We start from the raw sequence: 60,948 nt of genomic DNA, 5'->3' as shown, positions 1-60,948 counted from the left end.
ATCCTCCAGCATGACCGGTTTGGCGGTGGGTCAGTCATGGTGTGGGGTGACATTTCTTTGGGGGGCCGCACAGCCCTCCATGTGCTCGACAGAGGTAGCCTGACTGCCATTAGGTACCGAGATGAGATCCTCAGACCCCTTGTGAGACCATATGCTGGTGCGGTTGGCCCTGGGTTCCTCCTAATGCAAGACAATGCTAGACCTCATGTGGCTGGAGTGTCAGCAGTTCCTGCAAGAGGAAGGCATTGATGCTATGGACTGGCCCGCCCGTTCCCCAGACCTGAATCCAATTGAGCACATCTGGGACATCATGTCTCTCGCTCCATCCACCAACGCCACGTAGCACCACAGACTGCCCAGGAGTTGGCGGATGCTTTAGTCCAGGTCTGGGAGGAGATCCCTCAGGAGACCATCCGCCACCTCATCAGGAGCATGCCCAGGCGTTGTAGGGAGGTCATACAGGCACGTGGAGGCCACACACACACTACTGAGCCTCATTTTGACTTGTTTTAAGGACATTACATCAAAGTTGGATCAGCCTGTAGTGTGGTTTTCCACTTTAATTTCGAGTGTGACTCCAAATCCAGACCTCCATGGGTTGATAAATTTGATTTCCGTTGATAATGTGTGATTTTGTTGTCAGCACATTCAACTATGTAAAGAAAAAAGTATTTAATAAGAATATTTCATTCATTCAGATCTAGGATGTGTTATTTTAGTGTTCCCTTTATTTTTTTGAGCAGTGTATTATAGCTAGGAAAATGTATATTTCATTGTAAAAACAATATTGCATAAACCAATGGCGTATAAATTAACGTGGGAAAAATATCCACATAGTAATAAAGTTGTATTTTTTTAAAAAGTTGTTTAGTCTCGTAGCTAGCGGTATGTAGCTCCGCTCATGAGTTATTTCACTCTAGCGAGAACAGATCCGGGACCGTCGTAGCAGCAATTATCTTATGAAGGAATTAGCAGTTAGCTAAATGCTAAGGAGCAACATGGCAAGCATTGGTGAACCAGAACTAGAAGACTCCCCTGTATCATTCAGGTCTGCCGTCTGGGAACATGTCCGTTTCCCTGTAAACTAAAATGGAGATTGCCAACAAGTGGTAGATAAAACCTATACAAAATGTAGGCTCTGTTTGTCGATACGAGTTACTCATTTGCACCAACATCACCCCAAAGTGTCAATCGGTGGGACTAGGTGAAAAAATGAAATGGCAACCACTTCTTCCCACAGCCAACAATATTGAGAGTTGCCAGATGGAAGCCAGTCCTCAGTAAAAGGCACATAAGATAGCTTACCAAGAGGCGCAGCGGTCTAAGGCACTGCTTCTCAGTGCCTGCGGCATCACTACAGAGTCTGGTTCGATTCCAGGCTGTACCACAACCGTCTGTGATTGGGAGTCCCAAAGGGCGGCGCACAATTGGCTCTGCGTCGTCCGGGTTTGGCAGTCATTGTAAGAATGTGTTCTTAACGGACTTGAAACAGACGCCTCAAGTCCTCAACTGGCAGCTTCATTAAATAGTACCCGCAAAACACCAGGCTCATCGTCAACAGTGAAGAGGCGACTCCGGGATGCTGGCCTTCTAGGCAGAGTTGCAAAGAAAAGGCTATATTTCAGACTGGCCAATAAAAATAAAAGATGGCCAAAAGAACAGACACTGGTCTTATTTAGACTAGTTGAGTATCTGGAGCATCAAGATTCGTGGGTTCAATCACAGGCTCAAAATGGCCAGAAACAAAGTACTTTCTTCTGAAACTCATCAGTCTATTCTTGTTCTGAGAAATTAAGGCTATTCCATTTGAGAAATTGTTAAGAAACTGAAGATCTCGTACAACGCAAACTGGATCTAACAGAATAGACAGAGTGGGAGGCCCCGGTGCACAACTAAGCAAGAGGATGAGTACATTAGAGTGTCTAGTTTGAGAAACAGACACCTCACAAGTCCTTAACTGGCAGATTAAATAGTAAAAATAGTACCCGCAAAACACCAGTCTCAACATCAACAGTGAAGAGGCAACTCCGGGATGCTGGCATTCTAGGCAGAGGTGCCAAGAAAAAGCCACATCTCAGACTGGCCAATAAAAATAAAAGATTAAGATGGACAAAAGAACACAAGACACTGGACAGAGTGACTCTGCCTAGAAGGCCAGCATCCCGGAGTCGCCTCTTCAGTGTTGATGTTGAGACTGGTGTTTTGCGGGTACTATTTAATGAAGCTGCCAGTTGAGGACTTGTGAGGCGTCTGGTAGCAGAGTTTTCAGCTGTGCTAACATAATTGCAAAAGGGTTTCCTAATGATCAATTAGCCTTTAAAACGATCAACTTGGATTAGCTAACGCAACAATTGGAACACAGGAGTGATGGTTGCTGATAATGGGCCTCTGCACGCCTATGTAGATATTCAATTATTATTTATTTTTTTATCTGCCGTTTCCAGCTACAATAGTCATTTACAACATTAACAATGTCTACACTGTATTTCTGATCAGTTTGATGTTACTTTCAAAAACAAGGACATTTCTAAGTGACCCCAAACTTTTGAACAGTAGTGTATATATCACACACACACACACACACCACCAGTTAAACCGTTGTTGTTACGTGAGTAGCCTACTTTATTCCATCAAATGTTTTGAAGGAGCATTTCATGAAATGCATTAAAGCCCTCCTTTTCCCCAATTTTGGATCATCACCATTGTTGAACTCCTTGTTAATTCCTGACTCGGAGGAATGAAAGAAGAATATCTGAAGCAGAAAATAAGAAATATCTATGATTGTTGAAAATAAAATAGAAAATACAGTTACATGTGGTACATAATTGGTATCAAAAGGTACAATGAGCATTGACACAGTAATTCCAGGATGTGATTTACACTTCTGATAATGGGCCTACTCATTTCCCTGTGTGGTGTGTTGGCTCCCTCGTGTGGCTAGAAGGGCGAAGCACTGCAGTTCTGCTTGCTCCACTAAGTCTTGATGGCAGCAACATTGACTGGATCTAGTTTCAGCATCTTGAAGTAGGACATAAGTTGATTTGGCACTTCAGCCAAGACGCTCTGGGCGAGGGCTTCCTTAGGATCCTGCAGAGGACGGAATAACAGTGTGATGGGATGAGTGCCAACAGCGGGGCAACAAAACAAAAAAATCAAGATAGAAAAGTATGTCAAATCTGTCAATATTTTACCAAAGTGGTATGGAATGGTGTTTCACTACCCACGGATACTATTACAGACTAGACTGATGTAAAGTGATGTTCCATCGTGAATCTTCTCAGTGGTATTGACAACACACTGCACAATAACAACCACAGACTAAAATAAACATACATTGGCAAACTGTCTGAAGGGCACAAACTGTACAATGTCCCTGGCCACGGGACATTCGCCACTCAGGGACTTGAGAATGCCTTCGTCTCCATCTAGCAGCTCCATTGCCTTGAAGTTGGCTTCGCCCACCCCGATGATGATGATGGACATGGGCAGGCGTGAGGCCTTGACGATAGCGTCCCGGGTCTGGTCCGGGGTCTGTGATCTCCCCATCGGTGATGATGAGTAGGACAAAGTATTGCTGAGGGAAATTAAAAGCAGAGGACAGAACAGTTTGTTAAATTTCATTCAGTTTGCAATGAACACAATGAGGTAGACAAGGCAAATTCTTCCTCTATCCAGTGTTCATTCTGAGAGACTATTTTCAAAATGGTTGAGTAGCCCGTCTACTGCAAATGTCTGATTTGTATAATGTTCGTACATTAGGGCTGTCCCCAACAACAACAAAAATCTTAGGTCAACTACATATGCACTGAGCTTGTCTGATGCTTGAAGCACACTGTTTGTTTAAATAATTGTCTTGCTCTCCTCCCTACTGCAGCAAAAAAGGCACCACTGCAAGTGTTTATTGCGCTGTCCATGCTGAAGCTGCAAAAAATTCCAAATGGCAGTAATTCCTATTCCCGCAATCCTCGGCTCTTTACGTGAAACATGTAAGCGTCGCATGCATGTGACCAACAGGTCCTGACCTATATATAGCCTATCATAATCACATCAATAAATTGGTTATCACAAACTTCAAACACATTAACAAATGACAGCAAAATGGATGTGGAGGACGTGACCCAGAGGAGTGGGATGCCCCGCTGCACAACTGAGCAAGAGGATAAGTACATTAACGTCTAGTTTGAGTAACAGACGCAAGTCTCAAGTCCTCAACTGGCAGCTTCATTAAATAGTACCCGAAAAACACCAGTCTCAACATCAACAGTGAAGAGGAGACTCCGGGAAACTCACTATAGATAATACAGTGATCGCAATACATGGTTATAACAGCTACAGAAAAGCCAATCCGTTGCAGTCTATATTCAGAGCCACATTCCTGTTAAACTTAGAGGATCTCATTAAATACCGTTGAAGTAATATGGCTACAGGTCCACCTGCCTCACCTAAAGCCCATTGTTGCTATACACCAAGTGCTAACAGTCAGTATCTGGATAATGTGTGTGAAATGCTTGATAAATGTATGCGATATCAACAGAGATGTATATGTTCTGGGTGACCTAAATATTAACAGACTTTTATCAAGCTGCCCACTCAAGAAAAAGCTTCAAACTGTAACAAGTGCCTGCAACCAGGGTATTTATGAAATCATCCACATGTATTGATCTTTACTAATGCTGCAGAAATCTGTATTAAAGCAGTATCCAAATCCATCGATGGTAGAGGGCCTAATATAAAGAGGTCACACAATACATTTTGTAATGATTACTATGTTGATGCAAATAATATTTGCTGGTCTGTGGTGTATGAGGGGCAACCAGAAACCCCACTTGACACATATGAAATTGTTTATTCCAGTTACTAATAAGCATGCAGCCATTAAGAAAATGAGTAAACACTGATATCCCTGTGGATTGATGAGGAATTGAAAAGGTGTATGGTTTAGAGGGATGAGGCAAAAGGAATGGCAAATAAGTCTGGCTGCACAACCGATTGGCAAACATACTGCAAATTCAGGAATCATGCAAATAAACTGAAACAAACAAAAAAAATCAACTATACAACAAAACAAAGATAAATGACGTAAAAACTGTAAAAAGCTTTGGAGCACCATAAATTACATTTTGGGCTAAAAAGCAAATTCAGCTCCATCCTTCATTGAATCAGATGGATCATTCATCAAAACCTACTGGATATTGCCAACTACTTTAATGATTTTTTCTTTGGCAACATTAGCAAGCTTAGACATGACATGCCAGCTACAAACACCGACACTACACATCCAAGTATAATTGACCAAATTATCAGAGACAAGCGTTGAAATTTTGAATTCCGTAAAGTGAGTGTGGAAGAGGATCATTTTTTGTTGTTGTCTATCAACAATAACAAGCCACCTGGGTCTGACAAGTTGCATAGAAAATGACTGAGGATGATAGCTGACTATATTGCCACTCCTATTCGCCATCTCTTCAATCTAAGCCTACTAGAAAGTGTGTGTCCTCAGGCCTGGAGGGAAGCAAAAGTCATTCCCCTACCCAAGAAAAGCAAAGCCACCTTTACTGGCTCAAATTGCTGACCAATCAGCCTCTTACCAACCCTCTGAAAACCTATGGAAAAATTGTGTTTGACCAAATACAATGCTATTTTACAGTAAACAAATTGACAGAATTTAAGCATGCTTATAGGAAAGTCCACTCAACAAGCACAGCACTTACAGAAATGAACTAATGATTGATTGAGAGAAATTGATTAAAAAGATTGAGGGAGGTTTCTTTTGTTAGACTTCAGTGCGGCTTTTGACATTATTGATCATAGTCTGCTGCTGGGAAAAACATGTGTTGGCTTTACACCCCCTGCTATATTGTTGATAATGAACTACCCGTCTAACAGAACACAAAGGGTGTTCTATAATGGAACTTTGAGTAAAGCCAGTGTGCCTGTGTATGTCCAGAGGACTCAACAGTTAACACTTAAAGAGCTGCAGTCAGTTTCAGAATGGGTGGCAAAAAAACAGTTAGTGCTACATCTAAAAGCATTGTATATGGGACAAATCATTCACTAAACCCTAAACCTTGAAATAAATAACGTGGAAATTGAGTAATTTGGTGTCTAAACTGCTTGGAGTAACCCTGGACTGTAAACTTTCATGGTCAAAACATGTTAATGCAATCGTAGCCAAGATGGTTTGTTGTCTCAACCTTCTTTCCCTTTGTGCTGTTGTATGTGCCCAATAATGATTGTACCATGTTTTGTGCTACTACCATGCTGTGCTACTACCATGTGTTTTCATGTGTTGCTGCCATGCTATGTTGTTGTCTTAGATCTCTCTATGCAGTGTTATGACATGTTGAATGCACTGTGCTCTCCGTTTAACTACAAGACATGCCACCAGAGGTCTCTTCACAATCCCCAAGCCCAGAACAGACTATGGGAGGCTACTATGGGAGTATAAACCTCAGCAAAGAAAATAAAAATCCTCTCACTGTCAACTGTATTTATTTTCAGCAAACTTAACGTGTAAATATTTGTATTTGAACCTGCAGGAAGGGTACCACATGAGGGAGGAGGATGTCTTCCCTGTAACGCACAGCGTTGAGATTGTCTGCGATGACAACAAGCTCAGTTCGATGATGCTGTGACACACCGCCCCAGACCATGACAGACCCTCCACCTCCAAATCGATCCCGCTCCAGAGTACAGGCGCCGGTGTAACGCTCATTTCCTTCGACGATAAACGCGAATCCGACCATCACCCCTGGTGAGACAAAACCGTGACTCGTCAGTGAAGAGCACTTTTTGTCAGGCCTGTCCAGCGACGGTGGGTTTGTGCCCATAGGCGACGTTGTTGCCGGTGATGTCTGGTGAGGACCTGTCTTACAACAGGCCTACAAGCCCTCAGTCCAGCATCTCTCAGCGTATTGCAGACAGTCTGAGCACTGATGGGGGGATTGTGCGTTCCTGGTGTAACTCGAGCAGTTGTTGTTGTCATCCTTTACCTGTCCCGCAGGTGTGATGTTCGGATGTACCGATCCTGTGCAGGGGTGGTTACACGTGGTCTGCCACTGCGAGGACGATCAGCTGTCCGTCCTGTCTCCCTGTAGCGCCGTCTTAGGTGCCTCACAGTACGGACATTTCCCTGGCCACATCTGCAGTCCTCATGCCTCCTTGCAGCATGCCTAAGGCACATTCACGCAGATGAGCAGGGACCCTGGTCATCTTTTTGTGTTTTTCAGTAGAAAGGCCTCTTTAGTTTTCATAACTGTGACCTCAATTGCCTATCGTCTGTAAGCTGTTAGTGTCTTAACGACCGTTCCACATGTGCATGTTCATTCATTGTTTATGATTCATTGAACAAGCATGGGAACGTGTTTAAACCCTTTACAATGAAGATCTGTGAAGGTATTTGGATTTTTACGAATTATCTTTGAAAGACAGGGTCGTGAAAAAGGGACATTTCTTTTTTTGCTGAGTTTACATAGAGCAATGTCAGGTATTCCACATTAGTTAACTAATGCAAGCAATAGAATCAGATTTGTAAAATAATAATAAAATAAAAAACACCAATGAGGACTGAAGAGACACCGATTTTGTATTCTAGATATGTGGTAGAGTATTGGCCTGAGGGCGCACAATGTGTTGTGAAAAGTGTTATGAAATGTAATATTTTTTATTGTATACAAGTGCCTTAATGTTGCTGCCTTGGCAGCAGCTAATGGGGATTCTTAATAAAAAAACAAATTAAGGCTAAACTCTAGAGAAAAACCTGGGAGACAAATTCACCTTCAGTAGGACAATAACCTAAAACAAGTCCAAATATACACTAGAATTGCTTGTAAAGATGACCTTGAATGAGTGGCCTAGTTAAAGTTGACTTAAAAATCGTCTTGGAAATCTGTGGCAAGACTTGAATGATCAACAATCAATTTGACAGAGTTTGAAGAATAATGTGCAAATAGTGTATAATCCAGGTGTGCAAAGCTTTTAGAGAATTACCCATAAAGACTCACAGCTGTAATCGCTGTCAAAGGTAATTCTAATATTTATTGTCTCAGGGGTGTGAAAAGTTATGTAAATATTTTTCTGTATTTCATTTTCAATAAATTTGCAATGTCTAAAAATACAGTGCCTTGCGAAAGTATTCGGCCCCCTTGAACTTTGCGACCTTTTGCCACATTTCAGGCTTCAAACATAAAGATATAAAACTGTATTTTTTTGTGAAGAATCAACAACAAGTGGGACACAATCATGAAGTGGAACGACATTTATTGGATATTTCAAACTTTTTTAACAAATCAAAAACTGAAAAATTGGGCGTGCAAAATTATTCAGCCCCCTTAAGTTAATACTTTGTAGCGCCACCTTTTGCTGCGATTACAGCTGTAAGTCGCTTGGGGTATGTCTCTATCAGTTTTGCACATCGAGAGACTGAAATTTTTCCATTCCTCCTTGCAAAACAGCTCAAGCTCAGTGAGGTTGGATGGAGAGCATTTGTGAACAGCAGTTTTCAGTTCTTTCCACAGATTCTCGATTGGATTCAGGTCTGGACTTTGACTTGGCCATTTTAACACCTGGATATGTTTATTTTTGAACCATTCCATTGTAGCTTTTGCTTTATGTTTTGGATAATTGTCTTGTTGGAAGACAAATCTCCGTCCCAGTCTCAGGTCTTTTGCAGACTCCATCAGGTTTTCTTCCAGAATGGTCCTGTATTTGGCTCCATCCATCTTCCCATCAATTTTAACCATCTTCACTGTCCCTGCTGAAGAAAAGCAGGCCCAAACCATGATGCTGCCACCACCATGTTTGACAGTGGGGATGGTGTGTTCAGCTGTGTTGCTTTTACGCCAAACATAACGTTTTGCATTGCTGCCAAAAAGTTCAATTTTGGTTTCATCTGACCAGAGCACCTTCTTCCACATGTTTGGTGTGTCTCCCAGGTGGCTTGTGGCAAACTTTAAACGACACTTTTTATGGATATCTTTAAGAAATGGCTTTCTTCTTGCCACTCTTCCATAAAGGCCAGATTTGTGCAATATACGACTGATTGTTGTCCTATGGACAGAGTCTCCCACCTCAGCTGTAGATCTCTGCAGTTCATCCAGAGTGATCATGGGCCTCTTGGCTGCATCTCTGATCAGTCTTCTCCTTGTATGAGCTGAAAGTTTAGAGGGACGGCCAGGTCTTGGTAGATTTTCAGTGGTCTGATACTCCTTCCATTTCAATATTATCGCTTGCACAGTGCTCCTTGGGATGTTTAAAGCTTGGGAAATCTTTTTGTATCCAAATCCGGCTTTAAACTTCTTCACAACAGTATCTCGGACCTGCCTGGTGTGTTCCTTGTTCTTCATGATGCTCTCTGCGCTTTTAACGGACCTCTGAGACTATCACAGTGCAGGTGCATTTATACGGAGACTTGATTACACACAGGTGGATTGTATTTATCATCATTAGTCATTTAGGTCAACATTGGATCATTCAGAGATCCTCACTGAACTTCTGGAGAGAGTTTGCTGCACTGAAAGTAAAGGGGCTGAATAATTTTGCACGCCCAATTTTTCAGTTTTTGATTTGTTAAAAAGGTTTGAAATATCCAATAAATGTCATTCCACTTCATGATTGTGTCCCACTTGTTGTTGATTCTTCACAAAAAAATACAGTTTTATATCTTTATGTTTGAAGCCTGAAATGTGGCAAAAGGTCGCAAAGTTCAAGGGGGCCGAATACTTTCGCAAGGCACTGTATGTTTTCACTTTCTCATTTTGGGGTACTGTGTGTAGCTGGGTGAGAAAAATACTGTATTAATTTTGAATTCAGGCTTTAACAAAATGTTGAATAAGTCAGGGGTATGAATACTTTCTGAAGGCACTGTAGGTCCATACAAATAACCTCGATACAAATAACTTGGTAATGATCCTTAGGGCTAAACATTTCCACGACCGATATCTACCCAACCAGGAAGGCAAGCCAAGTGCTCTGTTGCTGTATTCTGATTCTCTTCGCATCCCCCCAAAGTGTGCACTTTCCCTCTTCCTCTCATAAATTTAACAGCATTTGATTGGTGTTAGCATTGGCTCGAGAGTGTATCCACCAGATTTCTTAAACAAGATAACACATTTAAAATAAATTAGGTGGCGGGTGGAATCCATATATTCATTTACTCATGGCCTCTTTCCTCTTGGGTGTTCTACAGAGCAGAAAGAGAGTTATTCTTACATGTCATAGTCCTGGACCACCAGGCCCACTGACCAGGTGGCCGCCAGGTAGGGATTCAGAACGTCAGGACTCAGGTAATGCAGGGACTGTGGGGATCGAGGGTCGCCGTTCGACCCAGTGAAGTCAATGCCCACCTTAAGAGAAATATAGGAACCCTGAGTGATGAAGTCCAATTGCCACAAAAAAGCTCAAATAAAGACTAATTTAAAATAAGCAATGTTTAAAAGATGTAGCCATTGATTTTTTAAGGGCAATTCCACCACATTTCATACTCATTTATCTCCAGCACCAAACCAGTGTCTACATTTGTGAAAACAACACGGTTCTATGATCTGTGGTTAGAAGTCAAGTGGCTGCCCTCCACAAGATAATCAGCAGACTTCCTCACTGGGTTAATGCGGAAAGACACATTTCAGTTGAATGCATTCAGTTGTACAACTGGCTAGTTATCCCCCTTTCCCTCCATTCCTTCCTTCGACCAGCTCACAGGGTAGGATTAAAAGTAAGACAGTCGTCCCACTTACAGTGACTTTCAAAACCTGCAACGGGTTTCTAGCCAGAGCTAGGGTATTTTCTTGCTCCCCATGTTACAGTGCTTCTAAAACGTTTTAACTTTTGATGGTGTCTTTGGGTAGAACTTCATTTTTTCGGCACAATGTAGAAATGCACCATTTTCACATAAGTAAACACTCGTATTGTATTGTGAAAAATGTTGAAATTGCTCTTTAAAGAATATAACGTGTAAATACCTCACGATCTTAGTCCATTTGTCAAACCCCATCAGAACCCAAAATATAAGCCTGTATTACTCCATTGTTTATAATCAATGAAATTGTCAACAAAAACTGTCCTCAGTCTATGAATTTGAGAGTGGTTACATTTCTACATGTCTCAGCTGCTTACCAAGACAAATGGTGGGGTGTTTTTTTGTATCTCGGATTGCCCCTTTAACTTATCTTCATTAGTGAATTTTCAATCCATCAAAGATAATGCTTGAGTTTTGAACATTAACTAATAAACACAACTTCAACCTATTATTTCTGATTGTGTCCGAAGAGCTTGCACTTACTGTAAAATTTATTTGGCAACCTCCCATGACATAGTCCAGGAATGTGTACTTTGCCTGTATCTAGGGGGAAATTACAATTAGCTTCAGAAGTAACAAAATTTAGAAGAAATCTAAGGGCTAACGATAAGCTACTGTACAATTAAATATAACCTACCTGGCAGCACTTGACACGGATTACTCCAGAGTTTTTGTAACTCTTCTTCTTCTTCTCTGGATGGACAGTCAAACTCCACCTGATTAAATGTCAATAAAAATGTTTAATATAAACATTAATTCAAATAATAAACTACCTTCACCATGATTAGAAAAATGAGGTGGAAACCCTTTACATTAAGTTGCTCAGATCTTATGCATGTAGTTAATACAGTGCATTCGGAAAGTATTCAGACCCCTTCCCCTTTCCACATTTTGTTACATTACAGCCTTTTCTTATGTTCCTCATCAATCTACACACAATACCCCATAATGACAAAGTGAAAACAGGTTATTCCTTTTCGCAAATTAATATATGTATGAATACATTAACATGTACAGTGGGTCAAACAAGTATTTAGTCAGCCACCAATTGTGCAAGTTTTCCCACTTAAAAAGATGAGGCCTGTAATTTTCACTTCAACTATGACAGACAAAATGAGAAGAAAAAAAAATCCAGAAAATCACATTGTAGGATTTTTAATTAATTTATTTGCAAATTATGGTGGAAAATAAGTATTTGGTCATCTACAAACAAGCAAGATTTCTGGCTCTCACAGACCTGTAACAACTTCTTTAAGAGGCTCCTCTGTCCTCCACTCGTTACCTGTATTAATGGCACCTGTTTGAACTTGTTATCAGTATAAAAGACACCTGTCCACAACCTCAAACAGTCACACTCCAAACTCCACTATGGCCAAGACCAAAGAGCTGTCAAAGGACACCAGAAACAAAATTGTAGACCTGCACCAGGCTGGGAAGACTGAATCTGCAATAGGTAAGCAGCTTGGTTTAAAGAAATCAACTGTGGGAGCAATTATTAGGAAATGGAAGACATACAAGACCACTGATAATCTCCCTCGATCTGGGGCTCCACGCAAGATCTCACCCCGTGGGGTCAAAATGATCACAAGAACGATGAGCAAAAATCCCAGAACCACACGGGGGGGACCTAGTGAATGACCTGCAGAGCTGGGACCAAAGTAACAAAGCCTATCATCAGCAAGGGCATTGAAGATGAAACGTGGCTGGGTCTTTTAGCATGACAATGATCCCAAACACACCGCCCGGGCAACGAAGGAGTGGCTTCGTAAGAAGCATTTCAAGGTCCTGGAGTGGCCTAGCCAGACTCCAGATCTCAACCCCATAGAAAATCTTTGGAGGGAGTTGAAAGTCCGTGTTGCCCAGCAACAGCCCCAGAACATCACTGCCCTAGAGGAGATCTGCATGGAGGAATGGGTCAAAATACCAGAAACAGTGTGTGAAAACCTTGTCAAACGTTTTCTGTAAGTCTTCACCTCTGTCATTGCCAACAAAGGGTATATAACAAATTATTGAGGAACTTTTGTTATTGACCAAATACTTATTATCCACCATAATTTGCAAAAAAAATCATTAAAAATCCTACAATGTGATTTTCTGGATTTTTTTTCTCATTTTGTCTGTCATAGTTGAAGTGTACCTGTGATGAAAATTACAGGCCTCTCATCTTTTTAAGTGGGAGAACTTGCACAATTGGTGGCTGACTAAATACTTTTTTGCCCCACTGTATTTACATACGTATTCTGACCCTTTGCTATGAGACTCGAAATTGAGCCTTGAGGATGAAGGAATTATCCGTAGAGCTCCGAGACAGGATCGTGTCGAGGCAAAGATCTGGGGAAGGACAACAAAACAATTCTGCAGCATTGAAGATCCCCAAGAACACAGTGGCCTCCATCATTCATAAATGGAAGAAGAGCTAGCTGCCCAGACAAACTGAGCAATCGGAGAAGGGCCTTGGTCAGGGGGGTGACCAAGAACCCAATGGTCACTCTGACAGAGCTCTAGAGTTCCTCTGTGGAGATGGGAGAACCTTCCAGAAGGACAACCATCTCTGCAGTACCACCAAATCAGGCCTTATGGTAGAGTGGCCAGACGGAAGCCACTCCTCAATAAAAGGCTCATGACAACACGCTTGGAGTTTGCCAAAAGGCACGTTAAGGACAAGATTCTATGGTCTGATGAAAAAAAAGATTGAACTATTTGGCTTGAATGCCAAGCATCACGTCTGGAGGAAACCTTGCACAATCCCTACGGTGAAGCATGGTGGTGGCAGCATCATGCTGTGGGGATGTTTTTTAGCAGCAGGGACTGGGTGACTAGTCGGGATTGAGGGAAAGATGAACAGAGCAAAGTACAAAGAGATCCTTGATGAAAACCTCCAGAGCGCTCAGGACCTTAGACTGGGGCGAAGGTTCACCTTCCAACAGGACAACAACCCTAGCACACAGCCAAGACAATGTAGGAATGTTCGAGGGGCCCAGCCAGAGCCCGGAATTGAAACCGATCTAACATCTCTGGAGAGACCTGAAAATAGCTGTGCAGCGACACTCCCCAACCAACCTGACAGAACTTGAGAGGACCTGCAGAGAAGAATAGAGGTCGACCGATTAATCGGAATGGCCGATTAATTAGGGCCGATTTCAAGTTTCCATAACAATCGGTAATCTATATTTTTGGACACCGATTATGGCCGATTACATTGCACTCCACGAGGAGACTGCGTGGCAGGATGACTACCTGTTACGCGAGTGCTACAAGGAGCCAAGGTAAGTTGCTAGCTAGCATTAAACTTATCTTATAAAAACAAATCTTAACATAATCACTAGTTAACTACACATGGTTGGTGATATTACTAGTTTATCTAGCTTGTCCAGCGTTGCATATAATCGATGCGGTGCCTGTTAATTTATCATCGAATCACAGCCTACTTCGCCAAACGGGTGATGATTTAACAAGCGCATTCGCGAAAAAAGCACTGTCATTGCACCAATGTGTACCTAACTATGAACATCAATGCCTTATTTTAAAATCAATGCACAAGTATATATTTTTAAACCTGTATATTTAGTTAATATTGCCTGCTAACATGAAATTATTTTAACTAGGGAAATTGTGTCACTTCTCTTGCGTTCTGTGCAAGCAGAGTCAGGGTATATGCAGCAGTTTGGGTCGCCTGGCTCGTTGCGAACTGTGTGAAGAACATTTCTTCCTAACAAAGAGCGTAATTAATTTGCCAGAATTGTACATAATTATGACATAACATTGAAGGATGTGCAATGTAACAGCAATATTTAGACTTCGGGATGCCACCCGTTAAGATAAAATACAGAACGGTTCCGTATTTCCCTGAAAGAATAAATGTTTTGTTTTTGAAACAATAGTTTCCAGATTCGACCATATTAATGAACTAAGGCTTGTAGTTCTGTGTGTTATTATAATTATAATTAAGAATATGATTTGATATGTGATAGAGCAGTCTGACTGAGCGGTGGTAGGCAGCAGCAGGCTAGTAAGCATTCATTCAAACAGCACATTCCTGCATTTGCCTGCAGCTCTTCGCTGTGCTTCAAGCATTGCGCTGTTTATGACTTCAAGCCTATCAACTCCTGAGGTTAGGCTGGCAATACTATAGTGCCTATAAGAACATCCAATGATCAAAGGTATAAGAAATACAAATTCCTATAATAACTACAACTTAAAACTTCTTACCTGGGAATATTGAAGACTCATGTTAAAAGGAACCACAAACTTTCATATGTTCTCATGTTCTGAGCAAGGAACTTAAACATTAGCTTTCTTACATGGCACATATTGCACTTTTACTTTCTCCAACACTTTGTTTTTGCAATATTTAAACCAAATTGAACATGTTTCATTATTTATTTGAGACTGAATTGATTTTATTGATGTATTATATTAAAATAAGTGTCATTCAGTATTGTTGTAATTGTCAATATTACAAATATATCTCGGCTGATTTAATCGGTATCGGCTTTTTTGGGTCCTCCAATAATTGGTATCGGCGTTGAAAAATCATATTCGGTCGACCTCTAGAGAAGAATGGCAAAAACTCCCAATACAGTTGTGCCAAGCTTGTAACGTCATACCGAAGAAGACTCGAGGCTGTAATCGATGCCAAAGGTGCTTCAACAAAGTAACGAGTAAAGTGTCTGAATACTTATGCAAATGTGATATTTCAGTTAGGTTAGCACATTTCTTAAAAATCTATCTAAAAAAACGTTTTTTTCTTTGTCATTAAAAACTATTTCATCTATTTCAGAATAAGTCTGTAATGTAACAAAATGTGGAAAAAGTCAAGGGGTCTGAATACTATCCAAACGCAATGCAAAGCATATGATATTTATACTGTAAAAGGCACATAGAACAATAATTCAATTGCAAACAGAAACTGGCCCAATTTGTAAATAGTGACGTTTGTGTAATTATACAGACAACTTTAAAAATGCACTTAAACATGGTATCTTTACAACTTAATGTCAAGTGGGACCCATAAAGAGACAGAAGCTTAACAGTAAGGTAACCAAAAAGTTTAAGATTGCTAGAAGAAAAAGGAAGATATGGTCTCACCGGCAAACCAGCTTTCTGTATCTCCGACACATTAGTTTGGAAAACACCGATATGTTCATGCGAGCCATCACTATCATAATCAGAGCAGTGGACCTGGCGAAGAAAGAGGGACAGGAAAGGGAGTTTAAGAGAGAGAAAAAGTACGGAGAGGAGTTCCCTTAGGCTCGCCGGACGGTCTTTAGCATGCAAAAGCTGGGCGGTTGTGCAAGTGAACTCGCCTATAATATCTGAACTTGTGTCTTTGTCCTTATCGTAACACGTGACCTACCAGTAACAGACACGTAGGTAAGCCCTGGGGCTACAGAGATCCCATAACAATAGGGCTGTAGGTTATGTCAAGTCAAAAAGGCACACAACTTTGAGGAAGTCTTTTAAACTATTCATACCTTGATTGGTTTGCTCATGTCACAATAGCAGAATGTTTGCAAAGCCACACTGAATTTCTTCCATGATGGACTCAAAGTATTCTTGATAACCTAAAAAAAAAGACATGAGAGCAACACGTCACAACAAATAGAAATTACAAATTGTACTATGCCAAAATAACAATACAGACGAATTAGAAGGTCAGGCACGATACGCTTTCCATAAAACAACTTCCACTTCATTAGAGAATGCTTCAAGCACACCGTTCAGGTCAAATTAACTTCATCAGAAAGATAATAAAAAATACAGTATAGGTAGCTGTGTCCCTGATTGGTCTCGGAGTAATGGGCGGGTGGAAAGAAGTGGGTGTATCAAAAGAAATGGGCGTGGCGAAATGGGCGTTTTGTTCCCTCTCCTTTAGGAAATGCATGGAGGTTAACTGCCAAGGCAGTTCTAATTACCTACACAACTCAATCTTTTATGAAAGCAAACATGACAAATTATTACCAGTACACTATTCATCATGAACATCCAAAGAGTATTTTATTCAGCCTCCTAATCAATTTCCTTGAGGAAATGCATGACTGCTAAAGAAGTTGAGTTCACATGCAAAAAAAACAACAAAAAAAACTCAATCATGACGAAACATGAGGATGTGTAATCTAATTTTAATTTCCTGATATAATAACGTCTTGATATCAGATGGTAGGCTATTTCTGCCAGCAAACTTCTAGCAAACTTCAAACCAATAGGTCTGCCCTTGCGCAAGCTTGCTATTGGTGTTTAGAAATGGGACATTGACAAGTTTAACCATCGACATTAGACACAGTAACCAACACAACCGCAATGAAACGTGATAATGTAAAATGTTCACAACACAAAAAGCATGTTATGGTACGAGCATTTACAAATTGGGCTGCCCTGACAAAAGAAAATAATGTTAGACCGAAAGTCGTCTGTTCTTTCGACCCATCAATTTCTGTACATTTTTTAACGTGTAGTTTTCCATATAAAATAAAATCAACTACATGCATTGAGCTTGTCTGACAATTTAAGCTTACCGTTTGATGCCTCAAGAGGGCGCCAGAGATCTAGATAACCAGAAGAAAAAAGCTTAACCATCTATCCTCCTACCGTTCCTGTTGGCTTTCACAGACTCTGCTATTACTCTCCTGAAGTTGCCAGTAATAGGCTACATGAGGAGTTGGCAACCTTCCTCACGTGAACGCCAATTTATCTTACCATTTCTACCGATCTGCGTGCCAGTTATAGTTTTCATAAGCACATTTTCGTGAAACAGTTTAATTTAAACATTATTGTCATGTGGTTATTCAAAATTATTGCCAACTATGTAAAGATAGCCAAACAAATACATTGCAGCCTGCAAGTAGAAAATATCCTGAAGAAAATAAATATCCTATAAATAACATACATGGCCTGTCTGCAAAGAACTTGAAACTTGGGTCCAGCCTGAAGCTTGCAACATCACATAAAATATTCTGTGCCCTCAGAGTTTAGCATGCCAGTGAGCTCTGGACAGACACAGCTGTAGGCTGTTTGCTCAAGAGATAAGAATCAATGCTTGAATTTGGCAGGAGCTCATCGGAGCCTCTTATAGAATATTAGCTAAAAAGTACTGTGGAGCTCCTGCACCTAAATATAAAAACAGTACCAGTACCCAAAATGAGTACCGGAACCTATTTCAGTCCAAATCATGCACTGATAAGACGCCTACTTTATGACGTTTCCACTGGATCAGGGCATGACATTTTTCACTTTCTCGCTGAGTGGTTATCGAAGAGGAAGTTTTCAAAAACATTGAGGAACTACTGTAATTCTCAATGGATGGAAAAACAGACTTTGTTTGTTTGCTGTTTGAGGTGAAGAAAACATTACTTTGAGAAGCTCCACAGGTAAGCCAATCAGAAACACTATCAGATCCTCAAATGGGCACATTTATATGCCGACATTTTTGTGCAGGCCAGGTAGCCTATAGGCCTACTTCTATGCATCAACATTGACAGGAGCACTCCAAAAAAAAAGACAATGACTAAATTGACAGAACTTGTAAATTAAATTAAATAAAAACAAAATTTGTTTCTCACAAGTGTTGCATAGTTTTTGCACTCTGCAAACAATGTGTCCACTCAGACAATGAGAACAGGAAGACTAATAATAACAATAATAATAATATTGAATGCATTAAAATAAATTACCATAACCAAAGTAGCAAACATTGTAGATTACAAATTACAGGAATTAACAGTAAATGTATGTACGACTGGTGATATATGTAATGTGGAATTGATATACACTAACAATGAAATGCAAACAATTCACACCACGGAGTTATTAAACAATGAATGTGCACAAATTGGTGGGAGAGAGCGCATTCTGGAGAGGGAAGTGCATTCTGGACGTGTGGTCAATCCGACGTCTGCATTGGCCATGCAGCATTTACAGTGGTATGGCCTAAGCAGAAGTCAGGGCATTCATACTTCTTGTGCTTCGCGGAGCAGTGCAGGGCCGTTGTCAAGGAAGTGAGTTTGTGTTTATACAGGATGTACCACCCCCAACCAATCATGTCAATGCGGAGCTATACAGAGCCCTCCGCATTATTACAAAATTTAGGAGGCACGTGGCAATGCGGTAAAGAGCTCGATTTGGCCTCTGCATGCGTCTAGAGGCTCCGCAATTGCATCACACCCTTCATATGGAGTCTCCGTCCACATTTTTGAACCGTACATAAATTGGCTTTTAGTCTAGGCTTCCGCAATGCATTAGTTCAGAGAGAGAGAGAGATAGCACATACATACATACATACACCTATATACACACACACACCTATATACACACACAGTACAAGTCAAAAGTTTGTACACACCTACTCATTCAAGGGTTTTTCTTCATTTTTACAGTTTCCTACATTGTAGAACAATAGTGAAGACATCAAAACTATGAAATATCACATATGGAATCACACAAGTGTTAAACAAATCAAAATATATTTTATATTTGAGATTCTTCAAAGTAGCCACCCTTGCACAATCTTGGCATTCTCTCAACCAGCTTCACCTGGAATGCTTTTCCAGTCTTGAAGGAGTTCCCACATACACTGAGCACTTGTTGGCTGCTTTTCCTTCATTCTGCGGTCCTACTCATCCAAAATCATCTCAACTGAGTTGAGGTCGGGTGATTGTGGAGGCCACGTCATCTGATGCAGCACTCTATTACTCTCCTTGGTCAAATACCCCTTACACAACATGGAGGTGTGTTGGGTCATTGTCCTGTTGAAAAAACAAATGATACCCCCACTAAGCACAAACAAGATGGGATGGTGTATCGCTGCAAAATGCTGTGGTGGCCATGCTGGTTAAGTGTGCCTTGAATTCTAAATACATCACAGACAGTATCACCAGAAAAGCACCCCCACACAATCACTCCTCCATGCTTTACGGTGGTAACCACACATGCGGAGATCATCCGTTCATGTACTCTTCGTCTTACAAAGACACGGCGTTTGGAACCAAAAATCTCACAATTTCGACTCATCAGACCAAAGGACAGATTTCCACCGGTTTAATGTCCATTGCTCGTGTTTCTTGGCCCTAGCAAGTCCTTTCTTCTTATTGGTGTCCTTTCGTTGTGGTTTCTTTGTAGCAATTCGACCATGAATGCCTGATTCACGCACATCACCTCTGAACAGTTGATGTTGAGATGTCTGTTACTTGAACTCTGAAGCATTCATTTGGGCTGCAATTTCTGAGGCTGGTAATGCTAATGAACGTATCCTCTGCAGCACAGGTAACTCTGGGTCTTCCTTTCCAGTGGCGGTCCTCATGAGCCAGTTTCATCATAGCGCTTGATGGTTTTTGTGACTGCACTGGAAGAAACTTTCAAAGTTCTTGAAATTTTTTTGATTGACTGACCTTCGTGTTTTAAAGTAATGATGCCCTGTCATTTATCTTTGCTTATTTGATCTGTTCTTGCCATAATATGGACTTGGTCTTTTACCAAATAGGGCAATCTTCTGTATACCACCCCAACCTTGTTACAACAACTGATTGGCTCAAACGCATTAAGGAAAGAAATTCCACAAATCAACAAGGCACACCCGTTAATTTAAATGCATTCCAGGTGACTAACTCATGAGGTTGGTTGAGAGAATGACAAGAGTATGCAAAGGGTTGCTACTTTGAAGAATCTCTTATTTAAAATATTTTTGGATTTGTTTAACACTTTTTTGGTTACTACATGATTCTGTGTGTTATTTCATAGTTCTGATGTCTTCACTATTATTCCACAATGTAGAAAATTGTCACAAAATAAAGAAAAGCCCTCGAAGGAGTAGCTGTGCCCTAACGTTTGACTGGTACTGTATATAAACCAGTCAACTAATTGGGGTCAGTGCTAATTTACATGCTTGTTTTTCCACAGTGAGTGATTTTATGACAAGTTCATTCTGAGTTTCCCCCAACTTTATTTTGATGCGCCTTTCTCTCCACAAATTTCTGCACTCGCTGGCAAGAACTGACAAAGTCAGACCAATTACATTTGCGCATTCCATACACTTGTATTCTACACCCCCATTTCTTTCGACACACCCAGTCAACGGTAGCCATTGGGTACTTAAGACAAACAAATATTGTGATAAGTACCTCTGTTCTGTGAACCAGCTGCCACTTGCCATCATCTTCTTGCTTAAAGAACTCTAGGAATGGATAAGATTTCCCAAACAAGTCCTGCAAGAGAGAGAGACAAATAGGAGCACTGGCAAATGAATAATGGGCGGGAGATAATTTAGAAAACGGTTTATTACTCCATAATTAATGTAGAATATTTATTGTACCTTCTTATCCAGGCCTTTAGACTCCAACTCCAGCACTATGTCCCTGTTATCCTTTATCTCCTCAGCAGTAATCTTTAACACACAAAATATAGCACAATTTAGGGAATTCATATGATCATCTCAAGACACTGTTTGCATTTGCCTTATGGTTGTTATCACAACATTTACATAAGTGGGACCATTTTACATTTACACAGCCACTTAAATACTTACAGTAATGATGCCTTTGCCTGCAGGCTTACCCTTCTTCATTTGTAGAGGTCTGGTAAGCTTCTTGCTGGACACAATCTGAAAGGCAAATGGTTGTTTGTTGGAGGCACACCACCATTCATAGAGAAATTCAAAAACATTGGGTTAAGTTCACAGGAGTTTGGTGGCACCTTAATGTGGGAGGACGGGCTCGTGGTATTGGCTGGAGCGGAATGGTATGAAATACATCAAAAACATGGTTTCCATGTGTTTGATACCATTCCATTTGCTCCGTTCCGGCCAATTTTATGAGCGGTCCTCCTCTCAGCAGCATCTACTGGTTAAGTTAATACCTGAGAAAATAAAAGTATCAACACAAGGACACAATGATGTGAGAATAATTGGTCCACACTTTCTTATATCCTAACCTGTCCTAGTGTGCACTCACCCCCCCCAGGAAGTCATCATCATTCAGATCAACAGACTTGTTGTCTATGTCAGACACCCAGCTTCAACTTCTGCACTCTCTCAAAGTGGTAGTCCAGGAGCAGCTTCTTGGAGAACTCAGGGTCCTGGCAGTTCTTCACCCTCTCCGTGCGGTCCAACTGTATAGTGAGACAGAAAGCATCTGCATGAACAAACCATAGGCCAATTCATTATGCACATTAACAATTAGATGTTTCAAATAGTTAGTGCTTTCTCCCTACCTCGGTCCACTTGTCATTCCCGATGCTCTGCATCATCACGCAGAGTGGGTCGGACTTGGATCCAACGTCTTTGTTGAGGAGATTGCTGCATGAAATGGAAAGCTCTACTTTTGACACACATTGAGTATCCACCTGAAAAACACAGGGGGAAAAAAAATGTATGACTGTATATTAAAGCCACAGTCTGCTCTGCAATTAAAAACAATAACAATGGGGCCCCTGCCACTTGTTTTGGTATAAAGCTGAGGGATAGGGCCAGGGAAAGGAAAATCCTCTCAAATTCATAGATAGTATGTGGACACCTGCTCGTCAAACATCTCATTCAAAAATCATTGGCATTAATACGGAGTTGGTCCCCCCATTGCTGCTATAACAGCCTCCATTCTTCTGGGATGGCTTTCCACTAGGTGGGAACATAGCTGCAGGGACTTGTTTCCATTCAGCCACAAGAACGTTAGTGAGGTAGGGAACTGATGTTGGGCGATTAGGCCTAGCTCGCAGTCGGCATTCCAATTCATCCCAAAGGTGTTCGTTGAGGTCAGGGCTCTTTGCAGACAAACAATTTCTGGAAGGACCTCCCTATGTGCACAGATGCATTGTCATGCTGAAACAGTTAAGGGCCTTCCCTAAACTGTTGCCACAAAGTTGGAAGCACAGAATCGTCTAGAATGTCATTGTATGCTGTAGCATTAAGATGTATCTTCACTGGAAATAAGGGGCCTAGCCCGAACCATGAAAAATAGCCCCAGACGAGTATTCATCCTCCAAACTTTACAGTTGGCACTATGTAGTCTTGCAGGTATCGTTCTCCTGGCATCCACCAAACCCAGATTCACCCATCGGACTGCCAGATGGTGAAGCGTGTTTCATCACTCCAGAGAACGTGTTTCCACTGTCATTGAACAGCGCACAATTGGCCCAACTTCGTCTGGGTTTGGCCGGTGTGGGCCGTCATTGTAAATAAGAATTTGTTGATGAATTGAAATTACCATTAAAATAGCTTTAACGTACACTACTCAGTAAAATCGCAATTTTGCGAATAAACGCTTCTCACCCTGATAAGCACAGGGACAATTAAAACTGGACAGGAAGCCTACTAGTTCACATCTGTCAACTTGTCATTGAACCAGACACCTTGCATGCAACCTACCAAGTGCGTATTTTACAGTAAAGACTCGACTTGGAGGAGAGAGAGCTTTCTATGAAGGCAACAACCATTTTTCATCAAAAGCCCATTTTGAAGACACTGACAAGAATTCCATGGGCACATGAACGCCCATAAAATAACAATCCCCGGATTTGCCTCTTCAAACTCAAATCAAGCATTGGTTTACTTTAGAAAAATAAGTAGGCAAATGTTACAAATATTACCTTGTCGCACGAAACGGCAATATATCGGACGGGTGTCACTATGAAACAGTTGTACTTGCCATGCAACTCAAGTGCACTCTGCAGTAACGCGATATAAATGTCGAGCTAAGATGTACTAAATTTGCTATCTGACAAAAAGGTGTGGCAGATGGTCAAGTGAGCATGATAGCTCAACAATTGGATAAGCAGCCAGCATAAAAACGTTCCTATTGGACAAGAGGCAACGTGACTCACACTGTGCCCCCAGTGCAGGAAGTGACTATACACACACACACACTTTGTTCAGGCTGCACTCAAATATTTTTTTCCACACCTAGAGATAATACAAATGTAGCCTTTTTACAATTAGCCGATACAGCTGATGTTCCGGTATACAATGTTAACGTATAAACTCCGCTCCATAAACAGCCATAACCACCGTTGGAAACGTAGCTAACTAAAACCAGATACAAATGTATGCGTAACTGCACAATATATTTAGATCATTCATGCTTTGCGAATTTGCAAATGAATTCGGTCCTTATCAAAATCATTAATACAAATAACAGTGAACGTGAAACTACACATTTCTGCACTACTACTCGTCTTGATGTTAAAAACAATCTTAGCACATTTCAATAAAGGAAAATATTCACACTTACAAATAACAGTGTTATGTTATACCACACACAATGGGCAAACAATTCAATTCCTGTATATAGCAGGGCTGCATTTCCTATGTAGGCCTACTAACATTCCACACATTTTTTCTCTCAAATTCTGCCTATCCATTTCTCCACACCTACAGTATACATTTGATAGCTATACATACATTTCTGCACATATCCTTGGATAGGTGGTCTATTCAGCTCTCATGATACAGGGCAACAGACAGTGCAGCAAGTTTAGCACATACATTATTTTACAAATAAGCATAGGAATTAAGTTAATGACACACAAGCAATGGTGTAGTGTTAGCCTTTCACTGCATTACTGAGGTGAATGATTTTTCTCAATAATAATTACCTAGCCATTTACAACCCAACACATCCAACCTTCTAGTGTAGTAGGCCTATCAACTTCGCTCAATAAACAGACAAACATTGTTGGAAACATTGCACAATGTATACTTGAACAAACATATAAAAACGCAACATGCAACAATTCCAAAGTTACAGTTTACAGTAAAAGTTGGAAGATTAAATGTATTGGGCTAAGGTGTATGTAAACTCATTGTTCACAATTCCTGAAATTTAATCCTAGTAAAAATACCCTGTCTATGGTCAGATGGGATCATTACTTTATTATAAGAATGTGAAATGTCAGAATAGTAGAGTGATTCATTTCAGCTTTTATTTCTTTCATCACATTCCCAGTGGGTCAGAAGTTTTACATACTCAATTAGTATATGGAAGCATTGCCTTTAAATTGTTTAACTTGGGTCAAACGTGTTGAGTAGCCTTCCACAAGATTCCCACAAGAAGTTGGGTGAATTTTGGCCCATTCCTCCTGACAGAGCTGGTGTAACTGAATCAGGTTTGTAGGCCTCCTTGCTCACACACGCTTTTTAAGTTCTGCCCACAAATTTTCTATAGGGTTGAGGTCAGGGATTTGTAATGGCCACTCCCAATACCTTGACTTTGTTGTCCTTAAGCCATTTTGCCACAACTTTAGAAGTATGATTGGGGTCATTGTCCATTTGGAAGACCCATTTGCGACCAAGCTTTAAGTTCCTGAGATGTTGCTTCAATATATCCACATACTTTTCCTACCTCATGATGCCATCTATTTTGTGAAATGCACCAGTCACTCCTACAGCAAAGCACACCCACAACCTGATGCTGCAAACCCCATGCTTCACAGTTGGGATGGTGTTCTTCAGCTTGCAAGCGTCCCCCTTCTTCTTCCAAACATAACGATGGTCATTACGGCCAAACAGTTGTATTTTTGTTTCATCAGACCAGAGGACATTTCTCCAAAAAGTACGATTTTCGTCCCCATGTGCAGTTGCAAACCGTTGTCTGGCTTTTTATGGCGGTTTTGGAGCAGTGGCTTCTTCCTTGCTGAGCGGCCTTTCAGGTTATGTCGATATAGGACTTGTTATACTGTGGATAGAGATACTTTTGTACCTGTTTACACCATCATCTTCACAAGATCCTTTGCTGTTGTCCTGGGATTGATTTGCACTTTTCGCATCAAAGCATGTTCATCTCTAGGAGACAGAACGTGTCTCCTTCCTGAGCGGTATAACGGCTGCATGGTCCCATGGTGTTTATACTTGCGTACTATTGTTTGTACAGGTGAACGTGGTACCTTCAGGTGTTTGAAAATTGCTCTCAAGGATGAACCAGACATCTGGAGGTCTACACTTTTTTTCCTGAGGTCTTGGCTGATTTCTTTTGATTTTCCCATGACGTCAAGCAAAGAGGCCCTGGGTTTGAAGGTAGGCCTTGAAATACATCCATAGGTACTCCTCCAATTGACTCAAATGATGTCAATTAGCCTATCAGCAGCTTCTAAAGCCATGACATCATTTTCTGGAATTTTCCAAGCTGTTTAAAAGGTACAGTCAACTTAGTGTATGTAAACTTCTGACCCACTGAAATTGCGATACAGTGAATGATAAGTGAAATAATCTGTAAACAATTGTTGGAAAAATTACTTGTGTCATGCACAAAGTAGATTTGCCAAAACTATAGTTTGTTTAAAAGAAAATTGTGGAGTGGCTTAAAAATGAGTTTTAATGACTCCAACATAAGTGTATGTAAACTTCCGACTTCAACTGTATATATCAATTTAAATAAATTCACATGGCCCTAATTTTTTGATTTCACATGACTGGGAATACAGACATGCATCCGTTGGTCACATATCTTTTTTTTAAAATGGGCTTCACAACAGGCCTCAGGATCTCATCACATATTTTTGTGCATTAAAATTGTCTTTGATAAAATGCTAATTGAGTTTGTTGTCTGTAGCTTATTCCTGCCAATACCATAACCCCACCGCCACCATGGTGCACTCTGTTCACATCGGAAAACCACTCCCCCACATGACGCCATGAATGTGGTCTATGGTTGTGAGGCCGGTTGGACATGACGTTAAATTCTCTGGCAACAGCTCTGGTTGACAATCCTGCAGTCAGCATGCCAATTGCACGCTCCCTCAAAACTTGAGACATCTGTGGCATTGTGTTGTGTGACAATACTGCATACTTTAAAGTGACCTTTTCTTGTCCCCAGCACAAGGTGCACCTCTGTAATGATCATGCTGGGATTTTTTTTTTTTCAGTTCATGAAACATGGGACCAACACTGTTACATTTATTTCATTGTAGATTTGATTAAGACTTCTAATAGGGAATGACACAAATTAGGAAAATAATTTACTGAACAAAAATATTAGTAAAAGAAAAACCCCATTTGAAATCCAGTGTCAGTTGGAAGTGATGGAACTGTGGCTTATTCTGCAGAAGGCTGTTTTAGTGTCCCATGTCAGATTCAATCAGGATTAAGGATTGTGTGGCCCTCTATTATATCAACAAATACCAGCTATATGGCAAATTTGATATACACTACATTACCAAAAGTATGTGGACACCTGCTCACCGAACTCCAAAATCATGGGCATTAACAAAAATGTATGCACTCACTACTAAAAGTCGCTCTGCATAAGAGTGTCTTCTAAATGACTAAAGTGTAAATGTGAAATTTTAACATGGAGATGGTCCCCCCTTTGTTGCTATATCAGCCTCCACTCTTCTGAGAAGGCTTTCCACTCTGTGTCCACACTTTCCATACTCGGCCTTGTCTCAGGATAGTGAATTGGTGGTTGAAGATATCCCTCTAGTGGTGTGGGGGCTGTGCTTTGGCAAAGTGGGTGGGGTTATATCCTGCCTGTTTGGCCCTGTCTGGGGGTATCCAACGGACGGGGCCAGTGTCTCCTGACCCCTCCTGTCTCAGCCTCCAGTATTTATGCTGCAAAAGTTTGTCAGGGCGCTCGGATCAGTCTGTTATATCTGGAGTATTTCTCCTGTCTTATCCGGTGTCCTGTGTGAATTTAAATATGCTCTCTCGGAGGACCATGCCTCAGGACTACCTGGCACAATGACTCCTTGCTGTCCCCAGTCCACCTGGTCGTGCTGCTGCTCCAGTTTCAACTGTTCTGCCTGCGGGTATGAAACCCTGACCTGTTCACCGGATGTGCTACCTTGTCCCAGACCTGCCGTTTTCAACTCTCTTGAGACAGCAGGTGCGGTAGAGATCCTCTGAATGATCGGCTATGAAAAGCCAGCTGACATTTACTCCTGAGGTGCTGACCTGTTGCACCCCCGACAACCACTGTGAATATTATTATTTGACCCTGCTGGTCACCTATGAACATTTGAACATCTTGGCCATGTTCTGTTATAATCTCCACCCGGCACAGCCAGAGGACTGGTCACCCTTCATAGCCTGGTTCCTCTCTAGGTTTCTTCCTCGGTTCCGGCCTTTCTAGGGAGTTTTTCCTAGCAACCGTGCTTCTACACCCACATTGCTTGCGGTTTGGGGTTTTAGGTTAGGTTTCTGTACAGCACTGTGTGACATTAGCTGTTGTAAGAAGGGCTTTATAAATACATTTGATTGATTGTTAAAATAATGCTGTGGGGAATTGCTTCCATTCATCCATCCACAAGAGCATTACTGAGGTCAGCCACTGATGTTGGGCGATTAGGCCTGGCTCGCAGTCAGTGTTCCAATTCCTCCCAAAAGTGTTAAATGGGGTTGAGGTCAGGGATATGTATGTCCAGGTCAGTCAAGTTCTTTGACACCAATCAACAAACCATTTCTGCATGGACATCGCTTTGTGCATGGGGGCATTGTCGTGCTGAAACAGGAAAGGGCCTTCCCCAAACTGTTGCCACAAATTTGGAAGCACAGATAACACTTAGCATTGCACATGATAATCTTTTGTCCTAACGTTGCTTCCTGAGGCAGTTTGGAACTCGGTAGTGAGTGTTGCAGCTGAGGATATTTACACGCTACGTGCTTCAGCACTCGGTGGTCCCGTTCTGTGAGCTTGTGTGGCTTACCACTTTGCGGCCGAGCCGTTGCTGCTCCTAGACGTTTCCACTTCACAATAACAGCTCTTACAGTTGACTGGTGAAGCTCTAGCAGGGCAGAAATTTTACAAACTGACTTGTTGGAAAGGTGGAATCCTATGACGGTGCAATGTTGAAAGTCACTGAGCTCTTCACTAAGGCCATTCTACTGCCAATAATTGTCTATGGAGATTGCATGGTTGTGTGCTCGATTTTATTCAACTGTCAGCAACGGGTGTGGGTGAAGTAGCTGACTCCACTAATTTGAAGGGGTGTGCACATATTTTTGTATATATAGTGTAGCTTATTGCTTTAGGTAACAATCCGGTTGACTGCTTAATTTCAAGAGTGTGAGAACTATATTCCTGCTTTTCCCGTCTTAAGTCAAACCACAATAAAGCAAGTCCAGCAAACCTAGATATTAGCATAATGGCTCAAATACTTCATTTATTACACACCATGTGTCACCTCGCACAATTCATAAAAATAACTAGTACTTACCTTTGCATGTAAATCCAATAGTGAACCAAGTGGCTCTCATTGCCTTACACCCAACAGCTTGGTACCCAAAAAGTAGGTGTAATGCATAATATTCAAAAAGTTAAATCCAGAAGCACACTCAGTGACTTCTGTTGTGACTTTGAAAGGAAGCAAACCAAAATAGGTATGTATGAATACTGAATGACAGGTAAGTCCCAACTTGTTTTGCATCGCAATTCATCTGCTCTGTCCATCGGCTCTCTCTAACAGACACAAAGGCATCTTTCAGGCCAATTTAGTTCACACCATGCCCTAGGTTGTCATGTCTGACCCCAACAACCCACCACTTCACCCCAGTGCTGAAAACTAGGCCCTTCTCAAGCCGTGGACTCGTTAGAACCCCCAGCATTTCACTCTTCTTTCAAACGTGACGAAGTAAACAACTTATTTGATGACCACCCTATAGGATTACTCTGCCTGATTTATAGAGACTGAAAATAAAACAAGGCTGTATAGATAATGACATTTAAACATATATAATTCATGTTCAGAGAACTTATATGAACTCAGTCAACTTTCCATTAAACCGCATTATAAAAACAAGACAAATGTAGGTTGAGCGGTAGGCTAGCTTGTAACACAAGAAACAAAGACTCTCTTAGCCTTACAGTAGGCATGTTTGCCACTAGCATCTATAGTGGAATTGAAAGTAAGCCTTGTGACAGTACACGATTTATTCCACTCTCAACACAAACACAGAGACAATTTATGAACAGAATTATATTCAGTGCTCCACCTTGACAATTTTACTGCAGTAATGTAACATGTTTGGGACCATATCAAGTGGCCTACTGAACAAAATACTTTAAAATAAAAAAACATTTGAGTGAAGTGATTCCAAGAGATACTTTGAGATTTTGACAATGAAGCCCTTTATCTACCTCCCCAGATTAACAAACTCATGGATGGATATCACTTGTGTCTCTCTACATCCAGTATGAAGGCGGTTACAGGTAGTTTGTCGAGCAAATGCTAACTAGCATTAGCACAATGACTGGAAGTCTATGGTAACTACTGGCATGCTAGCAGTTACCATTGACTTCGTCATTGCGGCAACATTAGTTAGCAATTGTGCTAACGCTAGTTAGCAACTAACTTCAAACTGCACGCTGAGACAAAAATAGTATCCACGGCTTCATCTGACTCTGTGGAACTAGACAGGGCTTAATGGCCAAGATCCCGAAGTATCCCTGTAAAGGCAAGGGTGTCGAACTAAATTCCTGGAGAGCCATGTTTCTGATGTTTTTTTTTATTCTTGTACAATTAAGACCTACACAACCAGGTGAGGGGAGTACTTAACTAGTTCTTAACTAATCAATGACCTTAATTGATCAATCAAGTACAAGGAAGGAGTGAAGACAAGCAGAACTTGGCCCTCAAGGACTGGATTTTGACATGTTTTAAAGTAACTGTCCAGTGTTTCCAGATTTCTATGAAATTTGACTGATTAAAATACAATATGAGCCAAATAGTTCTGTCCAAAAAAAAAGTACTTGTAGGCCCAGTGCAGTCAAAATGTAGATTTTCCTGTGTTATATATTTCCACACTACGAGGTTGGAATAATACTGTGGAAAAGAGAATGCCCTTTTAGCGTAAGAGCGGTTTGAAAAAACCTCTTGAAATATCATGCTTTTTTTGGTGGGATGAAGTTTTAGCCTGCCTGGTGACATTTCCAGGTGGTAAATTAGTTAACAGACCAATAAGGGAGTTCGAAAACTCTGCCAATAAAAGCTAGTTTTCAGTTTTCCCCTCCACACTCCTAGCAAAATTCTTGCTTGAGAAATTGCGCTTGCTAAGAAGCTCTTTTTGACCATTTTAATTGAAAACAGTCACAGTAATTGTTACTCAGAAATGATTTGATAGTGAGCTAAAAACAGCTACATTGGGCCTTGCTAAAATGCAGCTTTTATGGGTTTGGATGGTCCACCACAAGGCCATTGTACTTGCATACGGAGCAGCAAAAGCAACTGCCCCTCCCTACCGTCAGGCAACGCTCAAACTCTACACCCCAACCAGAGCACTCCGTTCTGCCACCTCTGGTCTCTTGCGCTCAGCCCAGTCCAAGCTCTTCTCTGTCCTGGCACCCCAATGGTAGAACCAGCTTCCCCCTGAAGCTAGGACAGCAGAGTCCCTTCCCATCTTCCGAAAAAATCTGAAACACTACCTCTTCAAAGAGTATCTTAAATACCCCCCCTTCTCAAATATTCATGGAAGTAGTCCGCTGATTGGCCAGCTCAGCCAATGAGCCAACATGACATGTTCTATGAGGAAATAGCAAGCATTTTTTAAACAGTCTGTTTGAGATACAACTTTGAGTTGGAGATTTGACGTTTTTTTTTCTCTAATATTTGCTTTGGCCACAAATAAGACGGGTCAACAACATTATTTGGGTACAAGTTAACAGAATTAACTTTTAAAAGTGAGATTTTCATTGGCGAGTTACTTTAAAGGATGGTTTCTAAAACAGATTAAGCTTGGTCCTGTTCTAAAAATGATTCTAAACAGAATTGCCATGAAAAGGCATTTTAGTCCAGGAATAGGCTTAATCTGGGTCTGGGAAACCGGGTATATAGGTTTCTTGGTAAGATCTGATTGAATTTCCCATTCAACCCCTATATATCCTATATGTTCACTTGCAAAAACCTAGATGTAGCCAGGCCTATATGACCCTTTAAGGTTAACCTAACCATCCCTAACAGCAATACTTAGGCCTATCTAAAGTTTTTCATACCTGGAACATGTTTGGGAAAAACTTGGTGCCTTCCCTTCCAAAACCATTTTAATTGTTCATATGGAAAATCAGCAAGCAGTGAAAAAGCATTGGAGAAAAATAGAATGCCTTGTAGATAGAGCTATGTCAGGAATGTCATTTTATTGACAAAAGTGTAAGCTAAACAGTAGGCTATATACACACACTTGTGAAATAATAAACTGGAACGTCCCCAAAAATGAAACATAAAAATGTATCTTGTCAGGCAACACTACAAAACTAAAGACATTCCAAACAGCTCATAATTTCAAAAAGAACATATCGCAGTGGGAGGGTTGGCAGATACAAAACGTTCTAAAGAGCTCTGCAGACCATTAAACCAAATGCAAAGTTCTAAATATTTTTCTCAGAAACAAACAGTACAATCTCACATCATAGCTAACATTAACATTTGCATTTATTAACAGTGAAAAACAGCATAGAGCAAATAAGAAAATGCTTTAACCATGGCACAATAAGTGTTCTCTGTACTAACACCATGCATGGCAGCATTTGGTGAGTACCCCCTTTAGAATATCGTCACAAAGCACAGGTAAAAGTAAAGAGAATGTTAAATCTATGGAAGAAATACAAGAACACAAAATGTGTCAGGGCATTTGAAAATGATACATGCTTCCAAGTGAAAGTGATGTCTCAGCACAGCAATAAGAGACTATCCTCCTCCTAACCATATTATTTTGACTTTTGAAATGAATTTCAGCGCTCTTGCTCGAAACGGGATTGGACTCAAGCTGCATCAACATGGCAACAGTTGGCTTTTTGCCATTTGAAAATCCACACCCTACTTCTGTAATCATATCATACATCAAATAGATATAGCAGTTTTCCATTTCATTCCTACGCTACAAACTTTGGTAAAGGAACTAAAGATAGTTGGGAGATTAAATGCATCCTAAATGCAAGTTCTTACCTTTGCATTAATGAAACCGCATGTTTCACTTAATCATTATTGGTAGAGGGGAAAATTGGGAGTCTTATCCTAGCGTTATCTTCACTTTCCTAGCCCCAATAGGCCTATCATTTAAATCCATGACAGCAGATGTTGCCTCCTTGTGTGACTCAAAGGCAACCATTGCCTCACCGGTGGGCAGGCCCTTTTCACTGAACTGCAGACAGACTGAACCAGGCAGCACCTGATACCCATAAAAGAAATCGAGAATCTCATCAACTGTTACAGTGAAAGGCATGTTTTGAATCTTTACAATGGTAGGTCCACGAGGGTTACCAGGGCCTCCGGTTGATTGTCCTCTCAGAGGGTCAGAGCCAGGGCCAAAGGCAGACTGAGGACACCCTCCTGATTGCCCATGGCCACCACCTCGGTTGTTGTGGTTGAGGCCTCTGCTCTTTCTAGGGCCATTGTCAAAAGGTGGCATGCCCCTCAATCCCTCTGGCCCAAAGCCAGGTGGGCCATTGTTGCTGCCTGGTCGGAAGCCCGGGGGTTCCAGAACTGCTCCAGGCAAGTGACCGGCAACCATGGGTGGGGGTATGCTAAGGGCTACATCCCCAAGACTTGCTGCAAGTGGGGGTGGAGGGGGCCCCGCTAGTCCATTACCTGGGACAGTAAACGGCGTAAAAGGACCATTGCCTAAATTGCCTACAGTATTTCTGAGGAAGTTGAACTCATCTCCTGTCATACCGGCAAAGGGGTGACCTTGAACTGGATTCTGTGCCTGAACATGGCTGTGTGCCTGGCCTTGAGTGTTCCCTTGGGGTTTCTGGCCTCTTTTAACCTGTGGTGGTGGGTTTCTCTCAATTTCCTTCATCTGCTCAAAGGTGATCAAATGTACAAAGGCATCTCTGCCATTTAACTTCTGCCTGTGTAGTCTCTCAGCATTTAGTGCATCCTCCTCTGCCCTGAACTGCATAACAGCCTGACCTAGACCGTTACCACAGCTGTCAACCAGAACTTTAAGACTTTCGTCAAATACTGAAATTCCATCTAGAAACAGACGGACATCTTTCTTTGACACATTATATGGAATATTTGAGATGTGAGCACAGTTTCTAGGGCTCTTGACTGATTCTGAGTTGTTTTTCTTATCACCACCCTGCATCCTTTGACGAATGGAACCAATCTTTTCAAACATAGCATTTTTACTGATGGGGTGAACTTGTATGAATCGGCTACCCATATACTGCATGTGACAGCCAAGTGCAACTTTGTAGTCCATTTCATTTTTGAACTCAACAAAGCCCTCGCCTGTAGCTCGGCCAGTGGGTCCATAAGCAATGTAAATGCTGTCTTCCACAATATCCAAGTTTTTGAAAAACTCACAGATCTGTTTGTTTACTGCTTCGTAGGGCAGGCCTTTCAGGTAAACACAGAACTCCTTGTTGTGAGGGGAGCGGGACCTCGCACGGTCTCTGGTTGACGGGGACGCTGAACTCATGTTGCTGCGGCGGTGCTGGTCTTGCGGCTCATTATTGAATTTTGAGTGGGCTTGCCCTCCAACCCCGATGCCACCACTGCTGACACTCATCCACTGCCTCTCTGTGGCCGGAGAGATGTCAACATACCTTTGCCCTAACATTCCGGTGCTTCTTTTGAGTGCCTCAAAAGTGTCCTGAGGGGAAAAGAATTTGGCCAGCGCCCTGCCGCTACTCCGGCCCATGTTGTCCCTGACCAGTCGGATGGAGTCCACCGCTAACCCACGGAAAAACTCCCTAATATCCATTTCTGTACCTGAGAAGGGCAGGCCTTGAAGGTGGACATATAACTCGTCTGAATTACCTATTGCTGCCTTCATGTGTGCCTGGATATTTAACAGAGGGTTCATATGGCCCAGAAACATGTGGTTTGGTGTTCCTAGGGGCAGCCCTGAGGCCAGTCCACCAGGGGGTGGGATGCCTGGGTTAAATGGTGGCATTGAGCCCATGTGGGACAGATGACTCATGGGAAGGACAGGGGGGCCTTGGGTTAAAGGTGACACAGTGGGAACAGGAGGCATAGAGGACACAGGTGGTGGAAGTGGCATGGGGGGTATGGAAGGCATGGGTGGAAGGGATGGCATGGTTGGCAAAGGGGGGATAGGTGGTGGTACAGAGTTGAGGGAGGACATGGCTGTTGTCATAGTGGATCCCATGGTAAGATTTGGGCTGCTGAAGTTGTTGCTGAAACTGGGGGGCATGTTTCCCATGCTAGTTGTGGCAAACGTGGACACATTTTTGTTGCTTATAGTTTCATGTGCAGATGCAGCTGTGGTGACTGTGGTTGGTGTGGTGTTGCTGAAGCCTTGTAAAGTGGTGGGTAAACTGCCCCTCCCACCTGTGCGAACCGTGGGGCCTGGTCTGCTACCGTTTCCTGCGGCTCCCTCCACATTGCCTGTTTCAAAACGCCTGCGGCTAAGTTCGATCATATTCTGCATCTCTGTCTTGCTGCTCAGCAAAAGTGACACTTTAGAACCTTTGATTGCTCCCCCTGTACGCATCATGCCAAGCCTGGCATCTTCATCTGTGGCGAAAACAATAAAAGCCTCACCATGTTCACCCCCTACAATATGCACCCCACCATCCGGGATAGTCAATCCAGAGAAGAAATGGCGTATGTCCATGGTGCCCGCCACTATCGGGAGACCCTGCAAGCGGATGACCACAGCCATGCTGCTGAGGCGAAACAACACACACCTGCAGGTGAAAAAAGGCAACCACCGTAAGACTAGAGGAAAGAGTAAAGAACAGACAAAACAAAAAGAGCAGGAGACAAACCATGATTTAGAAAACAGCTTACGTTTGGAGGTATTCGATGAGAGCCCAATGCATCAATAGAGGAATTCAAAATACATGTGCAAGTATTAGGCCGTCTGTCTACTCATCACCACTCTTACACAGCCATCCACACATTGCTTCATTTACCACATACATCAGCCTTGGCTCAAGGAGATTATGTCAGCTCAAGGTCTAATATGCAAATCTTGGCCGAAATTTAGCTCGTAGGCCTAAATCTTGCTCATAATTAGACCCAGAGTACCACACATTTCAACACTGTAAATTGGATGAACCCGTAGAAACTTCCAATTTATCAATCTGATGCATCATGAGGTCTATGACCAGTAAAGGTCAGGTGGAAGAAGGTGCCTGAATTTAAAGGCTGAGTAAGTCATTTTCGAAGCTTGCAGCTGACAAATCCTAATAAAAACTACATCACGTTCTGAAGTTGACTTTCCTTTGTCTAACTACACTATCTTGAATGTAGTAAAGGCCTGTACAGGAAATTCACAGTTCCTCGAAAGGGAGACAATGCTGGCAGAGTGAACATTTTACATGATTCTATGCTAGATTTGTACCGAACAATTAGCGAGACAGCTAAAATGGCTTTGAAAAAGTAAGACATCAGCTAATAGACCTCAACAAAATAACTACACTATGGCAGTCACTAACTCTAAATTATTTACATACTACAGGAATTTGGGTACATTTGTGGACAAAAACCCAACTTACTCAACCTTTAAAATATAAAAATGTGTCAATTTGATATTACCGCAATGCAGTATCCCTAAGCAATTGGACGACACTGTGCCATCTCAGTAGCAACTGGTAAACATAAAAATGCATTTATGAATCATTTAAATACCAGTGTGAAATGTTGTTTTATCACGACACCAACCATATTAAAACATTAAAAGAGCAAAACAATTAGCCTATGCTTAGGCCTGAGTCTCAAGCATTGTTTAGAGCAAGTGTTGGACAAAAACAGCCTATCAAAAAGCAAGTAGAGAGAATGTGGTCCACAGAAGGCAGTCAGGTCATGAAGTGGAGACATTTACTTAGGGCTTTGTGGATGCGGTATTTTGCCAAAGAAAGCCACTAACATACCATGCACTCCCTCTATACCAATCATACCATGGTAGGTCATTCTCAGCTCTCCACACCTTCAGAGGTTTCCACAATGGAGTGAACATTGAGCCCAAAGGGAATCAATAAGGTCCATGAACATAGCCTAACAAAGCGAATAATTACTGGTAAAAACCACCAAGAGCCCACAGGAGGTTGTGAAAGTCGGACTGGCAGTCAATTGAATGAACCTATGTTCAGGACATATTTACAAGCTTACCTGTAATAATAAGTGGTGCTTCGTTAAAACTGTGGCACAGGATATCCAAGCCAATCCTGACGGGCAAGCAATTTAAATCAATTCTAGACTGTAACAAAAGAATAGGAAATGGAAGCAAAAACATGAGCAGGCAAATTTAGGCATCCTTAGTGAACAACATGTACAAAACACTCTTGATTCAGCCCCAGCACCATATCAGCTCTTTTGTGTCAGTAGATGGTCAGAGAAATGTAGTAAATTGGCATCAACAATAAGAGCAAAGTCTGAAATGCCAAAAGCCACACAATAATAATAAAAATCATGCATCTCATAATTTCTCATGTTGACATCAAGCATAGAGACATTTCATTCATCACAGCAATCCATAACAGCAAAATAAACATGCATGCCATTGAAAAACTTCAGCAGTGAAATACAGAATTTCCCCCATTCTAACAGAATAGCTTATTTAGGTACATTTCTAAAGTATTCTATATAAAATGATAACATCTCTAAATGTAAATGAGGGATGTGCAGTTCACCTAGCAATGTGCAGATTGCCTAGCAATCAAATGTACATTGTTTAAAGCAGTTTTGCAAGTCTAAGTCACAAGTGACACCTCTGAAAAAGCCCCCTACGAACAACAGGTTTGTAGAACCATGACTTTTTCGAGTTTTCAGTTCATTGTTCGCTGGTAGGGATGTGCATTTTACCTTTTGTGGCTGTTTGAGTACTTGCATGATTTTTGTTGTTTACTAAATTACAAAAAATATAGTAAAGAAGCTGTTTTTAGAACGAGGGTAGAATCTCTCACTGGAAAATTGTTTGCGCATTTATCCACAGCAGTTGAGGCTTGTGGGAGTTATATGAGGACGGTCTCATTGTAATGGCACGGTATCAAACACATCCAACATATGGAAACCACACGTTTGACTCCGTTCCATCAATTCCATTCCAGCCATTAGAATGAGCCCATCCTCCTATAGCGCCTCCCACCAGCCTCTAGCAATATACAGTATATGCCAACAGTGAGCAACAATGCCTAATTTATCATAACCATTACTGATAACTAATCCTAATAGCTAAATTGCCTCATTCAGTCAAAAAAAAAGAGTATAATTTAAGATTAATTGAATTTACTAAATAAACCCTTGCTCAACAGAATAATGTAATAGATCAAAATAATAAATGCTTTAATCAAGTTGACATTGGTAATCTGACATCTGTCATCTTTTGTGGAGCAAAGACGTTTGGGGACGGGGAGAAATTACAATAAAGCAAAAACAAACAGGAAAGATTCTCTGTGCAAAATGTCCAAATGACAGTTTGGCAGTTTGGAAAAAGAAAGTTGTGAAAACGACACGTTTCTGATAAGATTTCAGTTCAGCTTCGATGCATATTTTATGTGGTTGAAATAGTATCATCTTTTATGAAGACAGATACGCTCTGCAGAGGTGCTAACTGAGCACTGCATTCTCTCAAGATACAGAAATAAAATTATATTTTTCCACTCCTGTTCCCAAGTCCAAATTTTGCCTACATTTGGTGTATAATTTTTTCTGCAAGAAATGCTTAATTCTGCAGGAGTTAAGGCTATAGCCCTATTCGCACGTGAGTAGTACTATTAGACAACGTTGGTTGTGTGTTTATTACCCCAGAATGTCTGCCATTCCAGCGAACGATTAGGACGACACGTTTCTTTCCCAAACTGCCCCCTTTAATTATTATTTTTTTTATAAATTGATGGAAGCCTGGAGATTTTTTTTCTAAGTGTTTAGTTATTTCAACAAGTCCAAGCCACAACAGGCTACACTGATAACTTGGGAACCAAGCTCAAGTTCCTAAACCATCTTTGGTATAGTGTCACCATAAAATTTGAATTGAGGAAGTGTGATCATAATCATTATGATATTTTAGCGATCCGCAGTAGAAGACTTCCTAAATGCCCCCCAGCCTTCAGATATGAGCTAAACAGCTAACTTGCACTTAATGCTTTTTTTGGGTGGGCTATGATTGAGAAAGTGAACTTGTTCCACACGTTTAGCTCAGTTCTATGCCGTTTTGCGATCCATTAACAGCAAGGTTTGCATTAAATAGGCGCAATGTTTTTTTTATGATGCATTTGGTGATGTTCAATTAATTTGCACAAAACTTATAAACAAAAGCATTCACTGTAAAAGCTAATACATGTAGGCCCTTCATATACAGTGCCTTGCGAAAGTATTCGGCCCCCTTGAACTTTGCGACCTTTTGCCACATTTCAGGCTTCAAACATAAAGATATAAAACTGTATTTTTTTGTGAAGAATCAACAACAAGTGGGACACAATCATGAAGTGGAACGACATATTGGATATTTCAAACTTTTTTAACAAATCAAAAACTGAAAAATTGGGCGTGCAAAATTATTCAGCCCCCTTAAGTTAATACTTTGTAGGGCCACCTTTTGCTGCGATTACAGCTGTAAGTCGCTTGGGGTATGTCTCTATCAGTTTTGCACATCGAGAGACTGACATTTTTTCCTATTCCTCCTTGCAAAACAGCTCGAGCTCAGTGAGGTTGGATGGAGAGCATTTGTGAACAGCAGTTTTCAGTTCTTTCCACAGATTCTCAATTGGATTCAGGTCTGGACTTTGACTTGGCCATTCTAACACCTGGATATGTTTATTTTTGAACCATTCCATTGTAGATTTTGCTTTATGTTTTGGATCATTGTCTTGGAAGACAAATCTCCGTCCCAGTCTCAGGTCTTTTGCAGACTCCATCAGGTTCTCTTCCAGAATGGTCCTGTATTTGGCTCCATCCATCTCCCCATCAAGTTTAACCATCTTCCCTGTCCCTGCTGAAGAAAAGCAGGCCCAAACCATGATGCTGCCACCACCATGTTTGACAGTGGGGATGGTGTGTTCAGCTGTGTTGCTTTTACCCCAAACATAACGTTTTGCATTGCTGCCAAAAAGTTCAATTTTGGTTTCATCTGACCAGAGCACCTTCTTCCACATGTTTGGTGTGTCTCCCAGGTGGCTTGTGGCAAACTTTAAACAACACTTTGTATGGATATCTTTAAGAATTGGCTTTCTTCTTGCCACTCTTCCATAAAGGCCAGATTTGTGCAATATACGACTGATTGTTGTCCTATGGACAGAGTCTCCCACCTCAGCTGTAGATCTCTGCAGTTCATCCAGAGTGATCATGGGCCTCTTTGCTGCATCTCTGATCAGTCTTCTTGTATGAGCTGAAAGTTTAGAGGGACAGCCAGGTCTTGGTAGATTTGCAGTGGTCTGATACTCCTTCCATTTCAATATTATCGCTTGCACAGTGCTCCTTGGGATGTTTAAAGCTTGGGAAATCTTTTTGTATCCAAATCCGGCTTTAAACTTCTTCACAACAGTATCTCGGACCTGCCTGGTGTGTTCCTTGTTCTTCATGATGCTCTCTGCGCTTTTAACGGACCTCTGAGACTATCACAGTGCAGGTGCATTTATACGGAGACTTGATTACACACAGGTGGATTGTATTTATCATCATTAGTCATTTAGGTCAACATTGGATCATTCAGAGATCCTCACTGAACTTCTGGAGAGAGTTTGCTGCACTGAAAGTAAAGGGGCTGAATAATTTTGCACGCCCAATTTTTCAGTTTTTGATTTGTTAAAAAGGTTTGAAATATCCAATAAATGTCGTTCCACTTCATGATTGTGTCCCACTTGTTGTTGATTCTTCACAAAAAAATACAGTTTTATATCTTTATGTTTGAAGCCTGAAATGTGGCAAAAGGTCGCAAAGTTCAAGGGGGCCGAATACTTTCGCAAGGCACTGTATATATATATATATATATATATATATATATATATATATATAGGCAGCACTTCGTTCAATTTATTGAATCAGTTATTGTTTTCTTGCTCAAACCGCGAGCAACCCCTCTCAAACCACAAGGATGTCGATTCACACTGGGCTAGTATTAGAGGACTTTGGAGTTTGCCAATAAACAGTAAGTCATTCTGGTTAGTCAATGTCCAGATGTTAGTTTCCATTTAACCCATCTAAACAGTAGGCCAATGTTTCGTTGAAACGCCACAGGCCTATTTGAAGTCCTGTCTTGTGACTGTCTAATTTGTAGAGAGCCTCACAACCATCACACATACCATGATCCTCTTTTACCACTTCACCAAATCTTTTCCAAACATGACTTTTCTGCCCCCCCCCCCTTCTCTTTATTTTATACTCTCCATTCACAGCTTGTCTTATTGAATTAAACTTTAACCATGTCCTTTTGCCACCGTGGATTGAAGTTAACTTTTTCTGCCAGTTAAGCCCTAAAGTTTATGCACTAATACTAGATAGCCTAAAATAAAGAAAAACATTAATGTAGGCAAAATAAATTGCACAATGATGATACATTTATGGATTATTTAAGGCATTGTTTCTCTACATTCAACTCGCCTGCCAGCCACCTGCCCTTCAGCCACACAAAATTTAATGACCAACCCTCCCCACGGATATAACCACAGGGACTTCGGGTTGAGTTAACCCGCGCATCACTATCGCACATGAGTCGGTTCTGTTGCTAAACAACCAGCCAGTCTATGGACAAACCCTAAATCAGGCCTCGTGTCAGTCTCGCACTGAGGATTGTATTCAGAGCCTGCCCCATGAAAAATATAAGCCTGGGCCTACAATGAAATGCAGCCTTCCATATTCCTTATATCGTATACAAAATGTTAGAGAAAAAACAACCACCCGCACATTAACACTCATCAATGTAACGTCAAAGCTCCAGCACACTACAATCTCTCAATTGTGTGGGAATCTTTCTACAAAAGATACAGGAGACAAAGGTCACTCCTGAGAGTACCTAGCCACTTCGTACACATCAGCAACAATGGACGTGTGCACTTCAACATGACAAAGCAGAATATAACCCTTCGGATGACAAAATGTTAAATCATTTGCAACAATAATAAAGCTAGAAATAAGCTAGAAGAGAGAAAGATCACTTCAACACACATGCCATATTAGCAACAGATTAATATTAGCTGCGGTTAATATTTAAGGAAGTATTGCCAAGTAAAGGTTTGTTGCACCATAAAATAATCCATCTATGCATATGCTACCATTTTGGGGGGAGTCAATATTCTCTCATTATGGGAGTTCCACCGCTGCTGGAAACACAAGTCAAGACAACAGTGCCTTCCAAATCGAGAAAAAGGAAGTATTGTTTTTTGGAAAATGTTATGACCATGGAGATCAAAAGAAAAGCTATAACAGTCTATTCAAGTATGACTTCAGTCAGCACACATGCACACATGGTGCATATCACTGTTACGACTTTAAAAAGACTGCTAATGCCATATGGCAGGGTTCGACATTCAGGGCTGTCGGCTGGCCCAGAAACATCTGCCGAGCTAACAGGGCCAGTTAATCAAGCTTTCATATGGCCCGCTTGGGCCAGTACATTTACACACTCCAAAACAGAAAATAATGGGGTCTATTTAATCTTCCCTACGTGACACTTCACACTTGTTATCAATCAGCATACGGTTTCTAAGCGGAGGCAAGAATGTCAAAGCCTTCCCTCTCCGTCTTGAGTGAGCCCCGCCTTAGTACGGCCTGGATACTCGCTCCAGACCCGCAGAGTTGAACAACGGCACACACATTCCATAATCACAGAATAAAAGTCCTCCACCAGCCATTTTTCATATCATACATCCTACAGAGCAATGTCTTTATTAACAAAGAAAGGTTTTCATAGGCCTAGTCATATACTATGTAAGCTGCCTGATTGTCAAAACATGAAAATGATTTACACAAAATCACTTGTTGGTAAAAATAAAAAACAGGAAATAAATACAAATATATTTTCTAATGCTGCTCTCTGTGGTCTATAGAATTGTTTAAAAACCAGATCAAATTTACAGAAGCTGTTAATGAGCTGTCGTACATCTGCGGAATATCCACTGTCGGGTGGCAAGAGCGTGCAGCTCCTCATACAACCGATTGCTGAATGGAAAGAAACGTGTTCGAATAAACCCAGTCACTGTGTAACATTCCTAAATGCAATCTAGAGAAAATATCATTTAGATGGCAATTATTGAAAAGAGCGGGATTCCAGCTTTCCCATACAGTTTTATTTCGCAACTCCAATTTTTGCACAATTGCAGCGTTTTACAATCCGAGTGTCTGGCATGACAAAAAAAGTAACTGCAGGAAGCACGTCATGGTCATTAGTGTGTAAACAGTAGGCCTAGAATGTAAAATTCACACAATTACACTATTTAAACACTGTCAAAATCACATGATTGTATTGGGCTAGTGGTATTTTAGGATATTAAACTAGATCATATTTAGAGTCTGATATCTAGCTAATGATCGGGGTAAATGCAGATGAGCATCCCCATGCTTCAGCCATGTGGCCACTATGCTGAACACGGTTTTAAAATGTAATATTCCCCTACATGTGATAATGCTCATTGCTAAAATGGCACACCAGCCTGCAATATGGACCATGTACAGGTACCTAAATATATTACTGTTGATCAATATGTTATTGGGCTCAGGAGGGTGTATTTTTATTTTCCAAACAGTTGTTTGGATTCATTTTTAGAAAAAAATGGACTGTAAATTAAACATGAAAAAACCCATGATTGAAATTCTGGTTCATAACTTGCTTTCCTGTGAACTTGGCAAGTTAATTTCTCATTCGGGCCAGTCGTTTTCACTTGGTACTGGCCCAGTGTGCCATTGGCAAATGTATCTGAATGACCTGCATATGGGCTTTTCTTCTAGTCTTGCCATTCAAATGAAATAATTTCAAAATGTTGGCCTATTCTTCAGGTAACTGGAGGGATACATATTGATTCAGATGATCCACATACCAGTATGTGTCTATCTGTATTCCATCTTGATGTTAACTTGGCCTAGAATAGTCTGTGTACGTAACAATTACACATCAAGGTTATTGCCCATACAAATAAGTGGTAGACAACAACCCAGACTTGAGGTCTCCAAAGGACGCATTAGAGTTGACGTTAAAACCTCTTACATTGAAGAGGGACCTGGGCTGCCCTATTTTCATGCTTGTTGTTCCCCAATCTCTACACAGGACAAATAGCACACACAGGTAAGTTGATGAAATAGCAGCAATGAAATTGTATGTGCACAAAAACGCTGTCAACATGAACAACGCTGCAAGACTTCATTGTAAAACACATTCGCCAGTAACGTACCGTTAGCTAAAAGCTCAGTCCGTCAGAGTACAAAAGCAGTTGCCAATCTGAAGGGCTGCAGGTAGACAGCAAATTCTGCAAAACTACAGGAAGACCGCATACAAATTACATCCAGTATTGTTTAATCATTGTAGCCATTATTGTCCAGTTGGATGTGCACCACTGATATGTACTTGAGGAAAAGCGTCATGCTAGATAGCTAGTGTGATTCATGTAAAAGAGCACAGTCAAGATGGCGCTGGTGGCGAAAATGCTTTATAGAAGCTAGCTAGTTAATTAACCAGGGCCTGGTTTCCCAAAGGTATATTACGGCTAAGATCATAGTTAGAACCATTCAATTGTTCTAACGATTAACTGAGCCATAAGATCCTTATGGGAAGCTGGGCCAAACAAGATTGGTAGTTACTAGCAGCAACATTTGCTAAAAACAGAACAATTGCACTTCAACGTACTTCAGATTAGTAACATAACAGTAGCTAGCTAGCTAAACAACCAAAACAAGACAGAACAGCGAACCTAAATGTTTCTCCACAACCGTTCTAAACTTAAACCATGGCTAGGATCAGTGGTAGTTAACATTATATATAGCCTGTTTGCTAAAAACATAGCTAGCTACCCCATTTGGGCAGGCCAACCATCTAAAATGCCGATAAAAAACGACACTGTTAGCTAGCTAACCATTCATTCTCGCTATAGTCCCCGCATGTTTGCAGGATTATATTTCACTGATGGATAACCATTTCAACATTAGTGGCATTTGTTTGCTGTTTCTCTTTTGTCCTTACCGAAATATCTGTTAAAAGATCTTTATTTTATTTTGTGTAGCGTTCTCTCCATTCCGTGCTCTTCTCTCTTCTTGTAGCTGGTAGTAAAATGTCGGTCGCGACGAACTCGAGCGGTGACGTAGAACTCCTCAGCTCCCATGATATAATGATGCCATCTACTGGACTCAAACATGTTTTATAACATTTGATATGCGTCAAAATGCTGTACTAACTCAATATACTATAATTCAATCAGAGCACGTGGAGAATAATTTAAGAACCAATCGACCAACTACATAAAATACTAACATAATAATTCAGAGTCAGGCCGAATCAAATTTTTATTGGAGTGCTAGCTACAAACATATGCATGGATGTATTATGTGAGATTAGATTGCTGTTGCACATTATGGAAATACATTTTGGGAAGAGTAATGAGTCTGCTGTGCCATCTGCTGCATGTACAAACAGAAACAACAAGCACTGTAAATGTTCAGTCACGGTGGTGGTAGATTATACTGATGTCATAAAACAGCTGGCCATGTAAATGGGTTTGCATACTTCCCTCACAATACATTTTCAAATCAGTTTAAATGATAACATGCAAGATTCATACAAACAATACACATTTTGCCAGAGACTGTATACAAACCAACTGGGGAGAATTTCCATGATTGGAAGACTGTTAACCTACAAGATTGGCATTACATTTCACACATTGAGATGAAGGAAATATTTAATCAATTTCCTCCTTTAGTGACATGAAGCCTGTACTTTAACCTTGTTAGCATGCTGTCAACGTATAATGACTTATCCATGAACTAAATAGAATGTTGCACATGCTACATGAATTAACCATTCTGTAACTTGCTCTCAGTCATGGAATCCCATGGTCAAAGCAGCTGATAAATTATGTTAAGAGCACTTGTAAAGAACAGGAAGGTATGCACACAAATTTATGCTCCCAATTAAATGCTTTAAGGGACTTTGTTCTTTACAAGGTTTCTTTATTAGCCCAGCACCTACATTTTTAAGGATGTGCGTATGAACAAACTTTAACTACTGCACAATATATGCATCAATAATAATACTTTGTCAAATACAAAAGGAACCAATTATTCAGGTCTACCAATACAAAATCTAGTCATAAGCCTACACTAAAGTAAGTCAGGAAGTTGTGCGTGTTTCTTGACAGTAGAAATAATTACCACTCATCACAGGAGTGGCATAGTATGCAGCAAACTAAACAAGCTTAGTATTCACAATGCTCTTAGGTATGTTTCCTGAAGGCTTTCTTTAGTGCTGCGTCCATTTGATGCTCTTCAGATCGATTCCTTCTTGCACCATCTCCCACAAGGGGCTGAAGAGAAAAAGTTGGACAACAATGAATACATTAACCTATGAGTGCATTGATAATATTGCAAATTAAAAGGCTATTTATTATAAAGTATTTCATTAGATCATTAACACTATTGTGTACAAAAAATATTACAATCTCTTTCCACCAGTAAATTCCTAGTTAAGTGACATTCAGCATGTACATTTTACGGTGGTTTCCTAGACGCAGATTAGACACAGATTAAGCCTGGACAAAAAAAGCACGTTCAATGGAGATTCTTCATAAATCATGATTTGTAGTCCAGGACTAGTCTTAATCTGTGTCTGGTAAACCACTGTATGCATGCTATTCCACTCTTTTTCACTCACCTCATCTCTCTCAGGCGTTTGACCTGCTGAATGCACTTGTCCGCTGTATAGTCCACTTCTGCCTCCGTGCTAAATCGTCCGATTCCAAATCTTCAGGTATTTGGAGTAACAACAAAAACAGACTAGGTAAAACACCAAAATAATACCATTCAGCTGCAACATGTTTTTCTTGACCCTGCTCTTTTGTAATTAGGAATGATAAAAATAAACATATAAATCTTTCAAATCCCATGACCATCCATTTGAGCTTCTTGAGTTGTGTTCCTAACCGTTACTCACCTGATTGAGGAGTGGGCCAGGTCCTCATCTGTTCCAATAGCTCTCAAGACATATGAAGGCTCCAATGAAGCAGAAGTGCAGGCACTGCAGGAAGATGGCATCATCAACGTACAGTATTTATTTGGATCCAACTTAATAGCTGTTAATCCATTTGATATACACTACTGTTCAAAAATTTGGGGTCATTTAGAAATGTTCTTGTTTTTGAAAGCAAGGCAATTTTATAACATAAAATTGATCAGAAATACAGTGTAGACATGATTAATGTTGTAAATTGATATTGTAGCTGGAAACTGCAGATTTATGGAATATCTACATAGGCATACAGAGGCCCATGATCAGCAACCATCACTCCATTGTTCCAATGGCACGTTGTGTTAGCTAATCCAAGTTAATAATTTTAAAAGGCTAATTGATCATTATAGAAAACCCTCTTGCAATTATGTTAGCACAGCTGAAAACTGTTGTGCTTATTAAAGAAGCAATAAAACTGGCCTTCTTAAGACTAGTTGAGTATCTGGAGCATCAGCATTTGTGGGTTCGATTACAAGCGCTGTTCTTGTTGAGAAATTACCAAGAAATTGAAGAGCTCGTACAACGCAACGCTGAGGCAAGATAGCGCCGGAGAAGAAGCAGACGTTTTACGGGCCCACAACCGATTGTGTTTTTTTGTTTGTTTATTTGCATTGTTTGACTTATTTTTTAAATTATTTTGTACATAATGTTGCTGCTACCGTGTCTTATGACCAAAAATAACTTCTGGACATCAGGACTGTGATTACTCACCACGGATTGGCAGAATCCTTTTTTTCCTTTGAGAAGGCCGACGCGAATGATGTACTGCTTTCTCAGGAACAGGCTCAGATCCCAGTGATTTGCATGAAGAGGAGGCAGAGAAAAAGGGTCCGGATGGAGGGCTGCCTTCTGAGAACCCGTAGGCGATCTAATAAACCCCCACTTCCTTCCATTCTGCTAGCAAACGTGTAATCTTCAGACAATAAACTAGATGACTTACGAGGAAGATTAAACTACCAACGGGACATTAAACTGTAATATCTTATGCTTCACGGAGTCATGGCCGAATGATGAGACTATCAACATACCGCTGGCAGGTTATACTCTGCACCAGCAGGACAGAACAGCGGCGTCTGGTAAAACAAAGGCCAGCGAACTATAAGGAATTCTTGAGCTATTGCTCGCCAGAGATAGAGTATCATGATAAACTGTACACCACACATACTCAGAAAGTTTTTGTATTTTTTGTTGCTGTTAACATACCACCACAGTCAGAGTCTGGCACAAAGACAGCATTGAATGAGCTGTATTCCACCATAAGCAAACAGGAAAACGCTCACCCAGAAGAGGTGCTCCTAGTAGCTGGGGACTTTAATGCAGGGAAACTTAAATCTGTTTTACCAAATTTCGATCAGCATGTTAAATGTGCAACCAAGAGAGAAAAAAATAACAACCTCTAACACCTTTACTCCACACACAGAGACGCATACAAAGCTCTCCCTCACCCTCCATTTGGCAAATCTAACTATAATTCTATCCTCCTGATTCCTGCTTACAAGCAAAAATTAAAGCAGGAAGCACCAGTGACTTGGTCAATAAAAGTGGTCAGATGAAGCAGATGCCAAACTACTTTGCTGGCACAGACTAGAATATGTTCTGGGATTCCTCAAATGGCATTGAGGAGACCACCACATTAGTCTTTAGTCCGACGAACCATCAAACAGGCAAAGTGTCAATACAGGACTAAGATCGAATCGTACTCCATCGGCTTTGACGCTCGTCGGATGTGGCAAGGCTTGTAAACCATTAGACTACAAAAGGGAAGCACAGCCGAGAGCTGGCCAGTGACACGAGCCTACCAGACGAGCTAAACTACATCTACGCTAGCTTCGAGGCAAATAACACTGACACATGCATGAGTACCAGCTGTTCTGGAGACTGATCACGCTCTCCTCAGCCGATATGAGTAAGACCTTTAAACAGGTCAACATTCACAAGGCCGCAGGGCCAGACGGTTTACCAGGACGTGTACTGCGAGGATGCGCTAAACAACTGGCAAGTGTCTTCACTGACATTTTCAAACTCTCCCTGTCTAAGTCTGTAATACAAAGGAGTTTTAAGCAGACCACCATAGTAACTGTGCCCAAGAACACTAAAGTAACCTGCCTAAATGACAACAACTGACCCGTACCACTTACGTCTGCAGCCATGAAGTGCTTCGAAAGGCTGGTAATGGCTCACAACACCATTATCCCAGAAACCCTAGACCCACTCCAATTTGTATACCGCCCCAATAGACCCACAGATGATGCAATCTCCATTGCACTCCACACTGCCCTTTCCCACCTGGACAAAAGAAACGCCTACGTGAGAATGCTATTCATTGACTACAGCTCAGCGTTCAACACCATAGTGCCCTCAAAGCTCATAAGTTAAGGACCCTGGGACTAAACACCTCCCTCTGCAACTGGATCCTGGACTTCCTGACGGGCCGCCCCCCAGGTGGTAAGGGTAGGTAACAACACATCCGCAACGCTGATCCTCAACACGGGCACCTCAGGGGTGCGTGTTCAGTCCCCTCCTGTACTCCCTGTTCACTCATGGCTGCACGGCCAGGCCCGACTTCAACACCATCATTAAGTTTGCCGATGACAACACTGTTCAGACAACGACGAAACAACCTATAGGGAGGGGGTTAGAGACCTAGCCGCGTGGTGCCAGGACAACAACCTCTCCTGCAATGTTATCAAGACAAAGGAGATGATTGTGGACTACAGTAAAGAGGACCAAGCACGCCCCCATTCTTATCAACCAGACTGCAGTGGAGCAGGTTGAGAGCTTCAAGTTCCTTGGTTTCCACATCACCAACAAACTAACAAATGTCCAAGCACACAAAGACAGCTGTGAAGATGGCATGACAAAACCTATTTCCCCTCAGGAGACTTTAGCATGGGTCCCCAGATCCTCAAAAGGCTCTACAGCTGCACCATCGAGAGCATCCTGACTTGTTGCGTCACTGCCTGGTATGGCAACTACTATGCCTCTGACTGCAAGGCACTACAGAGCGTAGTGCGAAAGGTCCAGTACATTACTGGGGCCAAGCATGCTGCCATCCAGGATCTCCATACCAGGCGGCGTCAGAGTTAGGCCCTAAAAATTGTCAAAGACTCCAGCCACCCTAGTTACATACTGTTCTCTCTGCTACCGCGCGGCAAGCAGCAGCATACCACTGCTGGCTTGCTTCTGAAGCTAAGCAGGGATGGTCCTGGTCAGTCCTTGGATGGGAGACAAGATGTTGCTGGAAGTGGTGTTGGAGGGCCAGTAGGAGGCACTCTTTCCACTGGTCTAAAAAAATATCCCAATGCCCCAGGGCAGTGATTGGGGACACTGCCCTGTGTAGGGTGCCGTCTCTCGGATGGGACGTTAAACGGGTGTCCTGACTCTCTGAGGTCATTAAAGATCCCATGGCACTTATCGTAAGAGTAGGGGTGTTAACCCCGGTGTCCTGGCTAAATTCCCAATCTGGCCCTCAAACCATCACGGTCACCTAATAATCCCCAGTTTACAATTGGCTCATTCATCCCCCTCCTCTCCTCTGTAACTATTCCCCAGGTCGTTGCTGCAAATGAGAACGTGTTCTCAGTCAACTTACCTGGTAAAATAACGGATAAATAAAAAATAAATAAAAGCGGTACCGGAGCACCAAGTCTCGGTCCATGAAACTTCTAAACCTCTTCTACCCCCAAGCCATATAACTCCTGAACAGCTAATCAAATGGCTACCCAGACCATATGCAATGTCCCCCCCTTACGCCGCTGCTACTCTTATAGTCACTTTAATAACTCTACCTACATGTACATATTACCTCAACTAACCGGCACATTGTACCGGTACCCCCTGTATATAGTCTCGCTATTGTTATTTTACCGCTGCTCTTTAGTTACTTTTATTCTTAACTGTATTTTTTTTAAACTGCATTGTTGGTTAAGTGCTCATAAGCATTTCACTAAGGTCTGTTGTATTCCGCGCATGTGACTAATAAAATTTAATTTGACTACTCCTTCATAGAACAGCACAAACGGGCTCTAACCAAAACAGGAAGAGTGGGAGGCCCCAGTGCACAAATGAGCAAGAGGACAAGCACATTAGAGTGCCTAGTTTGAGAAACAGACGCCTCACAAGCCCTCAACTTGCAGCTTCATTAATTAGTACCCGCAAAACACCAGTCTCAACATCAGTGAAGAGGCGACTCCGGGATCCTGGCCTTGTAGGCAGAGTTCCTCTGTCCATTGTCTGTTTTTTTTGCCCATCTTAATATTTTATTTTTATTGGCCAGTCTGAGATATGGCTCTCTTTGCAACTCTGCCTAGAATGCCAGCTTTCTGGATTTGCCTCCTCACTGTTGACGTTGAGACTGGTGTTTTGCGGGTACTATTTAAGAGTTGTATGAGATCTTCAGTTTCTTGGCAATTTCTCACATGGAATGGCCTACATTTCTCAGAACAAGAATAGACAGGCAAGTTTTTCAGAAGAAAGTCTTTGTTACTGGCCATTTTGAGCTGTAATCGAATGCCCTAATGCTGATGCTCCAGATACTGAAGTAGTCTAAAGAAGGCCAGTTTTATTGCTTCTTTAATCAGACAACAGTTTTCAGCTGTGCTAACGTTATTGCAAAAGGGTTTTCTAATGATCAAATAGCTTTTTAAATGATAAACTTGGATTAGCTAACACAACATGACATTGGAACACAGGAGTGATGGTTGCTGATAATGGTACGCCCATGTAGATATTCCATTAAAATAAAATTAAATCAGCCATTTCCAGCTACAAGTCATTTACAACATTAACAATGTCTACACTGTATTTCTGATCAATTGTTTTGTTGTTAACTGGACAAAGTGCTTTTCTTTCAAAAACAAGGACATGTGACCTCAAACTTTTGAACGGTAGTGTGTACATACACAGTACCGGTCAAAAGTTTGGACACCTACTCATTATCACATTTTTACTATTTTCTACATTGTAAAATAATAGTGAAGACATCAAAACAATGAAATAACACATGTAACAACCAAGAAAGTGTTAAATAAATCAAAATATATTTGAGATTCTTTAAAGTAGCCACCCTTTGCATACTCCTGACATTCTCTCAACCAGCTTCATGAGCCAGTCACCTGTAATGCATTTCAATTAACAGGTTTGCCCTGCAAAAAGTTAATTTGTGGAATTTCTTTCATGCATTTGAGCCAATCAGTTGTGATATACAGGATAGGGATAGGGCTAGCTGGTAAAAGACCAAGTCCATATTATGGCAAGAACAGCTCAAATAAGCAAAGAGACACAACAGTCAACAATCACTACTTTAAGACATGAAGGTTAGTCAATACATTTCATTTCAAGAACTTTGAAAGTTATTCAAGTGCAGTTGCAAAAACCATCAAGTGTTATGAAACTGGCTCATGAGGACCGCCGCAGTAAAGGAAGACCCAGATTTACCTCTGCTGCAGAGGATAAGTTCATTAGAGTTACCAGCCAAATTGCAGCCAAAATAAATGCTTCAGAGTTCAAGTAACAGACATCACAACATCAACTGTTCAGAGAAGACTGCATGAATCAGGCCTTCATGGTCGAATTGCTGCAAAGAAACCACTAAAAGGACACCAATAAGAAGAAGAGACTTGATGGGGCCAAGAAACATGAGCAATGGGGCGGCAGGTAGCCTGGTTAGAGCGTTGGACTAGTGACCGGAAGGTTGCAAGTTCAAATCCCCGAGCTGACAAGGTCGTTCTGCCCCGTTCTGCCCCTGAACCCACTGTTCCTAGGCCGTCATTGAAAATAAGAATTTGTTCTTAACTGACTTGCCTAGTTAAATAAAGGAAAAATAAAAAATACAATTAGACTGGTGGAAATCTGTCCTTTGGCCTAAGTCCAAACTTGAGATTTTCTGTTCCAAACGCCATGTTTGATGCAGAGTAGGTGAACGGATTATCTCCGGAAGTGTGGTTCCCACCGTGAAGCATGTAGGTTGTGCACTTTGCTGGTAACACGGTCAGTGATTTATTTTTAATTCAAGGAACACAACCTGCAGGGCTACCACCGCATTATGCAGCGATACGCCATCCCATCTGGTTTGTGCTTAGTGGGTCTATCATTTGTTTTTCCAACAGGAAGAATTACCCAACACACCTCCAGGCTGGGTAAGGGCTATTTTTACCAAGGAGGAGAGTGATGGAGTGCTGCATCAGATGACCTGGCATCCACAATCAGCCAACCTCAACCCAATTGAGATGGTTTGGGATGAGTTCGACCACAGAGTGAAGAAAAAGCAGTCAGCAAGTGCTCAGCATATGTGGGACCTCCAAGACTGTTGGAAAAGCATTCCAGGTGAAGCTGGTTGAGAGAAGACCAAGAGTGTGCAAAACTGTCATTGAGGCAAAGGGTGGCTACTTTGAAGCATCTCAAAATATTTGGATTTGTTCAACACTTTTTTGGTTACTTCATGATTTCTTTATGAAGGAGAGAACGGACATACAGGATGTTAGGCCAGCAGCACCTGATTTCTTTATGAAGGAGAGAACATACATACAGGATGTTAGACCAGCAGCACCTTATTTCTTTATGAAGGAGAGAACGGACATACAGGATGTTAGACCAGCAGCACCTTATTTCTTTATGAAGGAGATGACATACAATCAGTGCTGTTCATTTGATTTGTTTACATAGTGTTATTTTAATGTCAACACCTGCACATTGGATTTGTTTACATAGTTGTATTGTTCTTACTTGCACATTGCTTTACTTGTGTTTCTTTTATATGCAAATTTGACTGCACTAGGGAAACTTAACTCTCATGACCACATGGTGCCATCTTTAATGTTCATGCACAAAGTGCATAGTGCTGCTAATTTTATTTGTTGTTTATTGGCTTTCAATATAACTTGTTGAAATTATTTCAGTGTGTCACCTGCGTGAACAGTTGATGTTGAGATGTGTCTGTTACTTGAACTCTGAAGCATTTATTTGGGCTGCAATTTCAGAGGCTGGTAACTCTAATGAACCTATCCTCTGCAGGATACATTTTCCAGATTGACTGACCTTCATGTGTTGAAATAATGATGGACTGTTGTTTCTCTTTGCTTATTTGAGCTGTTCTTGCCATAATATGGACTTGGTATTTTACCAAATAGGACTATCCCTATACCATCCCTACCTTGTCACGACACAACTGATTGGCTCAAACGCATTAAGGAAAGGAATTCCACAAATTAACAAGGCCCACCTGTTAATCGAAATGCATTCCGGCTTCCTCATGAAGCTGGTTGAGAAAATGCCAAGAGTGTGCAAAGCTGTCATCAAGGCAAAGGGTGGCTACTTTGAAGAATCTCAAATATATTTAACACTTTTTTGGTGACCCATGTGGGTTATTTAATAGTTTTGATGTCTTCACTATTATGCTACAATGTAGAAAATTTTTAAAATAAAGAAAAACACTGGAATGAGTAGGTGTCCAAACTTTTGATTGGTACTGTATATAAATAAAAACATCTAATAGCTCTTTATTTGCTACTGACCTGCCGGATGATAAAGCGACATCCTTCAGGGCCATCAACAGACTCTCTCCCTCCACGTAGGCAAAGGACAAATTAATGCATCCTGTGTCAGGCAAAGATTCAAGTTAATAATAGAGCATCAACATTTAAGGAATTCTTCACCGATTCATCAACTGACTAAAGTACAATCCACAAACTATTGTGTTTCACTTCATCTGTAGGCATATGCAAAATGCTATTGCTCTAATGTGATTATGATAATGTACAGCACAGTACTTGATTTAACTCATACACAACTCATAAGGAATAAAGTGATTTATTTAACAGATTACCAGCCAATTACATCTAATGATTATTATGAAAAATATGAATTCCACTTCCACCCACTTATATGCTTGTGTCTATTATTCTGTCCACAAATCCCTTGCTCTGCGCTTCACCTGGGTATCTTTGCTCCGGATCACCATTCATCACAACATCAGGGATCTCGGACATGATTTTGCGCACAAGGCGGTTTGCCAACATGGACACCCGGCTGTGATCATACTGGAAAGGAGAGAAGATCAATAAGCAACAAAAATAATAATAATAATAATAATAATAATATGTGAACTTATTCTTTCACTATAAAGAATTCACAACTACAGTAAACACTCATTTACCCATCAACACAACATGCAGCAAAAAATATATGATGGACCCTTTCATATAAAGCAGTGGGGATTGGTCAGATAAAAGAACATTATCAGTTTGCTGTGCAAGCCTCAACATTCTGACTGTTTTTTCCGATGTCTTCTGAACTCAAGCTATAAAAAAAAAATGAAAACAGTAAAAACAAACAGAAGCAAGCATTGATGAACAACATCCTGTGTAAGTTTGTTTCCGGCAGTAATGAGTTGTCTACCTCTAGCTCCTGCTGGGCTATATCACAGGCTGCTCCCAGTCCCACAGCCAGAGGAGTGGGCACTGTCCCTGAGCGAAGCCCCCTCTCCTGGCCTCCACCATTCTGCAGTGGCTCCATTCGAACCCGGGGCCGGCGCCGCACATACAGTGCCCCGACCCCTGTCAAATCATAAACATACTTCACTTGTAATTATTTGTAGTCACTCAATTGCTCGCACAGTTCTTACATAAACACCAACAATTAAAGGAGTTTAATATGTGGCTACACAAAAGAGTTCACTCAATGTAGTAGTCAGGCTTGTGGTCAATTCCATATCAATTCAGGAAGTAAACCAACATATCAATTACATTTTCTCTGCTTGCTTTTCAGTGATGAAAACAGGAATTTCAGTTTTGTTCCTAATTTAAAATGGAATTGAACTCCAACACTGTGATAGTATCTGATATTCAACAATGTACCTTTAGGACCATATATTTTGTGCCCGCTGATGGACATCAGGTCTACCTTCCAGTCAGATACATTGATGGGGATTTTTCCCACAGCTTGAGCTGCATCAGTGTGGAAGAACACGTTCCTTGACCGGCAGATTCGACCTGCAGAAGTGTGTGTGAAAATAATAGCGGATTAATAAAGATAAAACGAAATGTCTCAATTTCATAGTGGATATACTTCTGAATCTATTTAGGCTAAAAAGGTTACCTATGTCTTCGACAGGCTGCCTCACACCAATCTCATTGTTCACGGTCATCACAGACACCAAACTTGTGTCTTGACGAATTGTTCCCTCCAGTAGCTGTAAAAAAAATAATAAAATAAAAAAAAAAATTATATCAGCATGTGAGGTATTCAAGATATACAAACGTATTGAAGAAATACGTTAACAATTGATCTTATTCTTGGTACAAGAGCAGATTGTGGAGTGGATTCAATACAATGGGGCTGTATAAAACATAGCAGCACATCTGCCACATTTAGATAAAACAACCAAACAATTGAGCTTGCCTGTAGGTCAACCAAGCCATTAGTCTTCACGGGAAGATAGGTTATGTCAAAGCCCTCTGCTTCCAAGACTCGACAGGAGTCCAGCACACACTTATGCTCCGTCTGAGTGGTGATCACATGCTTCTTCTTGGATTTGTAAAATCGGGCCACACCCTATGAGGAATACATTGTACAAAGAAACAAAAACAACCACTCACTTCCTTTTCCTCTTAATTGTTAGCATGTATCCTCATTTACAAATAAATTACACAGCAGAACAGTTGATTGACCTTAGCTCATTCTTATGTCTTAATCTTTCCATCAGCTGGCAGTTCTTGGCATGTATTGTTCACCCTCCCAAATCCTTGCCGTTAACCTGACTACTAAAGCAGTAAAAGGGAGACTTACTTTGATTGACATATTATTGGATTCAGTGGCACCACTTGTGAACACGATCTCACGAGGATCTGCAGCAATCAGGTCTGCCACTTGCTGTAAGGAGAAATCAAATGAAGATATGTTAGCCTTATCATATAATGACATGATGCAATAGCTACTCAATTAATTGTAAATTAATTACCTTTCTAGCTTTTTCCATTGCACTTTCACTTTCCCAGCCATATGCATGTGTTCTGGAGTGAGGGTTACCATAATAATTAACTTGATAGGGAAGCATTGCATCCAGAACTCTTGGATCCTAGAGTCATGAGATAAAAATATAGTGAGTTGAAGATTCTGTGCAGGTGGCAGTTTCTCAAAGATGGCATTGGATCTTATTAATTCGCTTCAATGCAATGTTTTACAGACTTGACATGCCCCCAGTTTGGTATAATTATCGTGGGAGAGGCTATAGGCTGGCAGCTAACCTTAAAGAGCCACATACCATTGGTGTTGTTGCTTGAAAATCCATGTACAGAGGTCGCAACTCATCGTTCTCCAGTTCCCTACTTTTGATCAATTCTGTAACAACACCATAATATTGTGTCATTTGGGTCCAGAAAGCATACACATTTATCTGGGAATTGGAAAACGTCTTATATGCATTCAGGGCAGAAAGACACTGTCACACGGATGTGATGTAACGGCATAAAAGTTGGAGAACTGGTTACGGCTGGGATGCCACGTTCAAAACAACTGAGAAAACGGACAAATACGATCTTCAAGTCGGACAACCTGAGCTCTAAAAAGAGGCCAGAGTTCCCGAGTTGGATGACCGTTGAAATCGATTTTTTCCCAGTCGCAGCTCGTTTATTTCCAAAGTTCCCAGTTATTTTAAACACGGCATTATCTAACGAACTTGCTGCGTCATCGAATGAGTATCATTAGCTCGTGAGCTAGCTAGATTATAAGTAGCTAATAAAACATTGTATAAAAAAGCCGCATAAACTAAAATACCTCTCGCAACAGCATTCACCGCATAGTTTACTCGGTGGCTTGGGAACCCTCGCAGGGATCCCAGAAGCTTCGTCGTAACAGTCTTCCTCATCATCTTCACAGTAATGTTTTGCTAACCTTGCTATACAGTTGTAGCTAACCTTCACCAGTGACAAACAGGATTCGCAGCGAGGAAAATAAACTTGCAGATCTCTATGTTTGCCTGTTTTGTGAGACCCAGGTATAACAATGTATTCGATTAACAGGCTGGTTTAATTATTAAGACGCATCAAATCCTTGTCGACACGGTCATCATGTGAGGAACCGTCAAAATGGCAGCGAGGGAGTTCTATTAACCCGAGTCTATGGCCAGCGACAGGAATGGGCAAAAGCGGCGAGGGAGGAGCGCCATTCTCAAATAGAACAGTAATCTGCAACGTTTGGTCATGTTGTAATGAAGGCAGTAAAGTGCATCGTCCAGAAACACAACATCTCTTTTCCATAAACTATATGTTCGTATTTTAATTGGGAAGGTAGATAAAGCCTTTATATGAAAAGCAATCACTTTTGCAGGAGTAAACACAGATTCATGCTCATTACCATACTATGGAACGCCATTTGGGGTTTTGGGTGTCAAAAAAAGATACACATCAAATAATCCTGTTTGACGTTTCAAATAAACTTGTTGACCAATCAGGACCGGAATATGACTGCACGTGACATAATTTAACACGTTCATAACATTTTTACGTAGATATTACACAATCCCTCGTATTTCATAACGATTGTTATGATGCTGGTAAAGTTTTGTCTAACTCACTTGCTGCGCTTGAGCACAGACACACTTCCCCAAACTCTGGGAGAGTGCTGGGAATTTTTTTTAAAAGGTAGCTGATGTATGCAAATAATGTTCTTCCCCAAAAACAAAACGACATAATCTGTTTCAGTAGTTATAGTTAACTAGCTAACTATCTAGGTAAGTGTCATAATCTAAAATGCCCCTAACATGTTTCAAACAGACCACCATAGTCCCTGTGCCCAAGAAAGCGAAAGGTAACCTGCCTAAATTATTACCGCCCAGTAGCACTGAGGTCGGTAGCCATGAAGTGCTTTGAAAGGCTCGTCATGGCTCACATCAACACCAATATGCCAGAAACCCTAGACAAATCCAATGTTATTTGTCACATGCGCCGAATACAACAGGTGTAGTAGACCTTACAGTGAAGTGCTTACTTACGAGCCCTTAACCGACAATGCAGTTTTCAGAAAATACAACAAAAAATAATAAATAGATAAGAAAAACAAATAATTAAAGAGCAGCAGTAAATAACAATAGTGGGGCTATACAGGGGGTACTGGGTACAGGGGCACCGGTGTAATTAGGGTTATTAAAGTGGCTATGCATAGATGATAACAGAGAGCAGCAGCAGCGTGGTGGAGGGGGGGGGGGGGGGGGGGGGGTGCAAAAAGTCTGGGTAGCCATTTTATTAGCTCTCAACCTGCTCCACTACAGCCCTGTCGATGAGAATGGGGGCGTGCTCAGTCCTCCTTTTCCTGTAGTCCACAATCATCTCCTTTGTCTTGATCATGTTGAGGGAGAGGTTGTTGTCCTTGCACCACACGGTCATGTCTCTGACCTCCTCCATATAGGCTGTCTCATCGTTGTCGGTGATCAGCCACTGTTGTGTCATCAGCAAACTTAATGATGGTGTTGGAGTTGTGCCTGGCTGTGCAGTCATCAGTGAACAGGGAGTACAGGAGGGGACTGAGCATACATCCCTGAGGAGCCCCCGTGTTGAGGATCAGCGTGGCGGATGTGTTGTTACCTAGCCTCACCACCTGGTGGCGGCCCTGTCAGGAAGTCTAGCATCCAGTTGCAGAGGGAGGTGTTTAGTCCCAGGGTCCTTACCTTAGTAATGAGCTTTGAGGGCACTATGTTGTTGAACGCTGAGCTGTAGTAAATTAATAGCATTCTCACATGGGTGTTCCTTTTGTCCAGGTGGACAAGACCCACTCCAATTGGCATAACACCCCAACAGATCCACAGATGACGCAATCTCAATCACACTCCAAACTGCCCTTTCCCACCTGGACAAAAGGAACACCTATGTGAGAATGCTGTTCATTGACTACAAGTTCACCCACGACTGCATGGCCAAGCACGACTCCAACACCATCATTAAGTTTGCAGATGACGCAACAGTCATGATCACCGACAATGATGAGACAGCAAGACAAAGGAAATGATCGTGGACTACATGAAAAGCAGGGCCGAACACGCACCCATTCACATCGGCGGGGCTGTAGTGGAGCGGGTCGAGAGTTAAGTTCCTTGGTGTCCACATCACCAACAAACTATCATGGTCCAAACACACCAAGACAGTTGTGAAGAGGGCACGACAACACCTTTTCCCCCTCAGGAGACTGAAAAGATTTGGCACGTGTCCCCAAATCCTCAAAAGGTTATACAGCTGCAACATTGAGAGCATCCTGATAGGTTGCAACACCGCCTGGTATGGCAACTGCTTGGCATCTGACCATAAGGCACTACAGAGGGTAGTGCGTACGGCCCAGTACATCACTGAGGACAAGCTTCCTGCCATCCAGGACCTCTATACCAGGTGGTGTCAGAGGAAGGCCCTAAAAATTGTTAAAGACCCCCACCCCCCTTTTTTTTACACTGCTGCTTCTCGCTTTTTATTATCTATGCATATTCACTTTACCCCTACCTAGATGTACAAATTACATCGACTAACCTGTACCCCCGCATATTGACTCGGTACTGGTATATATACCCTGTATATAGCCTTGTTATTGTTATTTTATTGTTACTTTTTTTTAATGTATTTACTTTAGTTTATTTAGTAAATATTTTCTTAACTCTGATTCTTGAACTGTATTGGGCTTGTAAGTAAGCATATCACGGTAAGGTTTGCACCCGTAACATTTGATTTGATTTGATTCCATAAATGGTAAACATTTGCGTCACATTCAAAGGGGTACTTTTACTTTGAAGGCAAGCCGCCAATTCCACTATTGCGGTTAATCCTTATTGTTGCTACCTGTACAACACATAACCCGGTAGGGTCAAGCCTCACTGAAGCTGGCTGCTTATAACGTTAGCTTGGGTTAAAGGGTTTAGTAGCTGGCTAGGTAGTTATTTTTATAAACTGAAGTTCAATTTCCATAGGAGATGGAAGTGGCTACCTAGCTAATACTTACGTGGATTCCTAAATCATTGCTATGAACATTGAAAATGACTGCAGTTTCTTGGATGGTACCACGCATAAACTAGCTACCCCAGACGTTTCTAATAACATCTGTATAAACTATATTTGTAAACATTTTTAAATCCTGCTCTTATTTCAAATGCGCACACATA

General features: G+C 41.3%; 1 protein-coding gene and 1 pseudogene across 1 annotated transcript; both read right to left on the bottom strand.

Moving 5' to 3' along the window:
- Positions 1 to 2,601: 2,601 nt before the first annotated feature.
- LOC139413200 (copine-3-like) lies at positions 2,602 to 44,851 on the bottom strand (annotated as a pseudogene).
- A 228-nt stretch (positions 44,852 to 45,079) lies between these two features.
- LOC139413201 (NFS1 cysteine desulfurase) lies at positions 45,080 to 57,986 on the bottom strand. Its single transcript, XM_071160310.1, has 13 exons — positions 57,588 to 57,986; positions 57,076 to 57,152; positions 56,773 to 56,889; positions 56,601 to 56,684; positions 56,214 to 56,366; positions 55,911 to 56,004; positions 55,670 to 55,804; positions 55,212 to 55,369; positions 54,748 to 54,853; positions 54,329 to 54,410; positions 46,743 to 46,826; positions 46,464 to 46,553; positions 45,080 to 46,116 (listed from the first exon to the last, which is right to left on the bottom strand). The coding sequence occupies exons 1-13, from the start codon at positions 57,679 to 57,681 to the stop codon at positions 46,053 to 46,055; spliced, it is 1,338 nt and encodes a 445-aa protein (XP_071016411.1). The 5' UTR covers positions 57,682 to 57,986; the 3' UTR covers positions 45,080 to 46,052.
- Between the last annotated feature and the right edge of the window lie 2,962 nt (positions 57,987 to 60,948).

Source organism: Oncorhynchus clarkii, chromosome 7 (genome assembly GCF_045791955.1).
Source record: "Oncorhynchus clarkii lewisi isolate Uvic-CL-2024 chromosome 7, UVic_Ocla_1.0, whole genome shotgun sequence".
Classification (NCBI taxonomy): Eukaryota; Metazoa; Chordata; class Actinopteri; order Salmoniformes; family Salmonidae; genus Oncorhynchus; species Oncorhynchus clarkii.
Note: the sequence above shows the minus strand (reverse complement) of the source record. Positions and strands in the feature narration are given on the sequence as shown.

What these genes read in the sequence shown, in the direction of transcription:
- LOC139413201 (XM_071160310.1), bottom strand. Translation starts at nt 57,681, where the DNA reads ATGATGAGGAAGACTGTTACGACGAAGCTTCTGGGATCCCTGCGAGGG. An exon ending in CCAATAATATGTCAATCAAA is followed by an intron (nt 56,367 to 56,600) that starts GTAAGTCTCCCT and finishes TATTCCTCATAG; the next exon opens with GGTGTGGCCCGATTTTACAA. An exon ending in CAAAATATATGGTCCTAAAG is followed by an intron (nt 55,370 to 55,669) that starts GTACATTGTTGA and finishes ATGATTTGACAG; the next exon opens with GGGTCGGGGCACTGTATGTG.